At 39.1% G+C, this 72,089-nt stretch overlaps 2 protein-coding genes across 3 annotated transcripts; one reads left to right on the top strand and one right to left on the bottom strand.

The window, feature by feature from the left end:
* Positions 1-14,520: 14,520 nt before the first annotated feature.
* Positions 14,521-22,667, top strand: smyd2b (SET and MYND domain containing 2b). 2 transcript variants are annotated; one of them, XM_079255882.1, is made up of 12 exons: positions 14,521-14,714; positions 16,238-16,301; positions 16,996-17,106; positions 17,187-17,247; positions 18,926-19,050; positions 19,160-19,227; positions 19,757-19,859; positions 20,511-20,621; positions 20,783-20,903; positions 21,221-21,395; positions 22,174-22,282; positions 22,374-22,667. In XM_079255882.1, exons 1-12 carry the CDS (start codon positions 14,545-14,547, stop codon positions 22,452-22,454), a joined length of 1,299 nt encoding a protein of 432 aa, XP_079112008.1. In that variant the 5' UTR covers positions 14,521-14,544; the 3' UTR covers positions 22,455-22,667. The 2 variants fall into 2 exon arrangements, with proteins under 2 accessions (XP_079112008.1, XP_079112007.1); XM_079255881.1 differs by having other exon boundaries at positions 17,184-17,247.
* A 1,278-nt stretch (positions 22,668-23,945) lies between these two features.
* On the bottom strand, positions 23,946-48,249 carry LOC306767761 (tyrosine-protein phosphatase non-receptor type 14-like). The gene is made up of 19 exons (XM_079255876.1): positions 48,039-48,249; positions 46,078-46,253; positions 37,451-37,548; positions 36,671-36,738; positions 36,172-36,242; positions 35,967-36,054; positions 35,772-35,860; positions 35,586-35,673; positions 35,317-35,399; positions 35,039-35,099; positions 34,515-34,593; positions 32,546-33,012; positions 31,164-32,447; positions 29,706-29,846; positions 28,635-28,853; positions 25,778-25,906; positions 25,346-25,580; positions 25,014-25,177; positions 23,946-24,777 (listed from the first exon to the last, which is right to left on the bottom strand). Exons 1-19 carry the CDS (start codon positions 48,210-48,212, stop codon positions 24,649-24,651), a joined length of 3,843 nt encoding a protein of 1,280 aa, XP_079112002.1. The 5' UTR covers positions 48,213-48,249; the 3' UTR covers positions 23,946-24,648.
* Positions 48,250-72,089: the final 23,840 nt, after the last annotated feature.

Below are 72,089 nucleotides of genomic sequence, written 5' to 3'. Positions count from 1 at the left end.
CAAATTCTCTCAAATGTTGTTAAAAGGTTTTTGCAACCTCATGAGGTGATTTTTCAGACATTTTTATATAGAAGTATACTGCAAAAGTGTAATGGAAACACTTTTTTCCCATTTATGCGTGTTAACCACATGTGACTTTGGGGTTCATGTGACCCAGGGCCGAATTAAAAGGGCACTGGCCCCTGGGCCAAGAGTGTTCCATGGACCCCATTCCACACCATAACATTGTAAAAACTGTGAGTGATACGACATTTCTAATATCTCTGAGCCAGTGGTACCAGTAGCAATACACTAGACACTGTGGTGCAACTATCTGGCTTTTATATACATTTTGTTTAATTTCCAAACTGCTGGTGTATACCCTATGTGGGCCCCTGGGCCCACGCCCATAACGCCTATTTGAAAATCCGGCCTTGATGTGACCAGTTCATTTCAGGTAAAGACATTGCAAAACTGATATACTGCGGGGAAGACTGAATCTTTTAATAAATGATTAAAGAGAAAAATTCCATCCTTGATAGCAAACAATGGCAAAATGCAGAGTTTTACAAGGAATTAGAGAGAGAAATGAGGGAGAGCAGTAGTGATGGACAGCTAAAGCTTCCTGACGCATTTGAAGGTTTTCATCAAATTGTTGCATTTGCAATCCACAATATCACCCAGTCAGTGACGGGTCATCATCTATGTCATGGAATCACGCTCTGACACGCTTTAAAAGATGTTTCCGGGTTTTTTCAACACGCAGTCCGACACCTTGACACTGCAAGTCACATCACTAGAAAACTGATTCAAAAAGCAGTTGCAAATTCTCTGCAGCAAGGGAAAAACCCTGAAACAATGCTATGGCTACCAAAAGTTGCATTTCTCCTAAAATCTCGTCTACGGGCCCAAAACAACCATTAAAATACAATCCATTACACCATTGTAACTGGAGACGTACCTCATAAGATGAGGCTAAAAAACTAGTTGAGAATATACAGACATGGACCAAATTATTGGCAAAGTGGTTGGAACAAAAATGATGACACCCATAAATTATTTAGTCACACAACCTTTTCAGGCAATCACTGCCATCAAATGATTTCTGTAACTGTCAATGAGACCTATGCACTTATCACCAGGTATTTTGGCCCATTCTGCAGGTGCAAACTTTTCCAGCTGTCTCAGGATTTAAATGTTCATTTTCCAAACTGCATGTTCCAGTTATTTTCACCTATGTTCATTACAATGTGGAACAGAGCTCATAGCAACCTAGCGACCACAGTCGGCATCATCCTTGAATGTCTGATCATCACTGCACAACAACTTATACCCATCAGTCAATGCAGTAGCCTCAGCAGTCACTGCAATCATTGGCCATGTTTACATGGGAGTTTTGATTCTTCTTTAATTCTAAATAATAATTTAAATTAGCTTTTAAACTGGTGAAAAATCAAGACAAAATTTATTTGTATTGCACCTTTCATACATGAATCAGCATAAAGTGCTTTTTATATTAAAACAACAAGGAATGCAGATATGTGAACACACGTAATCATTCACACACATACATAACACACCCCCTAATCCAACGTTGCAAAGCACAACTCTAGAATAATCTTCTGTCTCTTTAACCAACAAATAAATTTTGTAAAAAAAAAAAAAAATGAATGAACATCTGGCTTGGCATACCACAAGGAAACAATATCCTGAGGATTCTTTTACACCACCAGGGGCCAGTTCACCCATAAACAAAGAGTGTATCACCACGAACCACGTCACCACTGGCCAAGACTCAAGATAGGCCCAGATCAACTCCACAGCCAAATGGCGGCAATGCAAGAACCAACCTATCAAAAGCCATCCCAGCATGAAGCATCCCCATGAGGAAAACACAGGAATTAACAAAGTTTTAAAAGATCAAACAAAACTAAGACCAACAAAGACCAGCTAAGAACAATAAAATAAAATTAAACAGAAGAATCCAAACATATCTCAGGAATTAAATATTTAAATAATAAAGTGATAGAATAAGGTGAAAAAAATAGAGCAATAATAAGAACAAGAACAATAAATAAATAATCCCTACATAAAATAAAAACCCGATAAGATCATCTAAAAACTAAACTAAGAGTCTTAAGCCTCTTTTTAAAAACATCAGTATTCTCCGTTCTCCGGCGGGCTGTTCCACAGACAGGGACCATAATGATGAAAAGAGGTCTGGCCATAAGTTTTGGTTCTCATCTTCAGAACATGTAAAAGGCCGGTATAAGAATTGACTTGAAATAGACTTTTTGGGATGACCAGAGAGCAGAGCATTACAATAATCTAATCTACCAGAAATAAAAGCATGAATCAGCATCTCCATACTGGCAAGAGAGAAAAATGCTCCATGTAAACACCTAATTTCAAATGAAAAAGTCAAACTTCATTCTGAAGTAAGTGTCTGGTTTATTCACATTTTAAATCCAAACCGATTAATTCTTCCATCATGTAAATCTTAATTCCATTCACTCATTCATTATCTGAACCGCTTGGTCAGATGAAGGGTCACGGGGAAGCTGGAGCCTATCCCAGCAGTCTTTGGGCTAAAGGCGGGGTACACCCTGGACAAGTCGCCAGTCCATCGCAGGGCCTACACAAAGACAAACAACCTTAATTCTACTCTAAATTAACTCTGACCACTCTGCGCATGCTCCTTACCTTGTCCCGTCCCAATGACACACATATTCTTCAAATTGTTTTGCCTCCTATGTTCAGTAGTCTATATTCCATCTCCTTCTCAGCTGCCGAAACAAAGTGAAGTAGTATGCTTGTGTTGAGCTGGTGTTTCAAAATTATAGTCAACTTAAAACTGATAAAACTGGTACTTATTATGTAGCTTTCCATGTTACAACCAAAAAGATGACGAGCCGGAAGCAAACATTGTTAATTTCCAGTAGTCATATTGTCCAATCAGAACCCCTCCCAATCCACCAATCTAAAGTGGAATTAAGTAAGGACGTGTTTCCATGTAAACCTCAATTCGGAATTATTATTTTTATAAAAACTCAAAGGACAATACTGTTAATTCAGAATTATTTCATTTTGAATTATTAATTCTGAATTAAAAAACATAATGTAATCATACCCATTGCTGAACGTGGCAACATGACTAGGAACAGAGTTCTTCAACTGCTCCAGAACAACAAAGTCCCACAAGGCCTCATGTGTTTTTACATCCAGGAACATGCAAGAACTCCATGTGTGTCTGCCTACCACACCATCAGCTTTCTACACTTTACCAGTGAATATTCACAGTAATAGTAATGTGTGTTTAGCATCAGACCAACCTTTGCTGACAGCTACCCACTCAAAACGAGGAAAAGAAGCCAAGGGCCCAGGAGAAGAAGCAGAAATATAACGGATGAAAGGGAAAACAAAACTCCCTGAGCAAGAACTACCCCGGACACACCTCCAACACCATCAACATCTTATCCCTGTAACGGCCTACTTACCAGGATTTTAACACCAGCTGAACAAAAGAGGGAGGCAAGTACGGGGTGGTTTTATAGAAACATAAAATTAATTAACACAAATAACAACAATCAAACATTAACAAATATTAATGCACACTGTTAGTGGTTGAATGAAAGTGTATGCATACAAAACATCATAATCTCCAGGGCCAGTTGAGGAGACACGCTGGCTGCAGGCAGGGGGAGGTCTTCAGGACAACCAGTAGCTCATGGTTAGCTTTCTGCACCTACAAAACTAACTGAACACACAAGTGGTGGTGAAGCAGTCACAGCATTAAAGTTGTGACTGCATTAAAGTGACAACCTATACACATTTAGGTGGAAAGCATTTGCTATTTCCTCTTCATACTCAAGTATATCATGCCTTTCAGGACAAACTTTCAAAAGCTTTGGTGCAAAAAGACACTATATGAATCTATATTATCATTAAATACACATCATTTACAATGTGCAACGATAGAATGAGGTAAATCATAACCTTAAGAGTGGGTGAGAAAAGGTATTACAAAGACAGCCAACCATCCCCCCCCCCCCCCCCAACACTTTTTAAAAGCTCAAGTGGAAGAAGATTACCTTAGAGCAGGCATGGGACGGAGCTTTTTCTGGGAACTGCCTGAGAGTATTAATACAATAAGCACAGAAATATAATACAAGAATGTTTTTATCAACATAATCCAGAGAGATGAGGCCAAACTAACCTGGAATATAATCCCAAGGAGAAGGTCCCCTGGTTATCTGTCATCAGGGACACACACCCATACACACTTATAGAGACACACTCACACAGAGCCTCTTTTCATGTCTCGACATTGCTTCAAATAATCGACGGATAATCTTCAAGAGGATGTTGTCCCTTCTCTGATCTTTATTATAATGCCCTCCCCAGTAATAAAGGTCAACGGGTCAGCTGCTCTGTTAAGCTAACAATGTGAATATTTTACATTCATATGCAGTTTTGATATAACACTGAATTATATAGATATTGAAAAGGTTGTTTGATCAATTTTGCACTTCAGATACTTTAATTTTGATGAGTTTAACTCCTCCAGTGTTTGAATTTGTGATGTAAGGATGCACAAGAGCAAATTATACCATTGGTATATCTCTTTAGAGTTTTGGAAGCAGTCAGCTTCAGCAGTGATTCAAACCAAACACAAAGTAAAACTACATAATTTCTGTGCAGAAATAAATGACGAGACTGTTTTGACATTTTGCACTACTATTCATGTCTTCTATCTGAAGGAGAAAAAAAGTACAAAATATCTACATTAATACACTTATGTAACAATTTGATGAGATTTCTCCTATTGGACATTTAGGCGTTTCAGTTTATATTCAATAATAACATGTTTTTTTGCAATGATAACATTTCTGCTCTGGAAATGTGATATTTCTAATAGTACTGAGAATGTCTACTTTTTTTTATAAAAGATCAAATTCACAATTTTTTTTAAAATTCTTCAAGATTTAAATGTAACAGTTAATAACGACGAACTAATGATAAAAAATACATTGAAAAAATAAATGAATACACCTGTATTCACCCCCTCTTGAGGAAAACATTTTCTCATTTTCCTTCACAGCACTTTCACATTTTAAACTTTCACTGAAAATGTACTTGTTTGTTACTCTTTGTAGAATTTTACTGATTGTATTGGATTGTCTATGCGCACGCTTTAAATAAACTGTCTGTGTATTTACAATAAAACAATTATAAAGTATGGAAAACTCAAAGAGGAACATCTCGTAGGATGAAGTGAGGGTTTACACGAAGGACGGGTGCAACATGAATTGGTAGTTGACACTTTGAGAGCTGTAAGACAATGTCGCCTTGGCAAGTAACTTTCTCTCTCCCCCATGTGTCACCCCCTACCCATACACTCTCCCAAACACACACACACACACACATACACACCCCTCTCTCCTGTATCTAAGCAGCGTAATTTGAGTAAATGACAGGAGAACATCTGCTGTGCATAAGAGAGAGGCCAACACTTTAACATGCAGATGTCTCTCTCCATCTGCATTAATTCAATAATTACTGCAATGGAGGGAGGGGAAAAAAATCTTTTTTATAGCTTAAGACAATGTTATCTGTGCCAGTTGGTAAGGGGAGGGCAAGCAGGTTGGAGGTGGGGGGGTGGGGTGTGAATGAGTGTGTATATGTGTTATGTGTTCATGTGCTGCTGGAGGTTTTGGAGAGGAGGGGTAGATTATTACACCATTTAGCCAGAGCAAGCTGTCACATTGCAGAGAATCTCACTAATTCCATTGTGCCCTTGGTGAGTCACTGGCAGACTCCAAGTGACTGATGATGCCTCAACGCCACCACTTGGCCACCCGATGACCAACCTGTCTTACTCTGGGTATATCTGCATGTGTTCTTCATCATGTGTGAGTGAGAGTATACCAAACCTCTGTATTGCAATGTCTGAATGAGTGTACGAGTATGTATGGGTATTTCATCAAACTGCAATGGCGTTACAGACACATCTTAAGAGTGAGAATAAAACAAAGGGTATATGAATGGTTTGTCAGTGGTCAAGAGAGGATTCATGGACAATTAGGCTAATTGTTTTGATTAAAACTAACACTACACACAGTAAAGCATGCAAAAGGTGCACCTGTATGAATTCTTTGTGAATCTATTGTCAGTCCGCATGCTATGGTGTTAACTTATTTCAAACCCTAATGAATAAATCCCTGTGACATCTAAAATGTCGGGCATTCAAATTTTGGCAGGGCACCATCAACTACAATGAATATGCAGGGAGCACATTTACACATAATAGTTTCTATTCAAACAGACCTAATTGCTGCAGTGAAGGTGGGTTGCAATATCACATTTTCATGAAAAGCCTTTATAAAGCATTTAGAACATCTGATCATAATTCAAATAGAACAGGTGCAGTGAAGGAAAAACTAATTTAAGTAATGTGACTTAAATTAAAGAAGCAGCCACGTGCACAGTTCAGTTATTAATCTACTGTGTATTGAACTAGAGGCCATACTGTAATAATGGGGGTTGCATGTTGTTCAACAGATTAGCAAATGCTCAACCTAAGCATACCAATACACCACCAATTGGAGATGGTATATGACTTCTCAACTAAAGAAAAAGGTGACTTTGTCATGAGTGTCTTACAGACACATTCACACTGACATACACAAACAATTCAAGGATGTATCACTGCACATATATGATAACACATAAATAAACAGACATCCTGATATAATCCCCACGAGCATGCACACACTTACTCATAAAACCACACAGTACCTTCATCCATGCACCATCACTCACACATCTAACTCTTACATGCCTGCTAAACATAGGGACAAAGGAAAATATCTGTATACTTGGCAGGCCAACTTCCTTTGATTGGAGGAGTGCTGTTGTAGGAAACAATGCACAGGCACTATTAATACACCAAGGAGAAAGAGAATTCCTCTTAGAGGAAAGCTCAAAGGAGCCAGGGACTGGGCTATTTACAGACTTACTGACTGATTGGATGACTGACTACACTATACTTAACTGTAGTCTCTGCATCTTGTCTTACTCGACTCTTATTCTCTGCAAGGACTGCAGTGCATTAAGTTCTACGTGCATTAGACGAGCAGTGGTAGGTGATACATTGTTTAGTAATTCCGGTTATGATATTTTTAATGTATGGGTATTAAGTGCCCAGGAAATATAACATCTCCCATGTATTTCCACCACTGTGCCACATCAACACATTTGTGACATTTGACTGGTGGTAAATAGCTGCCTGGCCACACTTATGATCTCCTCTCCTTTCTAAAAGTGCCCAGTTAAAGAGCATCAAATCCCAACTCGCTAAACCCTCACAAGCCCAACCTTCATTAGCATAGCTAACAAACTCCCTGAAAGAGCAACGGAGGAGGGAGAGAACAATGGCAGTCTATTAAAGGAGGAGATGAGGAGTTGAGAGGAGGAGCTGTTGGGAGGGAGGCTATTGTTCTGGTCTTATTTAGCCTTTGCTGTCACCCTGCAACTGTTGTCACTTCTAAGTTTAGCTGGACGACTGAAGAGGACAGCGGAGAGAAGAAGGAGAAGGGAAGAAGGAAGCGGAATGGGATAAGGACAAGAAAGAGGAAGGCAGGAAGAATCATAGGAAGAGGATGCATGGAAGTAGAACTGGTGAACAGCAGTCTTAAAAAGATGCAGTGAAATGAAAAGAAAATCAACAGAAGTGTTGACATAAAAGTAAAAGAAAGATAAATCATTGCAAGCGAGCTCTCATTTTGACATTAAGCTCACTACTACTTAGTTAGGTAATTAAATCAAAGGACACTCCTTTTAAACAAACTTGTGCACATCTCATAGGTCCAGACTTTTCACTTGAAGTTTTAACTTCACAAACCCCACAGATCATTCACTGAACATCTCTCTTTAACCCCTGGTTTAGCAACTGATTCAAATCAGCTGTTTCTGTGTCTGCAGCTTTCAATCCAACTCAGCTGTTACTGGCCACACCCCTCCCAGGAAGACCTCAGTAAGGCCCTGTTCACATTTGCTTTAAACATGTGTCCTGGGTAAACCAATCACAAGTCTACAGCACATGCACACAAGTATGTGGGTTCACATCTGACATTGCAAATGTGTCCGCACATCCCTTCTGAGTGGCCACTTTTTATCAGCCGATGTCATTGATGAGAAGCATTTTCCATTATGCACAAAACATGCAGTTTGTACAGTACACATTAATTGGAGGGTGGTCTCAGGATCTGTACGCAGGATGTTTTCCGGGACAACCCACTTCCAGAAGTTGCAATTTGTTAGGTATGCTGAACAAAGGAGGATAAACATATGTTGCCTCTGGATGTGACCTGAACGACTAGATCTGAATGACAATTCAATTCATCCTCAGGCTTTGACTTTTTTATTTATTTATTCATCTGTGTGCAATTGGCTCACGCAAGATGTATGTTAATACCAAATGTGAACAAGGGAAGGAGCTGCCAGTCTGACCAGCTAAGTATGCTGTTACTGGAAAACAGCAATGCTTGTATCTTTCCATCATTACATGTAAATGCAGCCAAAGTTTAGGCCCAACTGTTACTTCAATGCATGTTTATAATATTTTTGTCATGTTATACACTGGTTATAAAGATCGAATAAAGCTTCACATTTCTCACAAAGGGACATTTCAATTGCCAGGCTACCTAAAAGATATAGTCATCTTGCAATTATGGATGACAACGAAAAAAAACACAATTTTCATGTGAGCATTTGTGGTAAATTGTGTGTTATGTTTGTTACAGTTTAAAACATCAAGTGCAAATCTGTCAGTCAGAGCAAAAGTATGCAATGTGTGAAGAGTATCACAGCAAACCAGAAAACAGAAAGAAAAGAGCTAAAAGAAGAAAAGTAAGACATAAGAAAAAGGGAAGACAGAAGAGGGAGACAGATTAGCCCAGCTGTCTGCTCATAAAGCAGCCGAGGGGTGAGGCGTTAAGCTCTCCAGTGAAAGCAGAGCTTAGGTGGGTGACACAGGGCAGTGGACCCCATTCAGTCTACGGTGGCCTACATCATAGGGCCTGAGCCAAAGTAAAGACACATGGATAAACAGTGGGAGATGAGGCTCCGTGCCTGCAAAGCCCACAGGGCTAAGACGGCCGTCCGGCATTGCATTCCCCCCCAGCCAGGAGTGGAGACAGAGGGGTTAAGGCTTGGCTCTGACTAGCCGACAAGGGATGGGGCGAGATGCTAGACATAGTCTCAGTCAAGTCTGTGAGTTCATCAAGAAGAATGTGGAATATGTGGAATATATCGCCACCGTTCTTCTCAGGAGAATATAGGAACAATTACATCCAATCTTGGCTCAGATCCACTTCTAAAAACAGCCCAGAATTACCAGTTACTCTGTCTTCACTCTGTCCCTTTGATGCAAGCACACGTTGCTGTCCATCTCTTACCCATGCCCTGTTGTTGACCCCAGTTAGCGCAGCAGTCTGAGGACAGCTTGTGATGACAAGGTCAGGAGTATAGAGTGCAAAGGCTTCTATCTACTGCAACTCCAAGTCCGAAAGTAGCGAAGGTCTTTAACCACTCTGGACTTCACACACAACCCTCGCCCATGACCCCCTAGCAAAGAGGCATTAACAGCTGCTGTTTTATGAGGTCCCAAAAGTGACAATGCACTGCATATATCTATCAACAATGTAGTCATGAGCCGTGCATAAAGTGTCATATGAGGATGCGTAAACAGTCACAGTGTTACAAAACAGTACAGTAAATTGTGAGGCAGTAAAAGTGTATATTTTATGACAAGTGAATGTTGTTTCATTCATGTTACTGAAAACTGCATCCTCTGGACTGGTTCAAGATAATTACTTGAAGTGGAGACCATTAAAGTTTATGTTTTTTTCCTCTAAAAAATTAAAACCTTTTATCTTTTCATTTTATTTTTCATCTAAATCAAATGATCACATTATCTTTGCATTTAAAGAAAGTATGGGTGGCAAATGACCAAATTAACTCAATATTAAATCAATTACAAATTTAAAAACAAAGACATGCAGAATAATTTAATTAACAATACTGCTATGAAGAAAATTAGCAGTCTTCCTAAACAAGTTTATGTTAGCTTTAGTGAATTAATTACAGTCAACTGTGATGCTTTGAGTTTGTAAAACTTGACTGAAATTGATAAATCGTGATAATCTAGATGTAGAAGAAATACTTGATTTCAAGTTCACTTTATGTAATTGAGCTCAAAATGGTTTTTGCTTTGCTGGGGACTGCTTTCCTCGCAGGAGGAGCTCTGATAAAGATCATCAAGGATCTAAAATTATGCTGGATTCTTTTTTATGTTATCATTCCTAAACAGCTCTTTGTTATCTGTAGAAACAAAAAAACAAAAACATTTAGACAATCATTTGTAAAATAGTAACTATAGTTTATTTTTCTGTTTTTACCTTATTAAAATCAATAGCAACCAAATTTAATAAAAGTATTCAAATCGTTCAACTGTTACTGAAGTAAAAGGGCATAGTTACATACGATTAATTGTCCTTATATGTTATTAATAGAAGCCAACAACATTGTGGAAAATACTGCCCACCATCATTATTTTTCATGTATATGTCATTAATTTAATGTAATTTGATCTTAACCACAATGACTGTGAAGCAGAACTCTCGTCTGTGGAGGTCATTTTAATGTGTAATAGAAATAAATTTGAATTTAAATTAATTGACTGAACTTAAATACTTAAATTCATTTAACCTTTTATAATTTCATAGGATTTATTCAAGATTAGCATTAATAACAAGCAGATTAAAATTAAGTTAAATCTACTAAATATGTTCCATTAAAACAAACCTTGTACAGTGTACTTATACAGTGCTGCTCTGTCTGATGGATGTTTAGAGGCACAAAATTGCTTGGTTGCATGATTATTGTCAATTTTTTTTTGAAGACCAAAACAGTGTGACAATGCTTTTATGTAATTGATTTCTAAATAAACGTTGGAAAGAAAATGTGTTACTGGGATCTTTATTATATTCTGGTTAGGAACACAAAAGAGGAAGTGATCTGGTCTCAGACTATCCTGTCCATATCCATTTAATATGTCTGCCCTATCTCTTATTCTTTTGATTTATCCTAACAGGGTTTTCTTGAGAACTAAATCTACTTAGGATTTATTGTTTCTTATTATTTCCAGTCATTTGAAATTATAATCCTTTCACCTAATCCCTCTGTGCCTCTCATTCAGATCATATTCATCAAGATCATCCCCTGTGAGAATGCAAGAAATCAGAACAGTGGGGAGGTCTAAAGAGATCGTGTACTGTAACAAGGGGGTTTCTTCCAAATCAAATCCAGTTCCTCTGATGTAATCAAGACGAGACGCCAGAGACGACATAATCTCCCAGGGACATGGTTCCGTTGCTTGCACGTTATTAAAAAATGAGGAGAAACAAATCTTTAGATTGAAAGACTGGAAAAATGGAATTATAATAAATCGCAGGAAACTGGGGCAAGGTTGGATAAAGCCTTCAGATACAGATGAGGGACAAATCTTCACTGTGGTTTGTGTTTTTATGTGTGTGGGCATGCATGTGGGTGTGTGTATGTGTATGTGTGTGTGTGTGTGTGTGTGTGTGTGTGTGTGTGTGTGTGTGTGTGTGTGTGTGTGTGCATATGAGCGGGCATGCAAACGTGTACTGTAATGTGTTTGCATGGTTGATTATAAAATATTTCAATTCACTCAAGATCAAGTCCCTGACCTGAACCCTCCCCATGTACATCTGTGTAAAAAATGAGGAGTGATAGTTGCCCTACTAGAACTAACTCAGGGCTGTCAGATAATCTCTCTGTTTCTAAGGTGGCCTCCAGACTAGGGTGCTTTATGGATGTGATTCTCAATTATTTGACTGCACTTACAATAAATCTCCACTAGGTGGCACAGTGAGACAACAGTGAGAAAGTCCAAGAGAACTGAAGCCTCTCTCTGTTTTTTTGACAAAGTATTATTAAGAAATATCAAATATAATTTAATTAGGGAGAATGATAAATAGTAAGATCTATATGTTGAACTGATGGATAAAAACAGCAGTCAGGATAAGCAATAAAAATGATGACATTTTTATCCTTCACCACTAGATGGCCCTATTGAACTGTACTAAAAGTACTAAAACACTGAGTCGTGTACTTAACACTATCATACGGTTTTACTCCATTTAAATATCAGAACTATATCTGAATGAATGGTATCATTGTGAGCTCAATTATAGTTTGTGCTCTTCTTTTTATTATAATTTCTTAAGAGATGGCTGTGGATCATAGCCATGAGCAATAATGTTGCATATTCTTTCTAGTCCTCTCTACTACCCTAAATTTAGAAATAAAAACTTTTTTATAACATAAATTATGTAAAAAAAAAAAAAAAATGTTCAAGTAAGTATCCATAATCCATCATCAACAGCGCTTTATAAAAGGCTGAAAATACAATTAGATAAATAATACATTTTGACAGCTGACATTTAGAACTGCAGTGACAACTCCATTGTTTCTTAATGTTCATCACATGATAACACAGCTTTTCATATGAAACACATTTCCATCAGATCTCTGCCAGAGTCATGGGCAATAAAGGGATCTACACAGTCCCTTAGTCGCTGAGAACTGCACTCCTCTGTATGGAGATTTATGATATTTCTCCAGGTATCTGTTGCAGCCAATTCTTCCAACACAGAGGAGACAGGCCCCAGTGCTCCATTGACTAAGAGTACTACTGTTGCCTTCACCTTCCAGGCTTTCTCCAGTTCTTTTCTGAGTCCTTAGTATTTCTCCAGTTTCTAGTGCTCCTTTAATTCTGATATTGCTATAGTTGGCTACATCGATCAATACGGTTTTCCTGTGTTGCTTATCCATAATCACAATATCCTGTTGGTTGGCCACCACCAATTTGTCAGTGTGAATCTAGAAGTCCCACTGGATCTTAGCCCTTTCATTCTTCACCACAATGGGAGGTTTTTCCCATTGTGACCTAAGGTCCTCCAGTATATATTCACAGATGATCTTGTACACTATGCCAGCTGCTTGATTATGGCATCCATGTATTCTTTGTCTGCTAGTATCTTGCAACCTGCTGTGAGGTGCTGGATTGTCTCAGGGGGCTCTTTGTACAGCCTGTGTGTTGTGATGACCAGTTCCTCTGTGCTGTCCTTCAGTCCAGCCCTCTCTAGTCATTGATAGGGATTGTTCATATATGCCACTTCAGCTTTGTTGGTGATACATCCTGTGCAGGGGTTTGTTCTTCCATGATGGTTCCTCTGTTTTGTTCTATATATTCATATTCACTTCAATTCAGCTTTATTTGTATAGTGTCACTGTACAACGAAGTAATCTCAGAACACGTTACAGACACATCAATTGAAGCCAATTCATAATAGATAGCCAAGTTAAGGAAAACCAACAGACTGCATGGAATTATGACTTTGATCAAATTCTCCATCATCCTGAGTGTGCATGAGGTAACAGTGGAAAGGAAAAACTCTCTTTTAACAGGAAGGGAAAAACCTCCAGCAGAACCCAGCTCAGGGACGGCAGCCATCTGCCTAGACCCATTGGGATGGAGAGGATAGGAAGGACAGACTTGCACTACAACTTTTATCAAGGAAGACCTGCAGAAAGATGAGAAATAGGTTAATGATGCAAATATTGGCATATGTTTCTACATGAAAGGAGCAGAGTGAAAAAAGGAAGTGCTTAGTGCATCGCTATAACATTAGGGGTGATCTAGCCATAAAACACCAAAACAATTGTCTTAGGTTTGATCTTAAAAGTAGAGAGCGTTCCCAAACCTAAACTTGGAGCCGGCTCCATAAAACAGGATCCTGAACGCTGAAGGCTCTGCCTCCCATCATACTCTTTGAGACTCTGGGAACCACAAGTAAACCTGTACTCTAAGAGCAACATGCATTATTTGGAATATATATGGAACTGTGAGATCTTTAATATACAATGGAGCCCATAAATAAGGAACTGTAGTAATCCAGTCCTGTCCTCGAAGTTTTTATATTCTTCAAAAATCTGCGCAATTACTCGTCAATTTGAGGCAGGTGTGTTGGACCAAGGACACATAGAAAACCTTCAGGTATATAGAGACAAGCTGAGCAGATATTAAACCTGAGATAAAATATGGTGTGAGTATATTTTTCTGTTTGACTCTCACACTGTTTGACAGCAGGTGTAATTATGTACTGGTGAACAGAGTTGTGGTTTCCAGCAAAGCTCCCAGATAAGACTTCTTTGCTTCTTTTTTTTTTTTTTTTTTTTTTTTTTTTATATATTGTGTTCTCTCTTTTTTATTCTAATCAACCCCTTGCTAAACCATACAGCTCACTTCAAATGTAACAGTATAAAAATCTCTTTATGGAAATCCTTAATTCACCGGAATTAAGCTTCTTTGATTGCTGCAGTTGAACTATTAATAAGGAGGGTGACGCCCCGGCTCTTGTGTCATATCCCACTGCTGCCCAGAAGTCCAAATCCATTCTGGAGCGACAAGGCACAATGACTGGCGGCATCGCGGGACTGGAGAGGTTCGACAGTCCGGGAAAGGGACGAGGTCTCCGCGTAACCAGACCTTTTAAAGTCGGGGAGCTCCTTTTTTCCTGCCCGGCGTATTCATTCGTGCTATCGGTCAAAGAAAGAGGCTGCTGTTGCGAGTTCTGCTTCACCAGGTGAAATAAAAGCCCTGAAATTTCCTGGGACAACCTCATACCAGTTGTCTAACTCGCATCCTCACACAACTTTTGTTGTTGCCTGTGACAGTCAGTGATGTAGTATAGCTGAATATTCTGCAACTCTACAGTAGGTTATATTTCTTATTAGTAATTAGCCCTTAAAGGCCCAACACATGAAAGAAAAATGGTGAGAAAAGTCCCTTTTTTGTATGAGGTATTTATCTGTCCCTTTAACAAAATCTAAAAGAAAGTAACAACATATTTTAGATATATTTAGATATATGTGATATGTCCACATTCTTCTTGTATGTCTACATTCTTCTGGTGCTTTCTTGTGTCCATTAAGGGATTAAAGACAAAGTCAGATTGTGTTCAACAGGATTTTGAGCAAGGTTTTTGCCACAAAGTGATATTTCAGAAATTGTATATGTCATATGAAATTTTTTATGGGTTAAAGCTTTTTGTTTCTCCAAATCTGATTTAGCCCCGGTGCAAGAGGGAGGAAGGAGTGCTACCGAGGTCAATTTTAGCGATTAAAAGCCACACATGGCTCTGTAAAACTGTCTCCCCCTAAAATCTATTTTGGTTATGCCTGTGGCTCATCTTTCTGGGTGATGCTTAGATATCTTTTTTCACAAACCTACTAACCCCCTCATGGAGAATATGAATGGCACCATAATGATATTCTTATCTATTTCATGGAAAGATATGGCTGGGGTTAATTAGAGAGCTCAGTCAATAGTCGACTGGTGAGTTCACCAGTGATCCTGAAGTTAATTGTACAGCTTAAGCAAATATATTTGTTCAGGTTCATTAGGAATGACTCACACTGAAGCTATATTTGTCCTGCAAAGTGAGTCAGGTTATGTCAGTTTTAGTATTGTAGTCCAGACATAAACTTGCCTCGAAGGATTTTACACTCTGTTTATCACACAAAACCTCCAGCCTCAAACCTTTGGCTTGCAGCAATGTGTTGTGTCCAGTTTGCATTTACAGTTGGAGGAGCTTGACCATGACGATCACAGGGATTTGTGCTACATACCACCAGACCATTTTTATCTTGGCTTGTTTGATGAAAATAGCTCTGATTCAGTATTTGACCAGATTGCAATAGAATTATAATTTGAAATAAGATTAATCATTGTGTTACAAAGACAGCTGGTCGGTCATAAGGTCAGCTCTATTAATACATCAGAATGTTTGGAAGTCCTTCATTGCTATCAGTTACTGCAGGCCAGCAGCAACTGCTGTTTCTTATCTCAGGCAGGCCTCAGAAGCAGGACATCTTAACGCCCATGCACACACTCCACACAGCTAGATACTGTTTCACAACCAGACATACTACACATACTTTGGCTTGGAGGTTCTCATCCAAATAGTTTGATGTGTTTAGTGTGTTTGATGTTTAGCTGTTGTTTCTCTGTTGTAACAGATTTTATCTATGTGTGAAGTTTTTTTCAGTAACTACTTAATGAAACTCTACATGTCATCCAGAAGCTAATTAAACTTTTGATTTTTAGGAAAGAAGGCTTGGCAAGATGTGGGAAGTGCAAGAAAGCTTTTTACTGCAATGTAAAGTGCCAGGTACAAAATATCGTGGAACTATATCTGTGGGAATTTTTAATGGTTGATGTCAACTAGGTTAGGATTTTAATGCCCCTCTTAATTTGCATCCTAACAATACTATTGATCTTCTCACATCATGTTACTTTATAATTTATGTCAGTTCACTGATTCCTGCCATTTGCCATGCAGCTCATAATGCAGCTGGTGTGGTGTTATCCTTTCCATTGACGCTCCCGCAAACATTTTTAAAAACTAGTGCGAGTGACAAAAAGTGTCTAAGTTTACGGAATTTCGTTCATTTTGTATTTCCGTGTCTAAACAGTTTGCAGCGCAACATGATTGTAGTCATACTTAAACCTTTCATTTTTTTCTGACTGCATTTGTTTCGCTGTGAGCTAAACTAAATTAAAGTTGGAATCTATGTCAATCCAAGCAAAAGGGATCATTGATAATGAGTAATGTACTTTAATTTTTTTGTATAAAACACTAAGTGTGCATACGGTGTTGTTTATAAAGTCAGGAAACTTGGTCTTTGCCATCAGTGAACAAATCAGTCTACATGTTGATAGGGCAATGGGGTGATTTAAGGAAAATAGTGTCATTTAGGAGGTCTTCTGCTGTGATCACAAACTGAATACTTCTCTCCACTAAGTGAAATCAGGTTTCAGTTTAAACTAAAAGCCCTCTTTTGACTGTTTAAATTCATCTGAAGAAAGGAGATTGGGCCATGCACAAGCTGGAGTGTTCAGCAATGAATGCATTTGGAGAGAACTGGTGGCCATCAGAGACGACCCGCCTCGTGGCCCGGATCCTCACTAAGAAGGTTTGACACTAAATCAAAGTTGGTGTATTTCTGGAATAGTGTTTAGTACATACTGTGGTAAACATGGCTATTCTCAGCAGAAAATGCAAAGAGATAAATGTGTGTCTGAGAAGATGATGCACATAGGAGAGATGCAGTCACGTGAGTAATCGCTCATTTATAGCATGAGATTAAACTTGTGCACGATTATTTTTTCCATTGCAATAACTTTTTTCTGGCAATTGATTGGCAGGACCAGAGAGATCCCCATAGAAAGTGTATGTGCAGTGTTTTATAAAGAACTGGATGTCATATCTTAAAACATGAAATTGAGCGAAGTATGGAAGACCCCCAGATATTTTATATATGTATGTATGTGTGTGTGTGTGTGTGTGTGTGTGTGTGTGTGTGTGTGTGTGTGTGTGTGTGTGTGTGTATATATATATATATATATATATATATATATATATATATATATATATATATATATCCTATAGATGTGGGACAAATAACATGTGAATAAAGGAGGTAAAAGCCCTTCTTGACACTTGACTGCATGGGAGCATGTAAAGTTGTTTGCCAGTTGCTTTATTTATCCCACAGGGAAGATGTAATTATGTTGTAGTTTTTTGGTTTTTTTTATCTGTTAATTGTTTTTGCTGTTTTTTAAATTAGAATGAGCTGATAATTAATGACAGCCATTCTATGGTTTAAAATCATAAAATTTTCTGGGTTTTAACTTTACTTTAAATTCAATATGTGGCACAGGCTAAATTTAGACAATTCTGTACATGACTAATGGTAATTTATGGGGTGCTGCTTCAGTCACTCCAGTCTCTACACCTCACATACAGATCTTTACAGCTTGGTCCAAACGCAGTTTTGCTATGATAAAGAAAAGTATTTAAGAAAGAAAATGGTGAAACTGCAGCTACAAAAAGCTAACTGCTGTCTGGTAAAGATGGAAAACTGAAATTGGTAAACTTAGTTTGGTATAGTGAGGAGATGACCAGTGTGTTTGTGCGTGATATGGCAAAGCACAAAGACTGTGTGAGTTCTTATATTATTTCTTATCAGACTTGTAATTAATCTAAAAAACAAACTCTAATTGTGGTACAGTCATTAATGGCCTCAATATCCTGTGAACATTCAGGGCTATTTTCCTCCCTCTAAATGAAGAATAATGGGAGGAAGAAAGCTGCATTGAAGCTGGCTGTATGTTAGCTTCGTTATGGGGTATTCTATTATAAACTTTAGGTAAGGTTATTCTACAACCTCACCCATGCTGAAACTTTGGTGGTCTGTGTGAAACTCAATGTTGACTGGTGACAAAAAAAAAAATAGTGTTATTGTCAAGTACCACATGTGGTCATTAAATTTTGCATCCTTTGGCTTCAACTCCACATCTCTGAAACTTCTGGAGGACAGATGATGATTTTGAAGGAGTGTGCTGTGCATAGTACCAGTCTGAATTCCCCACAGTTGTCCAGTTTATTGAGATCCAGTGGCTTTTGTGGCCACATAATTTAATTGACAACCATTTTACATTGATCAAGTCCTGCAGCAGCATCAAGCGTCCTGTGGGTGTGGCCATTTAACACAGACTTGTTGTGTCCTTTGCATGTAAAGTCACATGTACTCCCAAAGCATGCCACCCACTTGCGTACTGCTGTTAAAAAAGAAAGTACTACTTTATTTGAATAGGCAAATATTAGCAATTGATATCAATGTTTCACCCTAGCAATAGTTTTAATGCATGCAGTTTGTAACAAAACAGACAAAAAGGCCTTTTTGAACAGTAGCATGAAATCCAAACCTTTTTCTCCCCTGACTATAACAGATGTGGAGGATGAAGATAATGAGAAAAGAGAGCGAACAGAGGCAGATATTGCTGGACTGCATCGCTTTTACTCCAAACACGTAGAGTTTCCTGACCACAAAGACCTGCTAACACTCTTTTCTCAGGTACCACACGCACGTACACACACAGTGACTTTCTTAGATACTGGATTTTTTTTTCTAACAAATAAGAGTTCTTTTTTTTTGTCGCTCTTACATGTGTTTTTTTTAACAGGTTGCTTGCAATGGTTTTACTATTGAGGACGATGAACTTTCCCACATGGGAACTGCAGTCTACCCAGAGTGAGGAGATCTCACGTGTGTGTTTATGAACAGTTTTATGAATGCAGAAACATGGCGAGAACACTTTGGGAACACGTAATCACCCTAATACAGTCATTCCACATTACACAAAAGACTCTGAAAGCTACAATTAGCCATGTTTGTTTGATATAAAGATCAGTAGTCAGAACAAAATATACTACATCCAGAGGAGCCATTCTGTCTACTCTCACTGTATTATCTTGTTCAGTTGGTCTTTTAATGATAAAAATGGTTTTAAAATTGTCTTTTGAAGTTTGGGTTCCCTTTCTTTTGCTCTTTGTTGAACTATTTCCAGTCACACAGATTATAAAACAGTTACTGACTTTTTTCAGGGAACCTCCAGACCTAAATGCGGTCGCAGGTTAACACCGCTTAGAGCAGTGATGTTACTGTATTTAGAAAAACTATCCCATGCTTCTTCTATTTGATTCATTTAAAGAGTGGTAAAGGAGAGTGCCATTTCTATTTTTATCTCTTCATTTTTCTTCGTGTCTGTCTCTCCCTACAGTGTGGCATTAATAAACCACAGCTGCCTTCCCAGCGTCATTGTCACATATAACACGACGTCAGCTGAGATTCGGGCAGTGCAGGACATGAAACCGGGAGATGAAGTGAGGAAAAGACCACTGGGATCTTGTCCTTTGTTGTATTTCTAGTGTGCAAAGGAGTGAGCTATGCTTCTTGTGCTCTGAATGACAGCCTGTTAATAATATGATGTGTCTGAGTTCCGCCTATTTCTTTCTTTCTTAATGAAAGATAAATAATCTGTATGAAAGTAATTAGGAACTAGTAATGCTTAATGTTGCTCTCAGTTAATTAATGACTGCTTGTTCATGTTTTTCATTATTTTTTGTTAACTGATCAAATTAGTGACATGAATTCGAGGTCAATAATTTGAGCAAATACTAAGGAAATAACCTGAAAGGCATTATAATTGAGAGAGTATCTGACCTGATGCTTGTATGGAACGAATGAAAGGCAGAGACAGGCATGTGAAGAGGTGAGTAGTGAACCACGGTACTGCTGATGTGCAGTAAAAGGTCAATGACAAGTTCACTCATGAACATTGTAAAGACAGCAGGGTGCCTGCGTGTGTTTGTTTGTGCTTTTAGTGCAAATGTAGCCACTGATTTGAGCGGGGTTATTTTCAACATATGTGGAATGACAAACTATTTGGCAGCAGACAAGAGGAAGAGTGTCAAGGAAAGAGAATGCCTTATTTTTTTTATATGTAGGCTATTTGTTTTTTAATCCCTTTTTAGGTGCTCATCAGCTACATAGACCTCCTCTATCCAACAGATGACCGCATTAACATGCTGAGAGACATTTATTACTTCACCTGCAACTGCTCAGAGTGCAAAAACAAGTCTAAAGTAAGCTCCAATAGTAATAGTAAAGTAAGCCCCAAAGGCTGAGTGTTTTGTTTGCATGCTACCCTGCAAGCTTATCTAGAATTTGTTATTCATAAGTTCAGTTTAAAACAGCTTCTTATAGATTGCTCGACTGACATGCTCTGTCTTCTGTCCATCTTTAGGATAAGGCAAAGTTGAAAGTACGGACGCAGACTGAGCCCATCGAGCCACAGGTCATCAGCAACATGGTGCGCTATGCCAGGAAGACTATCAAGGAGTTCCGGGAACTCAAGCATGTTAAAAATATCCTCTCATGCCAATTCATGTTATCATCATTTGTGTTTTACAACTCATCTCCACTCAAAAAAATGAAGTAGATACAAGAAGGAAAGGAAGAAAATTAAATGTGTCTAATTTTAAGTCAGTTGTAATTCAATACTTCAGTTTCTTTCATACTTTATAACACTCTAGCACTCACTTTGGACACTTTAGTATTCAGCTGTGTAGCTCACTGGACTCTAAACTGTATATATAACTAACTATAATCAGATCATAACTTTCTGACTATGAAGTTCATTTTCAGCTCAGCTCTTGTGGTTGCAGCCTTGACTTGTTAGCACCTCCCAGTGAGCTGCTGGAGATGTGTGAACAGAGCTTGGAGGTAATGGGGGCTGTCTTTGATGATTCCAATGTGTACATGCTCCACATGATGTACCAGGCCATGGGAGTTTGTATTTACATGCAAGATGCAGACGGAGCCATCAGATATGGAGAGAAGATCCTCAAACCTTACAGGTACCAAGAAAGCACAAGAGCTTCTTGAACAAAACATCAGTTTTCATAATGTTCTGATTTTGGTAAGAAATTATTCATTTGATGTTGATCTGCTTAAATCTGCTCAGTCAGATTTGTAAAAGAAAAAAAATACAATAATGAGTTTATTTTACAAAACATATAGTAATCTGTGGATTAAAGTCTGGATAATTCTCTTTTTTGTGGGAAAAAGTTGTTCCACAGGAAATTATGTTAATATAATGTAACTGAGGAAATGTCATGGTGATACTTATTAGACAAAAATATCCCAACAAATTCAGAACATCTGCAATTTAAAGAAAAGAAAAAAAGCTATAATGGCCAAATCTAAAGGCTATTATTAGACTGCATTTACAACAAGTAGAGCAGTAAAAAGAACGAAGCAACTCCTCTCTTACCATATGTATTTTATTCATTTTTTACATTATTTTGATTAATAAATGTCATTGTGACACTCTATATTGACCTGTTCAAAACTGTATAGATACTGGAAGATATTTAGTGTAACAGTGTGTTTTGACTCATTTTGACACCTTTTATCAAAAATATTTTAAATGTCACATGGCAGCATGATATTGTGGCAAAAATACATCTACAACATTTCTAGATGTACTTTATTTTGTTAAAAGATAGTATTTGAGCTGCTTTTTTAAAAAATAAGAATTGATTTTTTTTAAAAACTATACTGATTGGTTTTTCTGTAAAATAGCTTTTTTTTTTATGATTTATGCAAAACATGTGTGGTCTTTGTCTATTGCAGCATTCTGTATCCACCCTATTCCTTAAATGTGTCATCAATGTATCTGAAGATGGGCAGAATCTATATGCAGGTGGAAAGGCCCTCTGCAGGCATCAGTGCTCTCAAGAAGGTAAATACACATGCAGAGCTTCAAAACAGATAAGGAAATAATGCATATGCTTCGATATGTTGGAAAATTACATTTGTTTTTGTATAAACAGGCAATGGCTATAATGGAGGTGGCTCACGGGAAGAATCATCGATACCTCACAGAGCTGCGCAAAGAGATCGCACAAAAGTAATCAGACCTAATCCCTGTGGACTGCATACACTCTTGTAACAGTGCGCTTTGTCGAACTTTGGCTTTTTCTTTTCACTTTTTGTAACAGAGAGCGCATGTGTGTTTTATTGCACATTTTTGATTAGATTTTCTGATTCATATTTTTGTAACATGCAAAACATTCAGTAGTTGTGAACAGTGCTTTTTCTTATAAATGACATTGTTGACAAGGTGATGGAGAATTCTTTTGCTAAAAGCAACTTCATTTTGACTTGTGACTGACATGATAGCTGCACCCTGTTATTCATCAGAGTGAAGTTGTTTACAAATGTGTGCAGGAGGTCAATGCAAGAAAACTCATGTCATCCAACTGGACAGCTGCCTTCACCACAAGGGGGCTGTGGAAGCTGCACAATGTGCCCCCATCACAGAGGACAGTTGGAACACTGCATTTAACACCTCATTTGTCTGTTCAGCACTAATTAGTTTTTAATGCTGTCAGAAATATACACATTTTAACCAAGCTAAAAGAAAATGACGCAGAAAAGATTATTTTGAGACCACAATCTTAAAGAAAATAAGGCTTTAATTGCATAACAAGCAAGTACAACAGCTTCATACATGTCTGGGGGGAGGAAACAAGACTTTATGCACTCAAAATGCATATACAAAACATATGTACACATTTACTGAAATGTATTTGGGGTTTCTGCCACAAAAGAAAGCCAAACGGGAGAAAAGTTAAATTCAAACTGTGGAATGCCATGTGAGAAAATACTGTTTCAGAGAACATAAGTGCATAAAGCTTAGATTTATCTAAGAAAATATACTGAAATATATACATTGAGATATAAAAATGCATGCATAGTTTATGTTGCGGTATTTTAAGGGTACCAAGTCAAGAAAAGACCATTAAAAATGCTTTTGCATGCCAATTATGTACAGAGTTTCATTGTATATGGTTAAAAAAAAGTAGAACTAGTATAAAATGTAAAAAGTTTGGGGTATATTTTAAAAAAAAAAAAAGATGTGGGAATACTGTTAGCTATTGAGTTTTGATCAGTATATTAAAAATGAAAGTGTGCGTCTTTTTTCGGAGCATAGTCTGTTAAAAGAGGGATTTTTTAAACAAAGAAAATCTTAGGTTTCTGTCAAATCCAAACCTAAGAGTTAGGTTAAGGATGTGAGGATTTAATTGAGAAGTGACTGAAAAATTTGATCTCTGGAGGCACAGAATAATAAGCATCTCCATGTTACACATTCAATAAGGCACAATGATACAATATATACAGCATTTACTGTATAAAAATTATATGCTTTCTCCAGTTAGGAGACTGGAAAATGGTAAGTCACATGAGACTGCAAGAAGCCATCATCCAATAAAGTGATTTTTTTTTATTATACTTTGTGTTTGTGGGTGTTTTACTAGAGAAATACAGTGTTTATTAATGCTGTAGCTGGTGTGCCTTCACAAGAACTGTGGGAGGAATCTAAAAAAAACACTTTACACAAAACAGTAAAGTTTAAGACAAGTTCAGATCAACAAAAAAATTAGAAAAATAATAATTAGAAAAAAAAACATTTTAGAGCAGTGATTTGAAGAAAAGTTTTGCTTGGCAAACTCTAGACTGTAGTGTAAAAAGACATGCTCCTGCTGCCACCTACTGTTTATTCAGCATTATGCCATGTCTCATCATGGCTAGAGAGAGAGAGGGAGAGAGAGAGGCAAACAATTGCTGTGAACTGAAACTGAGATCTTAATTTCTCTAAATGTTAAGAAATCTCAGGAACATACAGGTTGGCCACATTTAAAGAAACATTCACAACTGGAGTTAAGAAAAGCTCTTTGTTAGCCTGAACTGCTAGGAGAACATGTATTAATATGCATGCTCAACAGAAAAAAAAACCAGATTCAAGATGAAGAAGAAATAAAGAGCTAAATGTGAATATACTGATGAGGAAAATGGTTGATTTCTATACAGGAATACACAAATTCGTTCCTCCCTTGAGGTGGGGTTGTTTGAAAATTCACTACTACTTACAAAACCTCCACAACATAAAACTCTTAGTGGATCTTAGTTTCTGCTTCTCCCACATCTCAGTATACTTTTCTACAGTCCTCATGCTATGCTGAAGTACCTGCTGAATTAAGCTGAATTTTTCACCGCATAACGTTGTTGTTCCACATCATGTCAGAACCAAGTCAGTGCTCAAGCTTAGATGAGGCGGGAGTTTTTCAGGAATTGGATGAGGACCTGATAGACAAACGTGTACTGAGAGATGGTCTGCACCATCAGCATCCTTTGTTGCCTCAGCTCTGATAACATGGTGGGAACCTCCACGGGCTGAAAAGGAAGAAGAAAAGACAGAACATGATTATTGTCCATGTATATGCATGTCCAGTATATTAGCATTGCATTACACTGAGTCTTTAACTGCCTTTTTCCTCTTTCCTGGTTACATTATACTATTATAAGGCATGTGCTCTTAATGGTCCATTGATGACAGAATATATATTGAAATGGTCAAAACTTCACAAGTTTTTTTGTTTAGGAAATCGAACTTATTACTATATACACACCTCATTGTGCTCCAGGCAGCTGATCATGAGCTCAGTCAGGATAACCACGCCAGTGCGACCCACCCCAGCACTACAGTGCACCACCACAGGTGGATTCAGGCTCTTTGAGGTGTCCAGCATGGAGTTGGTATGTCTCCTTACAGACTGGATCTCCTCTAAGTATGCTTCAGGGAAGCAGAAAAGGAAAGTAAAAATCAGATATGGTTTTTGTGTCTGAAGAAAGAATTTCTTTGATTAAGTTTTTCTCATGTCTTGACTCTTTAAACATCAGATGTGACATTTTTTTAGTGATTGTTAGAAAGCGTATATGTCTGAGAAACGATCCCACTCACAGAGAAATCCAGGAACATATTCAGGACAGCCCTGCTCAGGCCAGTCAGTGTACTGCAGGTGCCAGACTGTCCTCTCCTGGCCAGATAACAGGTGTTTGACCTTTAACCCCGTGGTGGCGTAGCAGCCAGAGTCGGTGCGGAATTTGGTGGTCACCTTGAACTTGCCGTGAGTGGCTGAATTGTGTTTAGAGCCCAGTTTGGGCCAGTAGCGATGACTCTTGGGTCTCCCACCTTCCTGGAAGGGAGATTGACAAGAGCAAGGTGAGCATTGACTCATGGGTGAGGAGGCAAAAGTTGAGGAAAATGGATAAAAGAAGCACAAACACTGACACACACTCTCACTGTCCCCCTGTTTCTCACACAGGGACACCCAGCTGTCAGTAATGGAAAATGATCCACATCTGTAAGTGCTCTATGGACAAGTGAAAGTACCTCCTCTGCAGTAACCATGGCGATGACATTGACCCCCTGCTCCCACACCATCTGCCAGAAGTCAGCACATGTGTTAGCTAATGGGCCTTGGGTGGCAATGTAGTGCCACTCCTCCCCTCTGATCATAACCTGGGAAAACACATACACAGAATCAATTAGTGGGCGTTAATTAAAAAAATAACCGTAATATCTGTTTTTTTTAAAAAAATAAAAAAAATAAAAGCTCACCAAATAAAGGATTCAAATGAAAGAAAGCAGTTAAAAGCAATTGATACAGACATGAAAGTATACATGAGATGATTTTGACAATAACAGTCATCACTAGAGGGCAGCACAAGGAGGCGTAACTTTAATCTGATCACCTGATTTTCATTTTCAACCTTTCTTCTGTTTCCTTGATTGATAATCATAGAGGGAAACATTTCCATTTTCAGCGCACTCACACACTGGCATTACATAAAAAGCATGTCTCAGCTGATTCCTCAAGCCACCTCGTGATTGTAAACAGTATTAGGAGAGGGATGGTGAATAAACAAGGCCTTTTGTTCTGCCGCACAAAACTTAAATGGCAGGGTTGGAAGAGGGATACATCTAGAAAATGCAAAGATGCTAAGAAAGAAATTACACCAGATCTTCAATAAAGCACACATGGTGAATGTAAACTCATGCATACCCACAAACTGGTATGAATACACAGTCTTCAACTTAACATGAATAAGGGACGAATGAGAGTAACTCAAGTTGCTTAAGAGGGCTGAAGTTTGGACAACATTCTTTGAGAATTCCAAGAGCTCTGAGAGCTTAAAGGCCCTAATAGGGTTCAATAGGTGCCTTTCACCCATTCCTCCCAGCCATTCTCTGCTCAGAAACAGCCACAACAGAGACCAAAAGAAAACTAAGTTCATCAAGATTAAACTCTATTAAAATAGGTTGCATTATATGAGTGTTGCAAAAAAAATTTAAGTGATTTTATTGCTGCTATTTGTTCTAAATTAGTTTACTGAAAACTGACTATTATTGCAGTTCAGGATTTTTTTCACATTGTAAAATGTAGTTTAAACCAACAGAAACCACAGATATGGTGTGGATATCATCTGTTGCATACAATTGTACTTGAAATTTTAAAACCCTTTAAAAAATTGAAATTTCCCTAATAAAGCTAATCAGACAAACACTGCTATATTCAGCTGGTTATTTATGGAGGAAAATGATTTAAAACTCTTATCTGTGAATACCTAAAGTGTGGACCTCTACGATTAGGTTAACTTATGTTGAGTGACTTCAATTATTGCATGACAAGGAAGAGGTGCCCTGCTGTGTTTAAAAAAACAGGCTTATATCAAAGATTGTTGCATAAATTCAAACAAATTTTGAGTTGATACCTGTAAGACGTATGAGATAGACTGTGTGCAAGTAACACAAATCCAATATCACCATTACTCTCCCAAGGACTGGTAAACCAACAAATATACATCTCTCCAGGAGGAAGATATGCTCTTTGAGGTCACAAAAAAACTAAGAATACCTACATAAAATAATGATTGTTATTATGAAAATCTAATTTCTTCTGTTTTCTTGCCTTCTTTACTCTTATCAATGAGAATGTGAGAGAGATGCATTGCAATCTTGCATTGGAATAAAAATATAGATGGATGGAAGAGGGAAACAAACCTTTTAATATGTGTACAGATGATGTGAAAATAGCCCTCTTTAGAGCATATTGTACTCCATTTTATGCTGCTCATTTAATGTGCAATACTAGCAAAGCTAAAATGAAAAAGCTTAAGGTGGCATTTCATTAGAATATTGTTGTTTCTTCCAAGACGAACGAGTGCAAGTCAGATGCTTGTCTCAAATAACGATCCTACCTTTCATGCTGTGCTGAGGAATTTCACGTATAGATTATGTGTCGATTAAGAGAGTCAACAAATGCAACTGTAATGGTTATGACTGAGCCAAAATTAAGTGAGACAAGTTCTCCTGTTTTTAGAAGCACTGGAATGAATGTCTGTCTTTACGGATGTTTTTATAATTATGTGTGTGTATAAATAGGCTATGTGTCTATACATGTGTGTGTGTTTCTTTTTCTTATTAATTGCTGATATGGACCGAATAAATTTTATTTTAAAACCCTCCCACAAAACTGACTGAATTAGATCTAAATTTTAATTTTTTCATCAGTTTTCTTGTAAAAAAATGTTACAAAGCAAACCTAAAAGCACGTGAGACCAAAATACAACCACTGAATTGGAAGGGGAAAGGTGTTATGTTTCAATACATTCCCGTAAAAAACAAGAGGGTGGTAGTATCATGGTTTGGATCTGTTTCACTGTTTCTTGGCCAGAAAGACTTGTGTGGCAGACTTGCTTCTACAGAAAACTAATCTGGACATTTGTCTGAACTCCAACCAGCCCATCTCATGTTTGGGACTGACAGGTTCAAACTCCTCACAACAATTAAATAAAATTGCAGAGTTTAAAAAATCTGATGAGACATATAAAGCAAATAATACAGAAAATTATAACCTTTTCCTACAACTTCTGTTCTACGCAGATGATGCAAAAACCTTCCCATCTGTTGTGACTAAAACAGGAGTCTTCAGCTCCTCGACGGCCACAATCCCGCAGGCCACGATCCTGCAGGATTTCGATATACCCTTTCCTAAACACACCTGACTCAAACGAATGAGTCATTGTGCAGCTGGATCCTTTTAATTTAAGTCAGGTGTGTTACTTGACAGCGCCTCAAGGACCAATTTTGAACACTCCTGGACTAAAGAAAAGTCTGTCACACTGAGGTAATAATAATGATCCATCTACATTTTATCACACGTAACAGGTTTGTCATTTAAACACACCTTGATATGTGAAGCGTTAATGTAACCCGTGTTGTTCTCCTTGTTAGGTACAAGCTCAACTCGATTCTCCTCGTAAGGGACAACATCGCGGAAACGGTTGCGCTCGGTGTTTTCAGGCAAAGTTGCTGTTGTGAGAACGCAGTCCGTCATCTTCTTAGGCACCTGCTCATACTCAGTGAAGACCCGCTCTTCCTCCAGCTTCAACTCCAAAGTCTTACACTGGAGTCACAGAGTAAGGAATGAGAAGTTAGTCAAGGTTTTTACATTTTTACCCAAACCCAAAAGATTATTCAGACCAGTTCCTTTTTAATGCTGGACCACATTTTTAACTTTCGCAATGAGCACCTCTTTAAATGCTGACTTTAATGTCAAAGGACTCAAAGCATCAACACATCTGTAAATGTTTTTATTTACTGCGGTGGTGGGTACGTGTTTATCAAGGCCGGTCATGTTTAGGAGGGCAGAATATCTTTCTGTCCCTCTTTCTCTGCAGCTCGATCACACTCTTTCAGGTCACATTCCTAACATACCAGCAGGCTGAGGGGCGATGTGCCCCACCATGCCACGCGTTCCACAGCCCACTTAGGGGTTTGCCCCCATTAACTTAGCAACAGCCCGGCACAAAGACCGGGTTTCACACCTCCCCACTCAGATAGCGAGCAGACTGGGAAGTGGAATTCATTAAGTTCATGTGCTTGTGCAAGACTTAGATTCTCTGGTTTATTTTAATAACCATCTAAACTAAAATACATGTGGTTTAAAACTTCTGTCTTTTTCTTTTCTCAATTTGTTTTTAAACCTTTCTATTGTTTAAAACTACAGTTAGGCATTGCACCCCACATGTTAGCACAGTAAGAACCTCTGTTATATAGTAGCACCAAAACATCAGCCTAATATAATTTTAACATCATACTTCTTTATGTTTTTTTTTAAAGTCATTTTAAAGAAATTTATGTGAAACTATATCAAGCTTTAAGCATGTTTTCTAGAATTTACCAAATAAATATATAAAAATAATACAGGTCATGAAATCTAAATAAATAAAGTCATTGTTGAGAGTAAGATTCTTACCCTTTCATCTGTAGTGGACTTGGTTCCTTCTTCTGCTGGACTCTCCGGGACCGGCATCCGGGCCACATAGAGTCCGTTGAGGGCAGCCATCATCAGCGGTCTCTTCATGGAGTCCACAGACATCTTCTGTCTTTCTAGTGTCTTCAACAGAGAGGAAAATCTTGCTGTCATGGTGACGGGTACTAGCAGCAATGCAAGTGGCTGTGTGCATGTGCATTAGCAAATCTGGGCGGGGAGTTTTATACGTGCACGTGTGTCCATTTTCTGGGGCAAATCTGCTGTACCAGCCCACAGGTATGAAATAACAAGCCCCGACTACAAAGCCTATTAAGAAAGACTTGTACCTTCTTATCTATCTCATTGCTTTCAGTTTTCTTTCACTTATTTGGTCCTTCACTCATTTTTTGATGCCTTAACTCTTTGTTTATGCCCACCTACCTTCCCTGTCTTCTATTCTTGAGAAAAGGGTGCACTCTTTCCATCATACTGACTGTTTTTCTCACTGCCAAACACTTATCCACACAGCACAGTCCCTCCTTCCACCAAGGATTACCTCTCCTAATCTGTGATGCTATTAAACCCCCCAAGACAGCTCCGCCTCCATCATCCCCTGTAGCACAGTCAAAACAACAGCTTGGGGGTCAAAAGGGGCACCCTTTATGTGTACGATAAACCAGCTGGTAGACATAGGGGTGAATGACTTTGGATTTTTTTTTACATAAATAATTCATTTTGGAGTTTCAGGAGCTGAGATCACACCACAAATCACATCCAGGTATCCATCATTTCATCAAACCTATACATGGACTGTGGGTGTAGAATTTGTGTCTGAACAGAAAGCCAACCCACACAAGAACGTCCAACTCAACGATTAATCTGAGGGATTTGTCCGGCTTTTAGCTGCCTGGGGGAATTCAGAGCATAGTGCTACCTTCTTATGTGCTGAAACCCTGATTACGGCTAATCAGATGCTAAGAAACTAGCAAGCAAACAAACAGCCATAAAAAAAAAAAAATCTACCAGTTTGATGGGTTCATTTCCTCAGGACGGGATAATATTCTGCTTTTGTATTTCAGCCAAATTACAAATACAAAAACGTATCTCTTGAATAAAATACTTATTCAAACACCTATCTCACTATGTCAATATTATTAAAACACCTTGTTTAAAGGGGCTTTTTACTAGTTACGCCACTGTGACCGAGCATTCTCCAATCATTCTGTGATGGTTTGCATTATTTCTTCCAGAGATGTTTTTTTTACTAAGTAATCCAAGATCCTTGCAGACAAGTTCATACCTGTTCAGATTTAATCACCTCTTCCTTTAATGTTCTTTCCAATGGCCAAACTGACTAGACTGAGGGGTCTAAACACACTTTCAACCCCCACCAAATAAAATAAAATGATGTAAATCATCCTGTAAGCAGAAAATTGATAGATAAATATGTGATCTTCTTACCCTCTGCGCTATTTCCCTCTCCACTATGCTGTCCTCCAAAGAGAACATCTCTGAGACCGGCCTCTCTTTGACTGGCTCCTTTCTCACTCTCTCCTTCACACTGGTCAGGTCTGGTTCAGAAATGGATGGACCAAGAACTGCTCCATTCACCCCACTCTGATCCCCTCTGGTCAGTGTTCCACCACCCCCTGCACCACCACCAACCCCAGGTGTGCCAGCACCCTGGCTCAGCACACTTTGGAGTGCTTGATTGGGGTCCACTGTTCCCTGGTTTAAATGTGGTCCTTGATTGTGGTTTTGGTGGTGAGTGGGGTTGTGGTTATGCGGTTGGATCTGAGCATCAGTGGGAGGTCTCGGAGGACCAGGGTACTCTGGAGGGGGTTTGTTTGGCAGTTTAGCCAGAGCAGCCTGGAGCTGAGCACTGATGCTGATGTCCTCATTAAGACCTGGGATCTGAACATCCAGTTCAGGCCTCTCTTCTTCCTCCTCTTCTTCACTCTCACTACTGTGTATGAGCATTGTGGCATTGGAAAGAGTCTTTTGATGCTGGTAGGCCACAGTTGCTGGTGATGTTACAGAAGCCTCAGGTGCGTTCTGGGAAGTTTTCTGCATGGGTTTGGACTCCTTCGGCTGCTGAGGTGGAGGTTGGGGTTGTGGCTGAGGGGTTTGCGACTGGGGCTGAGGAATGGTCTGAGGCTGAGATGGCATAGCATGTTCTCTGAGAGTATTCCTTCTAAGAAGGGGAGCATTCATCCCCTTCATCACTAAGCCGTCCATCCCACCCCCTCCTCTCATGCTACTGATGACCTCCATGCTGTGTCTCTTGCCCAGAGTGGAGCGGTGCTTAGCAGCTGCAGTTAAAGGTTCGCTAACTTCCTGCAGGGACTGGTGCACCACCGCTGAACTGTCAGGCTGGAAGGTCTTGACTGACAGCTGCACCATGCGGGTAACCAGCTCTGGACTACTACCCCCAATGCAACGAAGACGGTGGCTGGCAAGGTCCGGTGTGCTGGTGGCTGGGCGGAAGGAGCTGGAGGGGTACGGTGGAGGAGGTCGAGACATGTGGTTTCTCAGCATGTTGGCTGTAGCTGCATAGCTTCCCATGTTGGCTCCCTGCTGCTTGGTGTTTGCCAGCTCAGGTGTGCTGACAGTATGGGAAATGGAGCTTCCAACGCCGCCGCCGTTGCCTCCACCTCCATTTACACACGGTGACTGACAGGGACCCTGGCCACTTGCTGCTCCTCCTTGATGGGGGCCATGAGACACTGGTTTACTATAGCTGATCTGTTAAAAAAAAAAAAAAAAAATCTGAAGAATGTCATCAAAGAAATGCATAATTTTAATTTGTAAAAATTTTTTAAACACATAGATTCCAACATTACCTGTTGTGTGTAAGGTCCGGGGCTGGGGCCCGGCACATGATAGTGACCCCTCTCCCTCATTTCTGGTTGACTGTACACCAGAGTTTTGGGCTGACTGTAAGCACAGGCATTGCTAATATTGAGACTGCGCAATGACTGACTGTGGAGGTCATGGTGGGCGGGGAGCATTCGCCGCTTCTGCCGCATCACAGCATCATACTCTGGCGTTGGCCGGTAGGAAGGAGCAATGATGGCACTATGGCGGTGGCTGGGGATGTAGTCAGGGCGCATGATTTCACTGCTAGGGATGCTGAGGTTGGAGGATCTGTGCGATGGTGGAATGAAAGTCTGGGAACGATTGAGGGAGCTGAGGCTGGGGCTGCTGTACATACTTCCATTGGGCACGGTACCATTTCGAAAGGTCAGGTCCACCGGCCGATCCAGACTAGTCTCTGACTTGTAGTAAGGGTCATCATGGAAGATGCTATCTGTAGGGCAAAGAAAATAATATAGTAAGGAAAATAAAAGTTCCAGATAACTTTACAGGTTTAGTTGTAGCCTAAGAAACTTTTGCAAGTACCAGCAACTCAACAAACACAGCTAAACTAAGATGAGGCATTTCAAACTATTTTAGCCCAGATGAAACAGCTTTATTTAGATTTTTTTTTTGTATCCTGTGTTCGCAGAATTCTTTTTAACTACAGAGGACACATTGTTTAACAGAGAAAGTATTAAACGCTTTGTGGAGGGGGGGGAATAAAAAGCAAGTACAAGGATGTATTCTGTGTAAATATCTGATGTATTTGAACCTAAAGAATAATTCTCAGTGATAAAATCAGAATGTGATTTTGGAAGAAGAATTTACACATTATATTTAAGTGCATTTATTATCAGCCTCTCATCCTAGTTGGTTGTATTTGTTATAAGAACTTATGATGGTTCTCAAATGGGCCCTTTTTTATTTGTTTTTATCTGTCTAGTATTAATATCCCTGCTGGATGAACAGTTACACTTTATTGATATTTCAGCATCATTTTTGACCGTTTGGCTTTACAAAGTCATGGCTTTTGGCAGTTTTATGACAAATGCATCCTCTTCATGAAGTGTGCACATTTTGAACAGACATTTCATCAACCATGGTCATTTCATGCTACAGAATTGCTGCATTGTGATTTAGAACAACATATAGAGGTACATTACATGATGCATTTACTTGCACTTGGGCACCTGATATGTATTTAGGCAAAAGTTAGTTTACACTAAAAACTTTTTTGAGATGGTACCTGGATAAACGGTGAGATTTTAGTGGCCCATAAGTACAATAAGTATGTTTAGATTATCAAATCCTCCTAACATACGAATCAGAGCACCTAGTGATGAGTCTTTAAGCTGACAAACAACTAAGAGAAAAATGTATAAATGAAAAAGTGGGAGAAGGACTGAGCAGCTAAATGTTCTTGTAGTAAATTTTTCCACTGCTGTAGTTCAACATCCTTAAAATACCAACCACATAAAAAATATATTAAAAACATTTTTACAATTTATATTAACCAGTAATATTCCATGTGAAAGTAAAGCAGTACACAATCTTGTTCCACACAAATGAATCAAAGTGTGATGCTTGAGGTCACACTGGAATGATCTCACACCCACACATAGTATCACACCCAGAATGTTTTTTCCACTGGGATTTTATTGTCAAGCCGACATGAGTGAAGCTCTTTGGATTGTAAGGCAGTCTGAGTGTGTGAAACAGCCAATGAAAGAGTGAAGCACAAATGAGGTCAGTGTTGTGCATCCCTCAAAACATGAAGCTGAAATCGGCTGGGAGAAGTTTAAAATACAAATGAGCTGTGAGTCACGCGCCTGATGGGAAAGACATGATTAGCAAACTCAGATGTTATTGTCTTAAATCATATGGTAGTTTAAGGTGAGATGAAGGACAGAAAACCTTTAAACCTATCTGTGTGAGTCCATTTTGTACACATACCTTGTGAGCTCTGTGTGTCCTGATAATGCTCTCCATACTGGGAATGCACTGACTGGAAGTTACAAGACGGGGACTGTGGCTAAAGGAAGAGATGCATTTAAAATAGTTAAAAGTAAAGCCACTATCCTAGTCTATCAGGCAGACAAACATTACTGAGTCAGATAATAAAATAAAGCCAAAGGTTGGATTTCTCCAGACAGTCATCCGAGCACGGCGTTGGATAGATTGTACGTCTATTGTGCCACATTTAGCCTAGCCATTGTCTGGCGTGCTGGGAGGGAGATGGAGAAATCACTGCCTTCATTGTCGCGCCGGAAGCAACACCCTTGTTAACGTTCCAACAACTCCGACACACGTTCAAACCAAAACTCTGTGGCACAGCTAGGAGCTGCCCTGAGTGGGAATAAGTGGTCAGACCTAAAAACTCTCTGTCATGTCTCCGTGTCCCATTTATACAGGCAAGAAGCACTCCTAAATGACTTTGCCGATGTTCTTAAAAGCAAGCAAAGACTTTCAAACTGTACCAGAGACAGACGGTGAGTCCATGTGGGTCTTCTCCTGATTGGTGCAGGTGAGTGAGTAGGCCTACCAAGAAGAATGACAGTGTTAAAGGATGACTGAACACAAGCCACATGATGATTCATACAACTGCAAGCTCTGTATCATCAGCCTGATGCTATAAAACTAGCTAAGCTCTTACATAACACTCAAAATGCAGCTGAACTAAATGAATGAAAATGAAATAAACCGTAGTGGAAGCATTAGCATGCTCATGGCCTCGTTCAGCAGCATCGAGACTCACTCTGCACAGATCTTGTTCTGTTTGTAAAACTTGTGCCTGGAAGTGAAAAGACGAGCAATGTACTTGGCCATTTCCATATCCTCCTGCAGACACACACACACACACACAAAGACGGAGAAAAACATTAGCATTTCTGAAAAATACAGAACTTACATTTACAGAAAAATCAAACCCAAACTTGACCCTTTAGTCGCCCACTTCACCAACAAACCTTGTGGAAAGCATTTGTGTGTGAATCTCCAGAGACCACCAGCAGACACAACACTCACCATGTGAAAAATAATGGTGTCGTCTCGGCTTGTTATCTCCACTGTGATGGCTGACTTGTTGTGAGCTATGGTGCCAATGTCCTTCCACCTGTCATACACACAAACAAAAATGCAGAACTGAGTTTTCCCACAACCTCATATTCACAAATGGGTTTGGAAATGAAACATACACAACCGAACACGTACTTATGGAGCATGATGGATCTCCCATTTCTGTGTTTGACAAACACTCCGATGAAAGACACACCAATGATTATATCATTAGTGTAGTTGTCCTGTGGAAAACAAAGAAAAATAACCTCACAGAACTTGTCGGCAGTGTGATAAATAAAAACCATTTATTTACTTAATGGTTGTGGCAGCATAAAGCAAATGATGTACCTTTGCAGGGAAGCTCTCCTGGCCAAAGCCATCCAGTCTCTCCACCTCCTTGATATACAGCAGTTCTGCTTCAGCAGCCTGCATTCGACTGAACAGTACAGACAAACTTTGTATAAGGCACAAGCAATCTCATGTTTGTAATGAGCTATTTTTTCTTCTCACTCTCTTCTATTTTGCAAAGAGTTTACAAAGCATCTGAGATTACCAGTGACTCTTGTGCTCCTCAGCAACTTTCTTGGTCCACTCCTCCAGCACTTTGTCTCCATTGGGCCAATTCTAAGAGCAAACAAAGGTGAACAGATGAGCAGAAATCAAATGAGAGAGGGGTAATGGTGTTAGGCCATAAAACTGGGAAGATTGGAATCACATAATAAAAAATATTCTGATGGAGAAATAAAAAGGAAAAGCAAACTACTTAATATCAAAGAGCAGAAGCGTATAATCCTCAGAAAACCTTTATGAGGCTGCCTGTTGAAAGTTTCCAACCACATGATGATGAATGACGCATCATGCCATGATAACTGATCATGTGTGAATGTTTTTTTTATTTCAATCTCACTCCAAACTATCACCGCTTTCTTGTGTATTCTGTCAGTCAGATATGCAAAGGAGGAGATTCACAGACAACACCAAGTATGTGTGCCTTCAGGCGGGGTGTGCATGCTCACAATGCAGATTTAAACAGTCAAAGTCTGAATACGCACCACTGGGAAGAGCACGTACTCCCTGAGGAAGTCCTGAGACGGGTAGTGATTGAAGTCTCCAAAGTCAGCTGAAAATCAAAAACACACATCAAATAATTAATACAGAATACACAAATGCAGTTATTTTTTATTATTTTATTTGTTTTTATTGGTCAAATTTTAGTTCATGGAATTATTTGTACCTTTTCATAAATTTCCATGTCATTCACCAACTCAGAGTCGATATAAAATCAAATGTTCATTCAAGTTCATTCTTTCAGGTTTTTATATGTGAATCATACTTATTCTTAGAAAGAGGGAGTGTGTGGCCAACAGTGTCTACAACACATTAATAAAGCCCCCCACCTGCACACAATCTCCATAACATGCTCATTCTTTAGATAAAGCTTGTACTAACCACTAAGTGTTGTTTGTTGGACAAACGGGGGACGAGCGGAGGAGCCTTGCCTCCCGATAGATAAGAGTCTTCCTGAAGCTGCTGAAGCTAACCTTGGAGCTGCTGATAAGCTGTCTGTTTACATTCTCCCTGGGACATAGACAGCACCCAGGAACAAGAAAGAGAGGACAGAGTTGTGTGTGTGTGCGTGTATGTGCATGTGTCGGGACTGATACATTGAAACTGGAGTGGACGGGGTTTCTCCCTGTGGTATGCAGCCATATAAGGTAGTAGAGTCAGGATGACCTGAGGATGTGTGAGTTTGTGCTCACCCTTCTCTCTGGTGCTGTCCATCTTTCTGGTAGATTATTCACATGAAATATTTGTTAATGTGTGTGTCCTACCTTGGACTGCTAGGCCGGCTAGTTTGATCCCCTGCTCTTCTGTGCAATGCAGTCGTCCATCCAGCACCTCCTTCTTCACCTGCAGGTAATACTGATACCTACAAAGTAAGGAGGGGAGTGAGGTAAAAAGAAGAAAGCGACCAGTAAGAAGACATGAAGATGTGATCTTTTAGATGTGACACTGCAGCAAATTAAAAAGTTTGGTATGAAAAAAATCATCTGTTAGATCTTTAAGTTCTCTGTTTTTTTTTTTTTGTCTGGAAGCTTTGAGCAGGTAAAACCAGGATAAAAATCTAGCTAGCTGCTAAGAAATAAAGATTCCACGTGATCTATGCAAAGATATTGAGACATGTCAGGAGCAACAAGTAAAAGGAAGAAAAAGCCATTTTGAATTCTCGCAAAAAATCAACTTTTTTGTCTCCACAAACAGGAACCACAAGCGAGAAACACAGAACCTCTATTTAATTTTCTCATCATTTTATCTAGTAACTACATTTCTGCCTTTGCTTGTGTTATCGCATTTGAAATAAAAACAAATAACAAATGAGCTCCTCTTTAGTAGTAATCCTGACTGAAACATACAAAATGCCTTCAGTTCTAATGAGATGTTAAAACCCTTTTATCAGACAGATTGATGCTAAATATATTTTCCATAAATCAAACAATTTTTTAAAAACATCCTTGATGGTACTTCCAGCTATTCAAACTTACTTGTTACTAACTAATTATTTAAGTTTGAAAGTTAAACGGTTCGCTAATGACCTGTCCTGTTGAAGAAAAAGTTAATAAAGTTAATAAACAATTTCCCTTGTAACTGCACTGGCCCCAAAAAAACCAGACTAGGATTAGTCTGGCCCCACAAAAAGACTATGGCTGGGTGGGTGGGCAGAAAAGCACTCTTTAACTTTCAGAAAATCACCAGAATTTGCTTTTTGATTGTTTTTTTTTCCCCCCAACAAGCCACAATGTCTCAGAAAACCACTTAAATAAAAATCATGTTGGAAATCCTGATGAGTTTAAGGTTTTACACATTTATCCAAAGAAAGCAAGAAGAGCTTGTGCAACTGAGGGATTGCAAACATGGTGACACCACTCTGTCTCTGGTATGCGCAACAGAAAGACTGCGTCAAGACTACTGGCAACAGCAATGGCCAATGTGAACAAAACCAGAGAGGCCTGCTGGAGAAGCGAGGAATGAGTGAATCACCTCTATTTGAAATACCACTGACTTATTTTTGACTTGAGTCAAATGTACAACAGTAGGAGATAAAACAATGCATCATTATAGGTCTGGGACTTTACAGTGTGTAAAAAGCCTGTTACATTGACACATCATGTCTTTGGTATGATCTTAGGTTGGATCAACACAGAAGAAGAGCGCTTTAAAGTTTCTGTGCAAATATGAAGCAAACTGGGAGTCATATTGCTGTGGTTTTGGGTACTGGTGGTTTCACCGGCTGTGAGCCGATACGATGACAGTGCTCATATTGTTGAGCTCACTCACAGTCTTCAAAAAAAATGTGGTAAAACTCCCAAAACCAAGAGGCTGAAATACACCAAGCTCCTCAAGTTTCTATGCTGTGTTTGTCCACTTTTAGCCGTGGTCCAGCTGGATGCTGGTTCTATTTCTGAAGAATGAAGAGTGGCCACACAGGAGGAAAGAGAGAACTGTCACGGTGACCAGGCTCAGCTGCAGAAAAACTCACACGCCGTTTCCTCTTTGCTGCCATGGTGACCACAGGCTGAGTCTTTCCAATGTGAGCTGTAGGACACCTTTTATGACGTACACACACAGACACACACGTTTATACACACTGATGGTCTGTGCCAAAATAACCAAACATCTATGTGGAAACCACAGACTTACATGCTTAGTCATTCACTCATTCCTCCTCTCAGAAACACACTTTTCAGTTTTAATTCCTCCTCGGTTATTAGGCTCCTTGTGTACTTTTCCTTTTCCACCTCACATCTTTCATGTTTCACATTTTCCTCCAAATTCTCTCCCCCACTTCTTCATGTTCTGTCTTTTTTGAGCTCCTCTCAGCATACTCTCGGGCCTATAATCTGACCCCGCCCTCCTCCCCTCACCCTGTCATTACACCAGTTGGCTAAGATGCCATTCCGTTCCCGTGGCAACCCTCTAATTTGCCTAACCCAACCATGGAGTCTGAAGCATTGGGCGGAGCCTGATGCGGTCAGGAGGGGAGGAGACTTGCGGGACACGAAACCTTTAAAATGATTGTGGATTTAGTTTTAGCAAACTCTTCAATGTTTTCCCAGCAAATTCTGCATGGGGTCTGGGGCAATGTTCAGGTTGCAGCGGTTGCTTCATACTCTGAGGTTAAATAGCAATGACAAAGTGGTGTTTCTACACACATAAAGCAGATGTTAAATGGCTGAAATATCTTCAAATAGATTAAGTTTTCTTCATCTATTCAGCAAATGAACGAGGGGTTATTTTCGCATCCATAAGTATCATGCATTCTAAATTAAACTTGTGTGTTATTATGAAGAGATATTTAACTCCGACGAAGAGGTGGCAAATGTTATGCTTTAGCAACTTTACGTAATAACTACTGGACAAACTTTTTATGACTGTTTATTTTCTGAGAAATTGTCTTGGTCTAAAATTCCATTAAATTTTGGAAGTGATCCGGATCGCCTTATGGATCCAGGAACTTGTAAGGAATTTTATATCATTTGCGAGGTAGGGCCATTTTCAGTAAATACGGATGTAACACCAAAAGAAATGGTCAGGGTGTTTGGCTAAAAGTACAGGAGACTTTCCCAACAAGTTTCACATGATATTAAAGATGAATCTGGATCACGACAAAATCCTGGATACCTCAATCCAGAACAGGAAAAATTACGGGATCTTTGGAATCCTCATCACTGAGAGAACAAATTAAGATGTAAACATGCAACAAAGACCACAATACAGCCAAGATACTGTGGATTCATCATCAGTGTATCTATGAATCTAATAGTGTATACATTTAAAATGAACGTAGGACTATAACATACGGTGGAAATTAGCTTCTTGGCGGAGCTCTGCGCTCTAAAGAGTGCTTTTCTAGTTGTCAGTGACACAATAAAATAGATTTCTTGAGACAAAAACATTTTGGTTCTCATATGTAGAATGCTTGAAGTTTTATAGCAACGGTCAGCTATGTCTAAATAAGCGTTGGCTATCGTCATATCCACAGTTGTAAGCTTAAATAAACTTGGCAACAAATTTAACTGTACTGAAACACTCCATCACAATAAAGGAAATCTAGGCCCACTCATCAGGAAATCCAGTAACTACCAAAAGGACATTACCTTTAATGGGAGTCGATTTGCCCTCTATTCAACTGTGTATGGCTTTATTGAAGGTTGAATGTAGCTTCAATAAAGAGTGAAACTCTTCCATCATACAATCTATGGTCAACCTTAACATTCCATCAAGGGGAAATAAAAATCAGCTCATCATTAAAATATTCAGAAACATCACTTAAGGCACCAACAGCTAAATTATTTTATTTTATCCAACTTGGATGCCTGCACATACTTCTGCACAATGAGGCCCTTATAGCAACAAACACCTGGCATATGCTCTGTGTCAGAATGACATCACACTGCTGCAACAGCCGGTAAAAATGCATGCGTAGATGCAGGGTTGAGCTCTCCCTATTGGGTGTTTCTTGTGACTTCCATCATGGCAGAGTGCACTGCTGGCAGTCCAGTTAGCCTCAGAAGCACAAAGAGGTCTTTATGTGCCCACGCATGTCCAAGACATGCTGCCAGATGTCCAAGTGGCCTGGACAACAAGCCTAAGAGCATATGTGCATGCATGCATGAATGTGAATATGTGTGTACATATGGCTGCACACCCCTCCTCCTCTCCCACTACCTCTGCAGTGGTGTGACCCTGAGCACCCCCTCAGCCCCTGTGATGGGTCCAGACGGTTCGTGTGGGAGGCGGGAGGATTTCACTTTGAAATGTGTTGAATCAGCAGGGGGCACAACAGTGTACAGCTGCATGTGTGTGTGTGTGTGTGTGTGTGTGTGTGTGTTTGCAAGTGTGTGTGTGTCAGTGCGAGTGATAACTAGCTGAACAAAGCTAGGATTTCAAGGCTGTTGGTGCTGGTAGCCTTGGGGGCCGCTGAGGCCAGCTGGCCTCGCTCGCTCCGGTCAACAGCTCTCGTTTATGTTCCTCACTTTCTCTCACTGAGACAGTTTTCACCTCCTTCATATCGATGACACACAGAAACAGAAGATTTCGACCACACACACACTCTGAAAGCCTTTGAGATCTGCAGAGCATGATATCTAGTTACAAGCAAGTAACAAACAGCAGGTAGTACAGCTATCGAGTCTAAAACAGTCAACATAAGATCAATTAATCCTAGATTTTTTTCTTTTTTAAAGCAACAAAACAAACATGGCAGTAGTTTCATGCTGCCTGAAGATGCAGCTGAACTACATGCATCAGAGTTTGGACGGGGGTTTCCCTTCCTTTTTGGAAATACCTGCTTTTCTCCAAACACTTTCCAACAACAAGCCCTCAAGCAACGCAAATACAAATCAACTGCCTTTCCAGAAAATCAAAAGTAAAGCTAACAGAATGTTAGAAGTTATTTTCTTGCAACTCGATATGGAATATTGTTTATCTGAAGTCACAACAGCATTTGTGAGAAATACTTAATAGGCCAGTGAAGTTTGTTTATTGTTGTCCATCACAGGCAAACTGTGACAGGATTTACAGTCTGATTTTCATACAGAAAACAAAGTTTCTAAAATTTTGAGAACTTATTAACTTTTGAGAATGAGAGTGACCTTTCTGGGAATATAATTGTATTAGCATGCACTAAACCATTTCATTTCTTTTTACGAAAGGTGTAAATTCGTGGCTCCTAGGAGCTGGTGTGGCATGGCTGTGTCCATCTTTTTTAAACATACACATGCAAAAATGTTTAAGTTTTCAATTGTATTAGCTGGGTGTGGGGCTACATTCACACTGCAAGTTTTAATGATCTCTTCTGAGATGCAATTGTTTGGACTTGGTTGGTCACATCATAATTTAAATGCGTTCACCACCAGACTCAAGTATGTACAATCTATGGCCCTAAAATGACCCACACATACAGAATACATGCAGCAGACTGTTTTTTTTTTTAAAAGCAACTGTAGATGCTGCCAGTGTTAGTGTGCATGTATCAATTTTGAATTTGAGCAATTAGAGCTGACAAAAAAAAAGACAATATTGTTTCATCCATTGTTGACATCTGATGTTGCTGTATCTCGCCTCCGACGCAGAAATATAATGTATACCTCACTTTAACAACACTGAAGTCAGATGGTCTGGGAGGCACATTTTGTCATGTCTGGGAAACAGAAATGAGTATTTGATATATATTACTAACACCTCTCCAGACCCAAAAGAGCAGTATCCAGAGTACAGAGTATGAGAAGGAAAGAGAAACAAGAAAACAATCAATGGAAATATGTGGGAGAAAAATGTTTTTGATATCTATCGTACGGTAACCGAACTTAAAAATCCATTGCAAATTCTGGCAAAAACCTCTTTAAAAGTACATGGTGCACAATATAACTACTAATGATCAAAATAAAGTTCACGGAGATTTGGGTTCCCAGCTGTGGTTCATTTTCGCAGCTGCACAGAAAGAGGAAGAGAATGAAGGAATAACAGATGGATGGAAAGACAGGAAGACAGCGAGATCCAGTTCAGTCAAACACCGAACTTCAAAGACCTGCCCACATTAAACAGCTTGCAATACTCCACCAGTAGGTTTAAAGAGACTGTTTGTTACACGGAGACTGTGAGTAGACTATTAACAGTCTAATCAGTTCCTACTTTTCTGTTTGCTATTATTTTCTCTCCACAACAAAGCATAATTAGATAGAAATTCCTAGTGAAATAAATATTACTAATAATTATAAAACAATGAGCCAAGACCACATAGATGAATAGGATTAATCCTCAGACTGTAAATTATCCACTCTGAAAGCAGCAGCCATATTACTGATCGAAGTTTTAAAGAAAACAGCTAACAGCAAAAGAGATATCTTTTTTAATATAGACTTTATCAGAAAAACCTCTCAATTTGTGGCAATGGATTAAAAAAAAAAAAAAAAAAAAAAAAAAAAAAAAACGTTTCCACATCTTCAGAAAGGTTGTGGATAATATTTTTTAACTTGATGTGTAGCGTAATATGATGGGGCTTTTAGAAGAGTTGCCCTGGGGAGCATGTATGATCTTACAATGTGGAGTATTGTAACCGGCTCTTCTGACAGGCCTGCAGCTGGCTTCTGAGAGGATTCCTGGGGGAGTGTGTGTGTGTGTGTGTGTGTGTGTGTGTGTGTGTGTGTGTGTGTGTGTGTGTGTGTGTGTGTGTGCACATATGTTTTGTAAACCAGACATCACCCCTCCTCCCCACTTTACCCCCAGCACTCTGCTAGGAGGAATGTGTGGTCCGCCTCCTACACTGGATGACTGTGCCAACATTCCTGACAAAGAGGAGAAAGAGGAGGAGAAAAAAGAAGAGAGGACGAAGGACTAAGTGGAAATGTGTCACCCTAAAGATGTGGAGATCTCTTTTTGATAAAAGGAGTAAAGGTGACAGCATGTACAAGGATTGCAAGAAAAAAAAGAAGAGCCTTGAGAAAAGAGGCATCCATTGTTTCCTAAATTGCCCCTAAGCCCCCATCATAACCTTTGCAACCTAATAACCCCCTTACACATTCACACACACACATACATACACATCATAAAAGCCAGAAGGGGATTCCTAGAATGCCATGCTTTAACCAGACTAGATCCTGGTTTCCACATGATAAACATGAGACACACACTGTGTGTGTTGTCATCATACACACACAGGTTGGTTAAAATCGTGGTTAAAATCCACGATTATTTAATTGCTTTAAGGATGAGAATATAAAGTCATGTCTAGTCTTGTCCTTCAAAACTTCCTGAGAATTCACCAGCCAAAATAAGCCAGATTTACACACATGCACACACTTTCAAAAGTAACTCCAAACTTCAAGCTACGACCTGCATTCGACCTTTCCTAAATCCAGCAAGGCAAAGGCCACAAATTCTACAGCTTGGTGCGAGGCAGACCCACAGAGTGCGAGTTTGCGAAAGAATGAATCCAAAATGCCAGGCTGCTCCGCTACACACTGACCCCTGTATGCACTCTCCTCCCAGCGACCTAAACTTGCTTATTCACACTTCTGCCAGCACACTCTGGCAGACAACACACTGTAGTGAAAAGAATGGCTATTTGTTGATAGTGTCAATAGTTTGTCTATTTTCTTAAACTTTAGTTGTTTTTTTCCCTTCTCTTTCAGTAAACTATGATACAACAAAGCAGTTATAATAAAGGTGTGTATAAGGGTTTGATCAAGGTCTGATGAGACAAATGACAGGAAATGACAAGGTAGATTAACTGTTTGTGCTTTTAGAAATTAAACTTTCTGACATAAAATAAAGTTATCACAGTTCCCAAGAACCTCCTCTATGAAGCCTGGTGTACAGCTAAAGCAGTTTCTTTGCTTTGATCATTCTTTTTCTATGCAATGTAGCCAGTTTGCAATGCATCCAGTCTATGATTACTACCATCTTTACAACCAATGTTCTCATCCAGGTAAATTTATGGCTACAGGCTTTTTAGCGACAAAAACACTGTGAGCATTGATCTACTTTAGAGAGAATAGAGTAGCAAATATTGGTGCACAAAGACTGAATGTAGTTGTATGTCGCATGCACAACTACGACACAGCTGGATGCATGTCACTAGGACACAGCAGCTAACGGACGCCTATCCCTTTGTAAAAATGCTCCCTACACAGTCACAGTTTTAAGTTCCTGTCTAAATAATGATCATACATGTAAATTTAGCTAAATTACTGCTCAAATGTTGTCTTTAACTTAAGTGGATGGTGATTTTACAAGATAAGTCACAGAAAAACAAACTCTTTTAAGAAGTAGAGCAGCAGCTTTGCATTATGTTCAGCTAATGACTTTGTCTTAATGGGATAAAACAATTTCGGACTTCAGTTCTCGTCAAATGAAAAGTCAGACACAAAAAATAATATAGGTGAAAAAAGTGGTTTTCTGTGAGACCCCCATCAGGACATAGCTTATTTTCTTGTCTTATTGTTGGGAATTCAGCTCTATTAATATATAAAATGTTTGGGAAGAGAAATGCAGAGACTCCAGCTAGATTCCCCTGAAATCAGTTTGTAACACCATTTATTTGCAGCCACTTGCAGAGCAAGTGTCAAAACTGTCTTACACCAAAAGTGAGAAAAAACATGTGATTTGCTGATCTTAGTTTTATCTTATATTTCAAAAATTTGACTAAAACTTGGAAGTAATACAGATATGTAAACTCAGCTCTCGGAGGGAAGTGGTAGCCTAATGGGAACATGTGTTAAAGTCCCCAGGCTGGACTATAAAAGCCTCTATTTATTTCCACAATTTAAATTTTCTTTCAAATTTCTGATATGATGGAAGCAGCTATTTTTTTTTAGATGCAAAGCTTTAGCCATCCTTATTGTCAATAAAGTTTTCTACAATGCGCAAATGACAAAAAGTGTTTTTGGGGACTCATTACCTGGTGGCTTCTTGCTCCAGGCGGGAAACACTGGGAACATAAAACATGACTCCAAAAAAGAGCAATGGCTCATTGCCAAACTTGTCCAGCTGCTTCTTGAGGGGTTTCTCGAGTTCCACCCAGCGCTGGGCTGGGGCCTGGGTCTTCCCTTGGAACCATAGCCCAAAGTAATGGGTCTGTAGATTGGAAAGAAATGGAAGGTTGTCAATGTGGTGCACAAGGTAGAAAGGAAAGACACTGGGAATGTGACAAAGAAGGTGCTCTGTAAGAACCAAAACGACAAATACAGGTTAAGAAATGCCAGAAATAAAAAATGGTTGGTGGATAAAATTTCAAAAGAAGAATAAATGGATGAAATGGAAATGGAACTGTATAAGACATCAAAGACAAGAGGATCAGAGAGGGGTTTGGTTTAAGACACATTTTTTCAGCTAATTTTGTCAAATCTTTGCCATCAACAGAGTAATTATTAAAGTAAAAATATTAAACCCTTTATGAAACCCAGGATAACTTGTCTGAATGGATCCAAATAGCCACAACCTTCTGTTGTGTTGTCAGGAGATGCAAAGTGAAAGATCATCAATACAGAGAATGCATAAATCAGGTTTTAGAAAAGGTGATGTTAATTTGTCAGTTTCTGAGAAATGGATTCATTTAATTTAGATTTCTACAAAAGTATCTTTACCTGTGATCGGAGTCAAAACAACAGTAGTAAAAGGGAGTTTTTTCCTTCCCACTGTCGCCAGTGTGCTTGCTCAGGATGGGAGATTGAGTTGGTGCTTCCAACTCAATCTGTTGTTTTCCTTATATAAGGCTATTATAAATTGGTTTTCATTAAGTTTTTTTTTTTCCTGTCTGTAAAGCATCTTGAGATGGCATTACCGTGATTTGACGCTATATAAATAAAGTTGAACTGAATTAAATAAAGTAGAACTTGCTTAACTTCCCTCACATTCGATATATCTAATAGCCAAGCTCAGAGGCAAATGTCAGCAACAGTTAAAGTCACTGCCCATCAAAATAGTTGTTGATACACTTCACTCATCAAATAGTTAAGAAATAAATACACCCATTTCCTCTCTATGATTTCACTCTACTCTAATGTATGTCGTTCAACTGCAAGGGGCGTTCACAAACATGTTGACTGCCTCACACATGGCAACAAAGATGAACACAAACACAGACACGCACAGTCCTTAGATGGGGCGCATTCACAAGACAGACGGCCGCTATAGTTGTGGTGTTGCACCACCTTATTTATGACATCTCTGACACCTGGCAAATACCACAACACGTTTGCAAGTATGCACTACACCTCCCCTCTCTGTATCGCAATGTGAGCAGCTCCAACGGGCGCAGACACATGCACTGATTCTTTATTATTATTAATTTAAATACTTACTGAAGTTGGATAATGATCACAATAAATGAGAAGAGAAAAAAGAAGGTCGCTTAACGGGTTAAGACAGAACTCTTAACAGAGGTTGAACGTTCTTGTCACAGCAAGCCCAAGTTGGAGTAGCGGCCTGTGGCCCTTGGCTGCATGTCTCTGCCTCTTCCTCGTCTCTTCATTTTCTAATACAGACCACAAGTTCCCAAAAAATACCCATAAAAGTAGAGAGCATTGAAAACTATATCAAACTGAATGCACACTACACATCCTTCAGTACAGAAAGCTTAATGAAGAAACAAGACACAGAGGAGGAGGATAGGAGGAATCACTCACAGAGAATGGACAGGAGGGGTTAATTGAGACGAGGGGATGTGCTGTATCTCATTATTCTCCAGTGTAAAGAGGACAGAGGTAGCCACGGTTCGTTAGAGACAAACAAGGACCCTGCAGGACCCCAACAGCAAAGGGCCGGGAGACGTGTACAGGGTGTGGGGAGAAACGTGTGGCGGTCAAACAGGCAAGCAATGTTGTCTCAACATAAACTTGTCAAATAAAGTACAAGACTAACCTCCCGAAGCTCCAGTCTTTGGGCCACCGCCTCCAAACATTCCTGTCCTGTACTCTCCACCGATAGGGTGCATTCGATCACATTATTGTCCAGCAGGCGGATCCGAGTTACGAAGTAGTTCTTGCTCAGGACATTGTAGCGCCGTGTGCGCCGCAGCTTCAGCCGGAACGGCATGGCCGGTCAAGGCGGGGTCACGGCTGAGTCAAGAGGTCAAAAGTCACTTGAGAGCAAGCGAGTGGTGAGAGGGGGTGGGCTGGCTCTATGACCTGACTGCTGCCCTCCTCACTCTCGCACGACGCCAGCCACACCACCGGGTGGAGAGATGCACCCAGGCAAGGCGCTGGCCCATTCCCAAAGTTGTCCGGAGAGGAGGAGGAGGAGGATGGATAGATGGATGGATGGGTGGATGGATGGGGGCTGTAAAGAGAGATTAAACAACAAGGAAAGGTAATCAATGACAACAAAAAGAACTGCAGATTCCTCTTAAAGTTTCCTTTGGCGTTACAGCCCATACAAGTGGATCAATTACACTGTTCTAATCAGCAAACAGTCTTCATATCAAACTCTCCCAAACCATAATCCCAACTATTACCATCCTGCCAATCTCCCATGAACAAAACAGAACACAGACTGAACCAGGAGAATTACCGGTGATAGCAGCAGCAGTGGTGCCCTGGTGCAAGCAGAGGCAAGAATGGTACAGCGGCAGATTTTACCCTACAGCTCAGGCAGCTGCGCTCTCTCTGGCCCCATGAGGCCCAATGTTGGGAAAGGCCGGGAGACAGAGGCAGAGATGTAAGGCAATGGATGACTGGAGATCAAACAGCCCAGCGCAGACATCTATCTGAACCCTGCAGCTGGCTCCGAGGAACTAATGGAGCTTCTAGGTCTCATGCTCATATCTGCCTGTGTGGGAGGCCTTCCCCTTCCTTTTCATCTCCCCCCTTCTCTCTCTCTCTCTGCTTGACAGCAGCACAGTGCCACACATTGTAACATAGCAGTGTGTAAGATTACACATGCAGATGTACTTTCAGAGACAATTTTTACCAGCTTCAACCACAAAACACAACATAAGAAGGAATGTGTAAAAAAACAACTCATTAAACCAAACTGAAATCATCTCAAGAAAAACACACATCCTTATATCTTAAGGTTGAGGAGGGGGTCTTTAAAACACATCTTTGGGTTTGTCATCATTTCTTAGCTTTCATGTTTCTATTGAAGAAATATCTTTGAAGTGAGGCAGGACACTAACACGCAAACAAACACGGGCGTTTGATTTATGACTTAAACATGGAGAGAACAAACTGCAGCTCCATAAGAAGACAAACAAAATGTGGGAGCTTAAAACAGAGGAATTTCAGGCCCCCAAAAAGCTCAGGAAGGAATCTCAATCCTCCAAACTCCTGTTTGGAGCAGAGAGAGAGAAAGAGAAATTGGAGGTTCAAAAAGACAACAATAAGGACGTTTAAAAAAAAAAAAAAAAAGCCAAAATGAGAGGTTCTAAAAACAGATCTGAAATTAAATGAACGTGTGAGAAACACACAAAGCAGAAGTCCAAAAAATGTGACACAACAAAGCTACAGCAAATAGAAGACAAGAAATTAAGAAACTAGGAGAGAGATGAGAAGGGGGGAGGAGGGGATAGTAAAGATGGAGTGGATGTGTTGCTTCTTGTCCTGAGCTCGAGCAACGTGCTCCTGATAGTCCGCTTGGATTCCGGCCCAGATTCCTCCCTAACCCTGACTGGAAAAACAGAGCACACCTGACAAAAGTATGCACCACAAGGAGGAGTGTGTGTGCATGTGTTTTTCTGTCGAATACGGCTGGCTGAGTGGGGGCGGGGGCGCGGCAGAGGTAGATTGAATGTAATCTCCCAAAAAAACTGCATGCATAGCCATTGGTGTTTGCAACAGTTTAAAGCACATTTGCTCCACTGCTGTCTATTCCAACAGCCATGCTTCCCTGGAAGACATAACACATTCCTCACATCTGAATCCATTTGAGACGGTGCACTGTAATGTGGAATCATCCTATTCATCTGTGCTCTGTGAAGCTTTTTGCGTAGCAACGTGTGAACACTTGGCGAGAAAACTATCACTATAACCGAATTACTCTCAGTGAGTAAAGCAGCTTGGGGTGCATTACACCGACTCATCACCTAGCCTGAATCCTATGATTCTGCCTTCTGGCTATGGCTTAAAGAAGGTGACATCACAGGGTGATGGGAAAACCGACTTAGTGTGCCTCACCAAATGTTCCCAAGCACACAAATCTCCAAGATCACCGTCAACAAGTATACAGACGTAGATAAACAGAGACACAAATAAAGATGCATACTTTCACTGTGTAGTGTACAAACACAGACATGCATGAACAGGGCACACCGCAAACGCATACGCTAAATCACACATGCACAGACACACACACACACACCAGGTTCTTAAGAGGTTAGCCAAAGGACCAGACAGCATTTGGTGCAACTCTAAACTAGTAATCAGTGGCATGGTTTGGGTGTGTGGTTAGGTAAAGCAGACAGACAGACAGACAGACAATAGCTTCCAATCAAACCCAATCTTTGATTCAAAAAAAAGAAATAAAAAGCTGCAACACTGTACAACATTTTCTCCTGACCCTTGTGTTTATTTCCAGCGTGCAAAAACAGCACATGCACTTACAAATTTGCACATCGTAATTTTGTGGCGTTAAGAAACCGAGAGGGGAAAATGAAGGGAACTGGGTTGTTTTTTATTTTTCAGAGGAGTGAGCTTAGTCTAAATATATATGAAACCATTCCCATCTTTTGTTGTGTTTTTCTTCTTCGTTTCCCACACACTGATACGGTATGGTGGCAAACTCCTTCATGTGTGTGTGTGTGTGTATGTGTATACCAAAACCTCATTACCCCACAGCTAGATTTCCCACAAATGCTTGCACATGCATTGTGGGAAGGTAATATTTAAGGAGTTACAACGAGAGATTTTTTTGGACCCATAGTGTCAATTTAGTTCATATTGCTCCACTGGCATGGCTTTAAATAATATGTCATTTCTGTGCCTGTCTGTCACAAATTCATATAGCTGATTGATTATATTTAGCGTATTCTATCTTTAGTATGTTTTTGTGAGTGACATACTACTGTTTTAGACTGATCCCGGCTGTTAGAGATTGGCTGCTTTGTCCTGCTCCTTTCTGGACTGGATGGATCCAAAATCCTGAATGAAGAAAAACTAGTGTTGTAAAGGTTATTCACACAAATCAATACTTAATTTTAACATAAAACACGGGATCAAAAGAGTGTAATATAAGTTGGTCATTGGTGTGATTTTACATTTTTTAAAAAGTCAGTTGATGAGGTTTTTTTCTGCAGCTCACAGAGTCAGTGCAGGTTTCTCCTTAAGTGCTAGAGTGCAACATGACTGTGGATCCACACTTTATACTACACTGATCATGCATTAAAACAGAAAAGTCTGCATTTTAATATATTAGTCCACAAACATAATTTCAAACTAGGTGAAACCAATCAATATACCCATCTTTCATTGCTTGTGAGACATGAAAATAGAGTTACGCGTATTGGGTGACAAGGTTGTCAATGTGCATAGACTAACATCTGGAAATTATTCTGACGATACAAGAAAGAGAAATAAACGCCAGACGAAGTGTGTAGAAAGTAATTAAATGCATGGGTCGAAAGACACTTCTGGACTTGGTAAGACACACTAGTGAATCCAAGTATGATAATACAGCTGGCACAAAGAAAAACAATGATAAAGAAGATTAAGACAAGACTACTGACCACATTATCTGACCACAATAACAACAGAAAAAAAAGCACTTTCCTCAGTCTGATATTTAAAAGTAGCTCACCACTTATACATTTATAGAGATGACTAATTTTTATTTGGGGTAGATACACACCTCACTAAAACTCTCAAGTTCTCATATTTACCACACTATTTGAAAATATAAATAAAAGGTCTAAGCTGAACAGCATAATAGTAATATATTAGAATCTTCCATATTCTTCTGAAAAGATTTTCAACTTAAATAGTGAAAACTTTTAGGACAAAACTTTTTAAGTCCATTTTGCCTGGCAACAGCCCCAACCATATGCCTATTTCAAAGTCAGCTTTTCTCTTCTGCCTTAAAAAGTGGAAAGAAAAAAAAAAAAAAAATACAAAGACCTGTAAGGGGCCCTCGCAATCTTTGGTACTCTGCTCTGAAACAGACAGCTTGACAAGTGTGCAACAGTAACTTAGATAAGTGGGGTTTAGCAAGCACCTGACAAAATAAGGTTAGAAAAAGAGCTTATAAACTGTGTTGACACAGGTTGCCCCCCACCCCCCGACCCCCTCTCCCTTAAGGCACCATGTTTTGCTGTTTGGATTCTGCTTACAAGGGCCACCTGAGAATAAACTAAACCTAAACATGCTCTGACAAAACACCATGCGCAATAGCTGCTTGATACGACAACAATAAAGAAGAGAAGGCGCATGCATTGTATCTGCACATCTGCAGAGTAAAACCCAAAAAAAGGTCAGAGCTACATATGATTTGAAAGTTCACTACCTTAAATATTTAGATTGCAAACAAAAAGACAAAAAGATGAACTATTCTAAAGTATCTAGTTAAGAGAGCCGCTGATGTATGTGTTCCGTCTCTGTACTGGTTCAGGGCAGCCTTGTGTCGCTGTGCTCCATTCACATCCACACAAAAGTGGGAACAAAACAGCACTTTGTCACCTCCTGCCAAGACCATTAGATGCAAGCCACAGAGAGCCGAGGAAGCAAGTGTAGCGTGCGTAACCCAATCAATCTGATCTCTGTTGCTTGTCCCTCCGAAATACCAACTCTGCCCCATCCCACTCCCCTCCTGTTACACATGAGCGCTGTAGCAAAATAAACGGGTTAAGTGCTTCACAGCTCATAACTACGCTTCCTTTAGCATACTCTTTTTACAGTTTGTCATGTGAACCTTAACAAAACCTGGAAGAAAATTAAAAGTGCAAATCAGGCAGTATCTATAGGATCCAACATCCCGGGGTCAGGATCTAACAATCTTTGTCACCTGAAGAAATTTTTTTTTTTTTAAAAAGTATTTGAAATTTTTATCACAACTAATGCTGACATTTAACAGCCTCACTTAAGATTTACTTGCCGCAAATTATCCCATATGTGAGTTATTGCTTATTGTATCATCCTGTGTAGTAAATGAGCCATCTGCTACTCCAACAGACCTGAAACAAAAGAATCTGAAAAGCCAGATCTTGATCAGTGATTTTCTTCTGGGAAAACCTTTTTTTTTTTTTTTTTGACAGGGTAATTTACAGGTTTTTACAATGTGTAATCGATATCTCCCATTTCTCTAATGTATACCCCGTTTCTCCTTTTTCACCACTCTCTGCACAGAACTTGTTGTCACTACAAAAGAGGGTTAATGTCTGATCCAGGGTTCAGCGCCCAGGAGCTGCTGTTGTCCAGACCAACTTTAGCTGAATGAGTCCTGGAATGCATGTTTCAGAGCTGTGTTTCCCCAAAACATCTCACTACCGAGCTCAGTGGTTAGCCAGTGGAGCACAAGGGGATCAATCTCCTAAGAAGATTTTGGGTATATCAGACCAAATCTGGCTTTCCAAATTCTTTTGTTTCAGGTCTGTTGGAGTAGCAGATGGCTCATTTACTAGACAGAGCATACAATAAGAAATAGCTCACATGTGGAATAATTTGGATCAAGTAAATCTTAAGCAATACTGTTAAATGTCAGCATTAGTTGTTATAAAATTTCAAACACTTTTTTAATAACTTTTTTCAAGCAACAAAGACTGATAGGTTCTGAGCCCAGGATGTTGGATCATATAGATACTGCCTAAAACTTGCTCTAAACTCACCTAAGTCTCAAACATACATTTTGTGAAGACCAGAGGCACTTTTGTTATCTTACACACTGTCCATCTGTGTGTCCATCGAGCCCTAAAAGTCCACTTTAATGCTTGAAAATTACTTTAAGGACAAAACAAGAGCACACACTTCACAGTATGTACTGTAGGTATGCCTCCTCTTCCACAAAGGCCACAGACACGGTTGTGCCACACACACACACACACACGCACACAAGTATGCTGTCTCGCACACACAGCATTAGCAGCTGCAAACAGATGGTGGAGCCAGGCGGCCAGACAGCGTGTTTCTAACAAGAGCATCTGCTTTCTCACTTTTCAGCCCTCTTTTTTTCTCACCAGCTCCATCCCTGAAACAAAGAGACACACACATGGCACATTCTGTCTGCTACATGAGAACACAGTGACAGTGACAAACACATCAAGTACAGTTTTCACACAGAGGTGACATCCAGACAGTGGAGGAGCTTTGTCTGCAACTAAACGCAATCGCATACCTTCAATCCGGACAGAGGACAGTTTGAACTCTTGCCAATTATATTTATTAATACATTAGTTCATTTCAGACAAGACTAAAAAATTATTCCTCTGTTATTGCTTTCTCTTATCATGCTAGGGTTTAAAATTTCCTTCATTTAAGGTTCATTTGCAATGATCCACTATAACTGCAACTATCAGCTAAAGCTACAGCTGAAAGATTTCTATTCAAATTGTGTTTGTATTGCAAATTCCTTGTACTAGCTCATGTAATAAAATGCACATGTTACTTACTAAATTAAGTTTTAAAAACCAGAAAAGCACCCACAAGCTGCAAAAAAATCTTCATGAGGACAGTACAGGGCAAACTCTCCTAGGATCAGACATTGGCAGATGTTCATGATGTTTTGACAAAATAATTTCTCCTTTTCCAAAATCCATTTAGATAGTATCACATACTCCTAAAAAACTGCTAATGGGGACTTTTGTAGGCCAAAAAAATGGATCCCCTGTACTTTGTTTTGTTCCTGGTTGGTGCAGTTTAAATGTGAGGGGTCAGGGAAAGAACTTTCCACAAGCTACTATTTTCTGGGAAAATACCTGCAATTTAAATGCAGTTTTAGTGGTTTGAACATTTATATGGATGCTTTTAGAGAAAGCAGTGTAGAAATATGTACTGTAGAGGCAAAAAACAGGCAAAAGGGAACAAAATACAAGCATTTTGAATACTGATATGATCTAGCCCAAAAATGCTCAACGCTCTAAGATACAGACATTAAAACAATAGAGTCAAATTTTGCTGCACAAGCTAAAAATGTAACCCCGGAAAAGATTTCTGAGAATTTAGCTGTGTATTTATTTGTGCAAAAGAACAAAATCTATGTGAAAAGATCAGAGATTGACACTTTGTTGCTCTAATTTCTTTCCTTTCTTGCCACAGCTGGAGCAGTCCCTCATTCTGAAGCTCACCTAACCACTGCAGCAAACAGAACTGTAACAAAAAAAAAGTGTTTTACTTGCAAACAACAGCATTTAAAGAATATGCAAAGTGAATATAGCTGATAATAATGAATCAAATCAGCAGAAGCAACTCTACCACGTTACCAACTCACTAATCCTGTTAAGGTAGTGACCGCAAGGGTCAATCTTTGTGCTCACAGTACCTTATTTGTCCTCAGTTGAGTGGAGTTTCTTCCCCTTAGATGCTGCTTTTGTATATTAAGCATATTCAGCTTCTATTTAGTACATTCTCAAGTTTTGAGGCTAATCAAATATCACAAAAGTGCCCTGCTTTGCTAAAAGTTTTACATCTTCTGCAGACATAATTCCCAAATCAATGCCAAACTATACATACAAAGACTATTTATCATACAGGGAAACTGCACAAAAACAATTAATTGTTTTATTAAAAGCACCACAAAAACACTTTAAAGGAAATGCGGAGTGTGTCTAAACACCGACAGTATAACATGAGGAGGGGGAGGCTCAGAGCAGGAGGCTTTACATTAGCCAGATACTTATTTTCCAAACCAGTAATGACGCAGCTCTGCCTGCCTCATCTTGCAGCGGTGACTGACGTCACAAAGGCATATCATTTAGAGACACAATTGAGAAGCGCAGGGTTAGATTTTTAGAGGATGTGAGTGTATACGTGAGTGATTGTGTGTCCTCTAAAACGAACACAAAACAGTGGTGATTCCCACCTCAATGACAGCATAATGGCTTTAGATAAGCCATGTGAGGGGAAAAACAAAAAAAAAGAGCAGAAAGGATGTCACACCAGTAACTCACTGGCTCTTATCCTGTTGGTACAGTTGGTCAGGAGCGGTTAGTGGGAAGGAGAGAGTAAACACGGACAGTGACACTGATAGCAGCGGTTCTCCACAATCAACAACAGAAGCGTGGGATCATCAGTTGTCAGCCGCCGAGTGTGCTGGAGCCAAACCACGATACTTTTCACATTTTCCACTACCCCCCTTCTCCTCCACCCACCCCCAACACACTCACACACTCTCCCAGGAACCACATCAGACTCACAACAATACTCTCAAATACAACTGGCGTTCAATCACCAAAAAGCCACCACTTTTTTTTTTTTTTCCCCTTTTCAATTTCCGCACAGTTGAGCCTTCATGCACCAACACACACATAGACATCACAAGCACTGACTTTACAAGCCTATGAAAGTACTGGCTCTTTGCTTGTGCTACTGTTTACATCCGGCTGTATCTTACATCCATAATGACTACAAGAGAAGGAAGAGTCCCACACTTTAAAGCCGAGATCAAATGGAAAGTGTTTCAACTTGATGCTCACATAAAACAACCTATGTGCAGTCAGACCCAATGTGTGGGCCACATCATGAGAAGAGTCACATGTTCCGGGCTGATTGGGGGGAGAAAAGTCCTGCTCTGCTGTGATTGTGGGCCAGCAGTGATTGTGATTGACAGCTTACACAAAACACCTGGTGAAGTGTGGGAGAGTTGGGCAGGTCACTGCATGCTCTCAGTTATGTTGTTGTGTTATATGTGCTGGGCTTCTATGTGAACTAAGAGCTTAGACAGCAAAAAGAAAGAAAAAAAAAAAAAAAGGCCTCCAACAAAGACATCCCTAAAAGCAAACAAATACTGTACTGTTTAACACCTGCTTAAACATGAAAACTAACTGCATATCTCAGCATCTTAATCATCAAAACAAACACCTTCCAATGAAATGCAGGTCATTTCCGTCTTGATCCAGGCTGTTCTCCGTTGGTAAGTTTGAAGGAATTCCATGCCAGGTATGCGACTAAATCCGTGGGTTGTGTTCTGACAGCTTTGGCCCAGCAGTGGTTGTCTGATGTGGCCAGACATTGGAGGTGAGGATTTAGGACAGTTTTGGCTATGATTTAGCCATACTCACACCAAAAACGGAGCATATGTATTGACCTTAATAAGGGCCAGATAAAGATCTGCTTCAGTTTCTGGACCCAGATTTGGGCCAGCATTTAGAGTCCACTTGTTCCAAATTACTGCTTCTGGCCTGAGCCAAACCATTTTTGTTCCCTGGGTTGCATTTCTTTGCCTCGGATTTAACTGCTGTAACAATAATAACAATGACTGTGCGATGTCTATTTTTTTTCTCTCTGTGTCTTCCTGTGGTGGGGCGTGAGCACTTGACCAAAATTACAGGTATGATTGTGCCACATAATACTCAAATGGCCTTTAGACTGAAATGACTGTTGGCAACACTAACAGTGGGCACTTTTCCTTATAAACACAGGTTTAAATTATGCAGAGAACAAATATTATATTCTTTCCATTGCTTACCTTTAACAAAACACTCCTCTGGGACTAAACATTTCTGAAAATTGCCTTTGAAGTAGTGTGACAAAAAAAAAGGCACTGAAACAGTTTGAGCATTTAAACACCATCCCTTGTGTCTCCACTCCAAAACAGGAAACATGGATGAAGGCTACAACTCTAATAGGTCTCGGTCTTTTAAATGCTCCACCAGGGTGCACTCCCAATCCACTTGCACCATATAATTTACACAGCATGCCTCTGAGTTTATAAAGATAGCCAGATGTGTATGAACGTGTGTACGAATGTGTGTGTGTGTGTGTGTGTGTGTGTGTGTGTGTGTGTGTGTGTAGCCTACGCCTCTGGCAGTTATGCTATTTTTGCCATTACAGAACTCAGACCTGTTTACAGTGACGATGATCCAAAACAAGAAAAGGAAAAAAAAAAAGGAAAAACCATGTCCAAGCGTGTCTTTTCCACAAATATGCATGCAAAGCGTGCAGTCAGGGTGAAGAGGGCAAGAGGTAGGGTTATTACTAGTTAAACAAGCACATGTGAATGAATCCATGCAACATATAGCATAAAAGACTATTTAAAAAAAAATAAAAAAATCATAAATCAATTTTAGATTCCACTTAGCATTTGTTCACAAACACAGATCTGGATTTAATATGGGATCCCATGAGTTCCTAAAGGCACTAATGTAATTACATGATTACCTCATTAACTCTGAGGAATCCGACGGGCTGCCCTGTTTACTCCTCCAGTTTTAATCACTTCTAAAGCAAAATGCATTTTTCTATTATCAATTATTCCTTATTCTGTATGAAATATCTGGGACTTTGTATGGACTATTTTTCTGGAGGAGGAGGGGTGGGGGGGCTTGGCATGAAAATATTTGGGATCTTCTCACTGCCCTACGTGGCCCCGCAATTGGGCCTGCCTACATTATTGCAAACTTTCAACAAGTTTTACTCTTCTTGTAGGTGTAGGAAATTTTGCAGAAACTTTCAGGTTTTTTTTTTTTCTCCTTTTCGGCCAGACAACTCACCCTTTATCCTCCGCTACATGCCGACTTCTGCTCCTAGCTGAGGAGTCTCTTCTTTGCACGACGGGTATGAAATAATCCTCATACAGCCATTTAAGTAACTTTAAAATCCTCTAGGAAAAAAAAAAAAAAAAAAAAGCAGAGAGAAAGAAAAATCCCGACGGCGTTTTATCGCATCATATGAGCGCAAAGTTTGGAACAAAAAAAAAGAAGAGAAGAAAGTCGCAGAGACAGTCGGAGGTCTTGAAACTGCTGCACTTCAATGTTTACCTTTGCAGTAAAGCAGAAAAACGCCGTAAATAGCCAGAAAAGTTCCACAACTTGGATAACAGGGACGTGGTCTTCTCTCTCTGCGACTCTCAGTATGTTTATAGTAGTGGTACCTCTAGTCCAATGGAGGCGTTCAAGGCAGGCGGGGAGAGGGACACGTTGCGTTCATGAGCTGCGTAAAGTATTGGATTTTTACCATGTCCTACTGAGTATGGCTCTTAAGGGAAATTTTACAAGATTTGAGACGTTCTTTCAAAATTTGTGTAAAAATTCGATTCAACTTTATTTGTATAGCACCACTTCACAACAATGTTGTCACAGGGCACTTTACATACACGAATCAACATACACATCATTTCAAGCCAATTCATACATAGCCTGTAATAGAAACCAACTGATTGCATCGAGTCATGACTTCGATCCAATCCCCCATCCTGAGCATGCACGGGGCAACAGTGGGAAGGAAAAAACTCCCTTTTAACAAGAAGAAAACCACCGGCAGAACCCGGCTCAGGGCGGGCAGCCATCTGCCTCGACTGGTTGGGGTGAAGAGGACAAGAAAGACAGATCAACATGTACAACTGCACTTATTCAGGAAGACCTGCGGAAAAAAGGATACATAAGTTAGAGATGGCAATATTGGCATATATTTATACATTGATATAGTAGAGAAATAGAGTGAGGTACTTCTCAGTGCATCAGGTGACGTCCCCATTGCTACATAAGTAATGGATGGCTAGACTATCCATAACTACTTCTAAGAGCAATGAGCATAACCTGGACAGTTGGGTCCCATACATGCAGACCTCAACTCAGGAGAGGCTCATATCTTAACTATAAGAATCATGGAAAAGGAAGGTTTTCAGCTTGATCTTATTACTGTTAATACATAACAGTTAATTCCTTAAAGACCCTGCGGGTTAGAGAAACTGGCTTTAAGTCTGAAACCTTGGTATGTTCTTATCTCTGTTCGGCCTAATGAAGTATTCAGTGTGTGAAAATGGTATCAATAGAAAGCGGCTAAAAAATTTTAAAAAAAAGAACAAGTAAGGCACAAAAGTCCGAGCATTAACGGACCTCATGAACGCATCAGCGGTGGAGACGCCTGCAGAGCGCCGCCCCCTCCGCTCTGACATCAGACCGGAGGAATCTGAGGAATGCAGGGCTCCTGTGAGAAGTCCTCAGCGTTTAATGGTTTTCCAGGGGCCACGGAGGAGACTAAACGTCGAACAAAGGAGCCCCCTCAAATATTCATGTCCCCTCTTTCTGCCTTTTGATCGGGAATGAGTTGCAGTGTCGCTCTGGGTGATTTATTTGCATAACCTACATTTTAACTATGTAGTCATATGCAAATTTAGACATTGTTTTTTTGTCAAACAAGCTACACTTTTGATATGATATATATTTATATAATATATTATTTCACACTGAAATAATTACATTTGAAAACATTTACATATAAATCCACATTGTTTATGAGAATATTTAACTGACAACAGGAGAAGGAAAAGAACAGTGCATATTTATGATTAAGAAATGATTAAATCAAATCTTTTAGTAAGTAAACCTGGTCTTTTGTTTGGCTAAGATCAGAATCAGAATACTTTATTAAATCCTGGAGAAATTTGTGTGCACACAGTTGCTCCATACCAATACAAGGGAAAAGATAAAGATGAACATCTCAATAAAAAAAAGACAAATTACAGTTACTAATAACTACATAAACAAATACAGAATAAATCCTCGCAGTGAAAATAAACAGTATCATTCATATGATAGATGACAAAAGGTAAATATAATGCAAATAAAATGCACAGCACTGGATGTTGCTGACATATGGAGAAGTTATACAGCTTAATGGCCACAGGTAGGTATGATCTCCTACATTATTTTATCCCTTTTACCTCTTCCACATTGACACCTATATTGTCCCTTGTTCTTAAAATTTCCTAAACTTCACAACCAATTCTTTAGCCTTTGTCACTTTAAGCAGCTAATGATTCTGTTCACACCATCTGCCAAAGCAGTTCACACCAGCCCGATATTCCACCTCATCACCACCACCGATATATTCAACTATACAGCAGTCATCAGAAAACTTCTGAAGGTGGCAGATTTCTATACAGTAGCTGAAATCAGTTGTGTAGAGGGTGAAAAAAAAGGGGGGAGAGGACAGTTTCCTGTGATGCTTCAGTGTTGCTGACCACCATGTCCGACATAAAGTGCTGCAGGTGTACATACTGTTGTTTTCCAGTCAATAGTTCAGGTAAAAAGAGAATCATCCACCTGTGTCACTGTCAGGTTCTCACCCATGAGGGTCCGCCTGATGGTATATTTCATACCATCTTCATACCACTCGAGAAGGCAAGAAACATAACTCTCACCGTGCTCGCCGGCTGGTTCAGGTGGGTATAAGCACAACTGAGCAGGTAGATGATAGCATCCTCAACTCTGAGACAAGGCTGGTTAGCAAACTGAAAGGGGTTCATATGTGGCATAACCATGGGTCAGAGTCTCTCAACGGTCTTCATGACATGTGAAGTCAGAGCTATGGGTGTGTAATTCTGTAGGCCACTGGGACACGGGATCTTTGGTACAGGGATGAGACATGACATCTTCCACTGCACAGGGACCCTCTGTAAACTCAGCATGAAGATGTAGTGTAAGACTCCACTGAGCTGGGAAGAACAGGCTTTAAGGACACGGGGACTCATCCCATCCAGTCCCACTGCCTTGCCTGAGTAGTCTTCTCTGTTGTAAACTGAAAGAGGTCTAAGAGTCATGAAACTTACTGTAGGAGAGATTCATCCACTGTCATGTTGTTCAAAAAGAAATTGCACATCTTCAGCCTCCATTATTTTTCCTTTAATTTTTTCTTCCTTGTCTTGTGAACTTTAATAAGGAGTCGTTTGTGCAGTATGCTGAGAAAATATGGAGGTGTTCAACTCTCAGCCAAATTAAATAAAGACTGTGTTATTTGTGAACAAATTGCAACCTCTTGTGGCTGTCATGTAGAAGAGATCTCAGCAGAAATCTAACAAGATGATTATCATGGTGTCACTGAAAGGATATTTTTATCAATATCATGACAAATCAAAAGAGGAAAATAATTTAAAACTAATCTCTGAAAGCTATATCAAATTTAGCATTATGTGGAAAATCTGCCTGTTATCTAAGAAAAGGTTCCTGCTTTATAGTAAAATAGTTTTTAATTCAAATAAGACTATTTTTTTACACATAACTTTTTAAGCACACAGTGTTTAATCCAAATTTTTATCATCTTTAACTATATTAAGGCAGTTTTACATTCTGCAGGATAGTTTGCTTTAACAAAAAAGTTTAGGCTAGTAACCTGAAAACTTAATAACAGAATAAATAACTAATAGTCTTCTTTCCCTGAAGACCTTTCTACCAATCATCCTTTTGTCCCTCAGAGCCTAAAAACTGAGAAAAAGCTAGTTGGTTGTTTTTTTTTTTTGTTTTTTTGTTTTTTTGAAAGATCCAGAAAATCCCTGTGCAACATCTTGGGCTTTGCAAATTCTTTAATTTTGCATTTTGCTTCCCCTTGGGGAAAGTGAACTTAAATGCTAAATTGTACTCGTATGAAGAAGCTGGAGTTAAAAAAAAAAAGTGAGTGTTCTGATACAATCCGAAAACAACTGCCCCTGGTAATGCTCCCTATCTCTAAACGAGATACAAAGATCGGCTTTGTAGTAGAATGAAACTAATTTTTATCTAGAATTGTGCTGTTATTACATAAAAGCAAGTATGAACACGATAATGTGTAATTACTGATGTATAATGCAAGAAAGCTGAAGATAACTGAAGTTTGTGAAAAACCTGTTAATTTTTAAGTGGTGAAAACTAAGGTGAATTTGTAATGGATTAGTGAGAGGCATGATGTGATAGTTTTCGGGTGATCTAATGGCAATTTAAGGGAGCACTTTTATTTTTTGAACTGCTCATAGAGCATTGGTGCAGCTTATTGAAATTATGGTGTAGAATTGTAATTTCATTATGATATAATTGTTTTGGGGTGTAGAAAGCACAGCATAATCTTATTATCACCACCACTGTACAGTGAATAAACTACCTTATACTTAAAGTATCTATGGATGTGTCTCTATCTTACAGAGGACACTGCAGCAGCCCGTTCCAGCAGCTAGCAGATGTGCAGTATTCTTTCCAATCTGATAAAGTATGAAAAATGCAGAGAAAGGAATGCTTTCTTAAAGATTAAAAAGAAAAAGGAGGTGGGACATTGTATTGAGCAGACCTATTATGTAAATGTCACTTGTGGAATTTGAACCCATCACTTCCAGAGCCATAGTCCTGTCCCATTACCACTAGGCCACCTCCTATAACATGCATATATGAATGAAAAAAATATAAAACTCTTCTATTGAGAAAAGGATTCATTCTATATTAGTACACGTATTTTTGTGATGAAAAAAAATAAATTTAAAAAAAGTCATATATATTTATGTATATACATATATATATGACTATAATGCTATGAAGACCTAAAGACAATGGAAAGTTCTTTGCAGAAATAATTATTAAATGTCATCTAATCATAGAATTATGATTGAATGTTGCATCAACCATTTGCCGCTAACTATTTAACTTTAGCTACTACAGCGACAGATCTGTTGATCAACTGGAAAGCACCATAGACTGAAGAGCACGCAGTTTTTTAATTTTTGGTCTTAGAGTGCCATCTAGTGGCGATGCAAGGGAGCACTTTTCATTAGTAGGAAGGAGTAGTATGCCAAAGTGTTAGAAAAAAGACATCGGACCGTGATGTACCGGATACTGAAGATGGTAAGTTGTTAGAGCATATTAGGTAAAAGAACTAAAAAAAATTTTAAGTGTTGCAAACTAAGAATTTCTTTAGGATTGGAAACAGGCATTATGTCACAACAGTTGTAGGGCAGATCTATGATCAAGGCTTAAACACTCTCCTCTGGCCTACAGTCTTATTTAACCTCCAGGCCACTAACATTCAAATAAAAAATTTGCCACAAAATGTCATTTTTAAAAAATTGTCTTCATTTTTCACCTTAAATTAAACCTTTTGTCTGGTTTTTGCACATTTTCTCCACATTGGTTTGGAACTATGTAGCGCTTGTCTTAGGCTTGTTACATACTCCACGAGAAGCGAGAACTTTTTTCTTATTCTAGAGGCCCCGAGAAGAAAATCTTTTTGTTCTCCCGGACGTATTTGAAGACAGTTCTCGACACATCGGGCTGGCAGAACTTTTTTCTTGCGGGGCTCCGAGAAGTATCGTGTGATTGGTCGGACATTTGAGGTGGGCGTGGTTAACACGGAGAAAGCATGAAGCGGAGTTGCTGCTTCCGCGTTGTTGCTGTTGCAGGTTAAACAGATTGTTTTGATAAAACAGCTGATCGAGGTGGTGAGAAAGTATAAACATTTTTACATGATGCATTAAAACACTCGGACCCAGCCACGTGCACAACCCGCCCTGCCTCGGACGAAGTTGCTCTTAAAATATTAAACTAGAAAAGCACTCGGAGAGCAGAAATCTCTGCCAAGCACAATGTTAAAGAATCCTTTTTTTTAAAAATTTCTGGATCCAAACAGTGATCCGGATCAAAATTGATCAGTTCTTCATTTTCACATTTCCAACAACTCTTGGAATTTTTTAAAAAATCCGTCGGTAACCTTTTGAGTTATCTTGAGCACAAAGACGCCGGGAAAAACATAACCTCCTCGGCAGAGGTAACAACTGGGTTCATTGCATATAAAAGGAGACATTGCTCCCCGCAGTGATCCCTCCCTGCTGCAGTCGTGCTTCTCGTGGAGTATGTATGGACCTGATGAAAAAGATTTTTTTTCTTGTTCTTGCAGTCTCGTGAGCAAGAACTCAGTTCTTGCTTCTCGTGGAGTATGTAACAAGCTTTACTTATGCAGTTTTTCCAACTTTGCTCAATGCAGCACAGCTGAATATGATAAAGTAAACAGATACTTGCAGTATTCTATATGGCTTTTCTTTTAAGTCATTTGCAAAAAGACTTACCTGACACCAACTAGGCTAAGTTATATAGTACAAATGGACGCTACTGGCTGAAGAACTCAGCTGGAAGCAATCATATAACTTGACACAGTGTGAATGGAAGCAACTTCAATAAAATAAAAAAAAAAGGCAAGTTCCACCATGAATTTATGTAAAACTTGCTGGATTCAAAGCAGCACAGATCAGAGTTAAATGATCATTGTCTTTTTACTCTCTTTCCTCAAATCTCTCTTTGTACATGGCTGTTGCGAGACTCTACCACAGAGGTACAGACTGAAAGTAGTCAGTGTTATATGGCTGCATTGTAACAAACACTGGAAACTGGTGCAAACAGCAAGAGAATCCACAAGGCATGCTGGGAAGCTCCACCCACCAATGCTCAAGAGGCCACTACTGAGCTGACTTGATGTAACAGGGTTACCCTCCTTTCTTTTTTAAACAAGTTGCAACAGTCTTTGCTGATACTGAGGGTTGTATATGGATTTATTTCCTTTGTTGCAGTAGCATGGTTTCTTTGGTTCCAGAGCATGTGCACAGAATTTCAGCACTTGTGTTTCACAATAGAGATTGTTCTACCAGATAATGGAGTCTGTCTCGTTATTATTGTGAAGTTGTCACGGACACAACACTAACAGCATAGTAACAGACTCTGCTGCAGCTCCCAGCTGGGAGCAATTAACGCAATCATGTGAATCACATTCACACTGAATAACTAAGATCAGTGCAGTCTGAGTTTGCATCACTTTTTTTTTATTTATCGCTTGTCATTTGTGCCTCTTGATTTAAGGTTAAAGGAATCAAAAGTAAGCTGGAATCACTAACCAAGAACCTTTAAATGTGGAATTCATATGAAAAAGGGCTGAAGGTCAACTACCTACGAAAGGGCCTAATCTGAGCTGTCTCTAAAAGATCTGAACATTTTAGTGGCATTTCATTACCTCAGAAAGTCATCCTGAATAATCTCAGGGGTAAGATGAGCTAAAGAAAAATACCTGTCAACAGATTTAAAAAGAGGTGTAACACTGGGGATCAATAAAGCATCACACAGAGAAAGAATATTAATATTAAAGTTCCTTTGAGAAGAACTTTCCAACTTCATGTCCAAGAAAAACAACATGTTTTTTTATTTTCTATTTTAGGAATTTGAGGAGAGGCCCACATTTTCCTGTCTTCTCTTGCATTGGAGATGCTGTGGGAATATCAGATACTAGCACTGCAGTAATAAAATATTTAGTCATTTCCTGTCTGTATATTCTTTTGTGTGTGTTTTTTTTTATTTTGAGAGGATACCCTTTTTCGGTTAAAAAGATCTGCTGTGTTTTATGTATTAGAGACCAAAACTCAGTGGAGGTCTGTGTAGATTATATAGATTATTGCATAATTTAGAAATTCAGTAATAAACCTTACTGGACTCCAATTATCCTTTTCTCCAAAGCAATAATGTTTTAGTTGGAGTGGGTACTTTTCACGTTTAATAATATATTATTCTTCATGTTGAAACATTTGGCAATCATGCCATTGTCTTTTTACTCTCTTTCCTCATTTACACAAAAACTTTCTACAAGCTGGATTTGTAAAGGGTCAGTTTGGAAATTGCAGTCTTCCTTTATGCAACAAGAATTGTATTCAGCAAGGGGAAGAAAACAAACCTGTGTACAAGGACTCCATCTAAATTATGATGGTTATAGATTTATGTAAGATATTTCCAGCTGAAGTCAAAGAAGCTGTGTTGAAACAAAAAAATAAGTAAAAGATAAACTGTGCAGAGAAGTCCATACACATCATTAATCAGTCGATCTTCCAAACAGGTGATTCATCAGAAGAAATAATAACTCCAACACTTCTTGCTGTCAGCTGCAAAGTGTTTGCTTGCTGAGTGATGTACCTGGTCTATCAGTTTGCCAGGAAGAGCCTTTTTCTCTGAGGTTCCTGTTATGATTATATGATTGCGTGACGAAAGTTCAAGCTGGGACATAAATCTTTGTAGGCATGTTTTTGAGCTTTGTTTAATCTGAATAATGCTTTGACATAATTTTGGATGTCGCCCTGCCTTTTGCTTGCTAATTGTTGAAATAGGCTTCAGCTTCTCTGCAACCCTGAATTGGAGCAATCAGTATGGAAAATGAATAGATCAATTTTGGATGTCCTGATACATGACAGGAATGTAATGTTTTTTACTATTGTCATGGTAGTCACAGTAACAGCAATGTTTGAAGGACAAATTGAGGTACACTAATGACAGCACACCTACACTGCAATTTCCTCTCATCCCACATCAAAATGCCTGACTCTGATACAGTCCTGTTTTTAATTTTTAATGTGATAAAACACCTGATAGATTACTGAAGCCTTTAAATCATGCTAGCTGCCACTGTACTTTCTAGTACATGCTCAATTAACACTAAACCTTTATAATCTCACTCACAAACTACTTATCTATACTATAGTTTTGAGAGGACAACTTCTAAATATTCAGCTTTAGTGACAATTATTTAACATGATTCATACCTTTCAGGCTGTGGCTGACCAGGCAAAAGAACCGACTGAATTTTATACACCAGACATTTTAAGTGTATAAGCTGACTGAACTTTGTCTGAAATTTCATCTCTCTTTTTTTTCTTTTAACCAAGACAGAGGTAATATTTAAAATTGTAAAAGGGTGTGGTGATCTTTTATGTATAGACAACTGATACTACATTACTTTACATTGCCAGTCAAAGAAACTGAAATTAAGTACCCTTATTACCCTTCAGCACCGTCACCCTTTATCAGCTTAATACACCTATAATTATTCATCAGTCATGTTGATTACAAAGCATCAGTGAAAGAGCCTTCAATCAGTTTTCTGGACTTTTGGGATAAATCGGAATCAAAGTTTGTCAGAAAAGTTGTTGTGATTGAGTCCAGAAGGGTTTTGTTGTTGTGGGATGTATTCAAACATTGACAAAAATAGTCAGGCTGAATCGATATCTGGATCAGAGCCTGGCAGACAGTCGATGGAGATGAGCATTTACAAACAGCAGGAAAGAACCTCGCGGGAGAAACTTTCAAACAATGTATTAGATAAAAGAACAGTCAGTACACTGAAAATGATCACCTAATCGAGAGGAATTTTGTGGGATCAGGGACTAGAAATCAATGTTAAATGTTTGCTACCACCAGGTTGTGCAACAGGCTATGGATTTATAAGTAAATAGTCTTTAAAATCAAATACTTCCTGACTTTAAAGTTCCAGTTGTTTTCTCAAGCCAATGTAGGCTGCCCTCCTTTCAGTGTTTTCTACTTGAGTGGAAAAGGTTAAACCTATACTTACAAATTCAAACATTCAGAAGTGTACCTCAGCAGTTCTTTTTAAACATATAAAACCAGTAATACTCATGCAAACATCTGCCATCATATCTATATTACCATAATCTATTTTCACCATGATTTTACATAAGACAGCAGCTGACCAGGAACCCATGAGAATTTTCCAGCAAGTTATGACATTCTCTCACTTTAAATAACAACAGTGTTGGATAATGTTGGTTATGACACATTGAGCCAAACTGTGCAATGTAACAATGATACCATGTGAATGAAAACAAGAGCTGCTTGATGGATAGGTTCCATGGAGAACGAGATGTTTGTCAAATAGCATGTATCGTCAGTGTTTGCTTTTAAAGACAGATGACTCCTCCATTAAATGTTGACTCACAACAGGCACAACCTTAGCAACACTTCTGGATGGCTCTTTAACTTTCATTAGAACTACTAGATGTGTTTTTATGGCTGCAGGCTTTGTTTCTGTTCTATCACAATTCTTGCTTTCTAATGTCTGTTCAATCAATTTCAAGAACTCATTTATGCTTCATACAACCTCTACAATTGTTTTGTGTCATCACATGGAGATGCTGTAGTTTTTACAGCTCCAACTTTAGTCATTAAGAATTTAAATTTGACACATTTAAATTGACACACAATTTGTTTTATAAACACAACATATGATGCACTATCATCACTGTACCTTTTTTTAAAGCAATTAAAAAAAAAAAAAGTAAAAAAGCAATTTCTTAAACTTCACACGTGACAAAGAATAATTGGTTTTCCTTATTGTAGAGATCTCCACATCATATTTGTGTAATATGTAATAAATGTGTAATAAAGCAAAACCTATTGTAATAATATCAGTTTTGTTGCTTCATTTGTTGTGTAATTTAAAATGCCAAATGCTATTGCTTAAAAATAAAGATAATATATCCCTCTACAATGACAATGACAATCATGAAAAGACAAGTTCAATCTTGTTCCATCTCAACCACATGCCCCTTAAAGGCAGACATTTTTAATTGCTTCTACTCCAAGCAAAACAATAACATTTTATCTGCACATAAAAGTGGGTCAGCATTCACCACGAAACCACACAGTTTGCTTTCAGCAACTTGAGGATGGTAGGTGAACATGGGAGTCACATGAAAACTGCTGCGTAATAGTGCCAACCCCAAGGGGCACTATTTTATCTGTATGTGGAATGTGAAATTTCTTGACAATAAAGGCAAATATTTTATGCCCTGAAAAAGATAATCAACTGGCAATCCAAAGCGTGGTCAAGATGTGCATGCAATGCTATGCTTTTAATTATATGTGTTCAAGAATGTGTATTGTGTATTAAAATATGAGGCAAATCCTGGGTGATTCTCAGCTTAAGCAGGAAACTTGCCATGTTATGTTTTCTTTTTTTGCATTTGAAAATGTGAGCTCTGAGTGTCCAGTGTAATAGGTTTAATAGTGTTGAGAATCCTTGTGGATTATTTTGACAATAACACAGCAGTAAAGGCAGTTGGATGGAGTCATTATCAGGTGGTGATTCACTCCCTGCTCAGCCTGAGGGCTGGTTGTTATTAAGCAGTGAGAGTGATCAACGTCAGCAGGAAGATCTATTGCAGTAAGTGCTGTCGGATTGCATCTTTTCTTTTTATTTTAACCTTTATTTATCTATTAATAAGGTGGCTAAGTAAGCATGTCTTTTTTTGTTTACATCCAGGGGTGACTCACAATAACAATCAAGAGTTGTCTAAATCAGTGTGGAGTAGAAAGACGACTTGCCATCTCAGACTGTTCACATCTAAGGGAAAAATCTGAAATAATCCAAATAATTAAGAGCATCAGCCATATTTCATCCTGTGTGAGGTGTCATCCTACTTACCACCTGTAGGGAATGATATTTAGTGTATGTGATGTAACAAAAAATTGAGGAAACTGATCAAAATGATTCATTCATTCATTCATTCATTTTCCAAACCGCTTATTCCAATTCAGGGTCGCGGGGAAGCTGGAGCCTATCCCAGCCGGCTTTGGGCGACAGGCAGGGTACACCCTGGACAGCTCGCCAGTCCATCGCAGGGCCAAAATGATTCAACTTTAACATTTTGATTTTAAACTTTTGAGTTATCTCAATAATCAGTAGCGTCTTAACAATAATGACTTCTTTTATTGTCTTATTGATCTTTGTGTATTTCTCATCTGAGTTTTTATTAACATTTAAGTTTTTAATTTGAAATGTTGCAGGTAATGTCAGTGTTAAGATAACAACTAAATTTATCTACACATTGGAAGTAAGCTGTGTGACCAGAGCAGAGCATGGTAACATGCAAGTTGAAACCCAGTTTAAATGAATGATAATGTAAAAAGATAGAAAATTGAAATAATCAAAAACCAAAACCATCCAACCATAAGGACCTGCCCAGAAATATAGCAAATGTAATTTTTCCTTTATGATATAATTGTTCTTTTTTGCTTTATTTAAGCAGGCTTGTGTAAGAAAAGTTCACCTAAAAAAGGTGAAAAGTCAGATCTTTTTTTTTTCTTTTCTTTTCGGAAAGATAATACATTGCATCAAAGTGTTTGTTTTCCTTGGTCTTATTTATTAATTCATTCATTTGTTAAGTGGCACACCACTTATCTTAGGCTGACCCCCATAGTTAATTTGTAATAGATTACTTATCACACTATTTGAAGTTTAAAAGTTACAAATGTATAAAACTGAAACATTCAGCGAGTTTAGGTATTTCTTTCACCAGGTGTTATTACATATTCAATTAAGAAATCTGATTTCAGATTCAGCGATGGAACTACATTAACAACTGAATTAAAACAAATGCAGTTCTTCAAACGCCAAGTTTGATCATCGGATCTGTTGAATGGATTGCTGTGCTGTGCCACATGCTTCAGTTAAAACCCAAATAAGTTCAAAACTTTGTGATTATGGGAAAGATGACAACAAGACAAACAAAGCAGAATTTTTCTACAAGATTCTGAAGTGACAACATCAGCATATCGATACATCCAGTGTTGTTTACTGTGACAGACACTGTAAGCTCTCAGACGATGTCTACTGTAGGTGTCAACACAAGAGGGGAAACAAGCCCAAATGTTTCAATTTGTTATGACAGATGTTCTTATCATTCATCAATAAAAATTAGTTATTTTGGACGTAATTGATGCACCAAGTCTTACAACACAATTCTCCACCACAGGGACTTTGTACAGTATGGGAGGTGGTATCGATAGATCCATTATAAGGATGACTTGATGCCTTTTGTAAGACAACCAGCCAGCTTTTTTCGATTTAAGCCACTACTAACCAACATCTGCTATCACACACAACTCTGTCCTAATATAAACTATCACACAAAATCAGTTTGTGCAATATGAAAAGAAAACTCATTCATTTGTGTCTGTATCACAAAATAGATGTTCTCCTGTCGTACTCAAACTACTTTCCTGTTATTTGGTTTGTCCTTGTGCTTTGCTGGTTTAAAAAAAAAAAGAAAACTGTACATTCATGGACCAAGCAGGTGAATGTGTATGGGTGTATGACGCTGGCACTGAATGAGTAAATGGAAAGGTTTTTGGGGTTTTTTTTTTCTACATCACAAGGCTTCCTTTCATGAAGCTGTGTGTCCATTCATTTGTTTGTGTCTTCTTCACTTGAGATGTAATCAGTGAGTCAGGTCCTCATAATGAAGTTTCCACACAGGGAGACATGTACACCTTTC

Source organism: Telmatherina bonti, assembly GCF_933228915.1.
Source record: "Telmatherina bonti genome assembly, chromosome: 16".
Classification (NCBI taxonomy): Eukaryota; Metazoa; Chordata; class Actinopteri; order Atheriniformes; family Telmatherinidae; genus Telmatherina; species Telmatherina bonti.
The sequence above is the reverse complement of the archived record's forward strand: the minus strand, read 5'-3'. Positions and strand labels throughout refer to the sequence as shown.

Bases quoted from the DNA above. Each gene is read 5' to 3' on its own strand.
- LOC306767761 (XM_079255876.1), bottom strand. From the start codon at position 48,212: ATGCCGTTCCGGCTGAAGCTGCGGCGCACACGGCGCTACAATGTCCTG. The intron at 35,400-35,585 runs GTGAGTGTTGTG...GTGTGTCTGCAG, and splicing joins ACACCATTATTTTTCACATG to GAGGATATGGAAATGGCCAA. The intron at 24,778-25,013 runs GTGTGTATATAG...CTTCCTTTTCAG, and splicing joins GCTGCCTGGAGCACAATGAG to CCCGTGGAGGTTCCCACCAT.
- smyd2b (XM_079255881.1), top strand. From the start codon at position 14,545: ATGACTGGCGGCATCGCGGGACTGGAGAGGTTCGACAGTCCGGGAAAG. The intron at 19,228-19,756 runs GTGAGGAGATCT...CTCTCCCTACAG, and splicing joins GGAACTGCAGTCTACCCAGA to TGTGGCATTAATAAACCACA. The intron at 21,396-22,173 runs GTACCAAGAAAG...TGTCTATTGCAG, and splicing joins AAGATCCTCAAACCTTACAG to CATTCTGTATCCACCCTATT.